This window comes from Lepidochelys kempii, chromosome 15 (genome assembly GCF_965140285.1).
Source record: "Lepidochelys kempii isolate rLepKem1 chromosome 15, rLepKem1.hap1, whole genome shotgun sequence".
Lineage (NCBI taxonomy): Eukaryota > Metazoa > Chordata > Testudines > Cheloniidae > Lepidochelys > Lepidochelys kempii.
Genome location: NC_136394.1, coordinates 924,790 through 995,575, shown reverse-complemented (window position 1 = coordinate 995,575; position 70,786 = coordinate 924,790). Strand labels below are relative to the sequence as shown.

Below are 70,786 nucleotides of genomic sequence, written 5' to 3'. Positions count from 1 at the left end.
CCAAAGCATGGGGGAAGGGGACACTCAGAGTGCGGGGTTTACTGTCATCACAGCTTCACCTGTGGTTTTGTTACTGCAGTAACTGCAAAGCTCAGAGGTTACAATGGCCTGTTAGTATTGGTGTGACCAGCCTCTCAGCCCCAGAGACCAAGCTAAATTCAACAGGGAGCTCCAAGGGAGGGCGCTAACAAGGCACAAATGGGGAGGTGCACGGCAGTCAGTAGTGAGCACACACGTTTCCTTGGTTACTGGACACATGGTGCCTCTCACTTGCTCTTGAGTCTTGCTTCCAGGAGGGTGCGCCGGGGATGCTGATCCCAGCTTTGCAGACCTGGGCTGAATTCCCTTCCCTGCTGGCTGCGTGCCCTTGGGCAAGTCACTTAGGCCCAGATTGTTCAAGGTATTTGGGTGGGGCTGCACCCAGCAGTGTAACGCCTCACTCATCTATGTGCTTAAATCCAATGAACTCTCCATGGGAGTTTGGCTCTCAGTGCCTCAGTCAGTGAGGTGTTGCACGGCTGAGCTCAGCAACCCCTAAACATCTTGAAAACTCTGGGTCTTAGTCTCTCTGTGCTTCAGTGCCCATCTGTACAGGGGCTAAAGGCCCTGCCCTCCCCGCAGGGGGCCTGGAGGAGAGCACAGTTAAAGACTGAGAGGGGCTCAGATGTGGCTGGGGAGGGGGTGTTCGCTGTGACACTGCACCCATATTCTTCATAGAGATATGATGATGATTATGGCATAATTCTGATGTATTTTATGCATGATGGGTCACATGAGGGGTCATTGGAAAGGTTATGATTTACTGAATATGATTATCCTATTCATATGCGGGTATCATTTTTGTATCTGAAGTTAGGAATACTGACTGTGTATCTGTATTACAAATGTTTTTACATTTGGGGAATGCCCACTAGGCAAAAGGCTCTCAGTCCAGATGGCTGGCTGGGAAGGGCCTATTCAGGTTAATGAGCCATTAGGGGAGAATAGGCCTTAGCAGAAGCTTATCTCCCACCTGGGGGCCTTCCTGAGGACGCTGCAGACACTCATGGCTGTTGTGACACTACAGGGACATGTGACCAGGTCACCTGGTGCTGGACTCCATCTTGGAATATCAGTGTTTTTACATTGACTGGCGTGGGAACCAAGCTGTGAAACAAAGGGTTACAGCAATATGCAAAGGCTATTTAAGGCAGGGTAGTGACATCATTGTGGTTCACTGACTCCCCACCCAAAGAGACTCCTGGAAACACGCTAAGGAACAAAGACTGAACTGGGGGAAGTGCTGGACCATGGCTAAACGGACTTTTAGCCTGTGAATGAACACCTGGGGATTCCAAGCTGTAAGCAAGTGCAGTTTACCCCTTAAGAACATGCAGCTTGCCTGTATCATCACTTAGGGTGAGGATTTGCTATTCCGATCTGATCTATGAAGCATATTAAGATCAGTTTGTGTGTTTTGTTCATATGCCAGGTAATCTGCTTTGATCTGTTTGCTAGCCCTTATAATCACTTAAAATCTATCTTTTGTAGTTAATAAATTTGTTTTTGCTTTGTCTAAAACCAGTGTGTGGGAGTCATAACTCGGGGCAGAAAGCTGTTGTATATTTCTCTCCCCATTGAGGGAGGGAGCGAATTTTATGAGCTTACGCTGTGTGGTTCCCTGTGCAGCACAAGACGGTATAATTTGGGGTTTACACTCCGGGGGGGGGGGGGGGCGGTGTGTGCCTGAGTAGGTGGGAAGCGCCGTAGCTGGAGCCTTCCCATGCAGCGCTGATCACAGGGTCTGCATGTAACTGGAGCTGGGTGTGTCCCTACCAGTATGTGTGCTGGTGAAAGTGCGGGCTGGTCACAGGTGTAAAGGGAGCCCAGGCTGGTGGGTCAGGGGGCTCAGTAGTACCCCAGTTCCAGGTGGCACCCCGGGGGAACCCGTCACATTCCTATCAAAGGCTCTGCGACTAGTTTCAGTTTTAACTTCATTTCAGGCTGGGCCAGCCTTGAAAGACAGCAATCAGCGTGGAAGAGGCCAGCAGAGGATGGGATACCTGCCGACTGAGCAAAAGAGAGGTTTCAGAGTAACAGCCGTGTTACTCTGAAAGTTTCCAGCATCTGGTGACAGAAACAGCAGCTCTACGAATTAGGGGACAGATTAGCTATGTCAGGTTTCAAAGTAACAGCCGTGTTACTCTGAAAGTTTCCAGCATCTGGTGACAGAAACAGCAGCTCTACGAATTAGGGGACAGATTAGCTATGTCGACAGCCATAATAAGTACACCATGCCCAAAGTCTAACTGCCCATCCAGAGCTGGCAAACCATGGGAAGTTTTCCTGCACCTCCAGCCCAGAGGGGGTGAAAATTCATAGGCAAATCGATATCATGCTGCGCTACAATGGAGATACCTTATCGTTTCCTGACAACCCATCTTCCACACTGGACAACACTAGACAGCATGCCATGAGCAGACGAAACCCAGGAAACAAAATCCACCCACCACGGCAACTGGGGCGGATAATCCAGGCAGCTCAGGCACTGCCGCAATGCCAGGCGGGCATGCCGACGAACCAAGCCCAACAGGCTGAAATACGCAAAAAGAAAAGGAGGACTTGTGGCACCTTAGAGACTCACCAATGCATCCATGCTTGCGAAGGCTAATTCCCTGCTCCCTCTTTCCCATAGGTAGTGTATATCTAGTTACACTAGTAAAATGTAATCACTGGCTGCTTGCTTAATTTTTCCCCTGTCTTGGAACCCATTTTGGATCCCACGTGGGGTGGGGATTGGGGGGAAGGGGGCAATGGTGCAGCTTCTGCCCTCAACAGAAGCAAAATTCAACCCCCTGCATGTGATTTTCTGCCTAATACCAATTGCAAGGGCACAGCCTGGAAATCCCTCCCTTTTAATGCCAAACAAGGCAGTGGTCGCACTCTCTGAGGCTCCCTGTTTCCTCTGCAGGCTACTCATTGGGGCCATCCCCAAATAGTTCCTCCAAATACAGGCCCACACTGGCCCGTCTGATCCATCCCCTTAGCCTGGGCCAGTGGGTCTGCTCCTATGACTTGGGGCCTCTCTCCAGCGGTGTCCCTGTTCCCTCTGCCTCAGTGGTTATCAGCACAGCGTCCCAGCTCAGGAGACAGGCACGCCGGATGGCATGCTCAGAGCTGGGCAGGGTTCCCCACACCCAGTCAAATTCTCCCTAGTAGGGGCAGGGAGTTCCTGGACCTCCCAGTCCCACCCTTTGCTTTGCAGGAGATGGGCTGGAGGTGCTAAAGAAGCACGGCAGCACCAGGAGCAGGGATTGGTGCTTAAGGTCCTGAGCTCCAAGCCTACAATGTCTGTATATAGGTGCCCACTGTGCATGCCCGTGAGAGACCCCGACACAGCACCTTAGCACAGGGACTGCTACACACTGCAAGACTCATCAGCATTAATGCTATTTGTGACCATATGGAGTCAGGATCCTCGCTCAGCAGGGATGGGGTGGGGAGTTCAGCCTCAGACTTTCTTTTAAACCAATTTTAGGGTTTTTTACTTAAACCCAGCCCCCACTGATTGCACTGGGCAAGATCTGGACCAGCAGCCTTCATTCACATCAGTTGTAGGAGCTACAGCCGCTTGACCCCACTCCAGCACCCATCTGCTGTATCCTACTCTAGTTTGTCCTTTTTAGGCAATGGCCGAGACGCTTGGTGGTTAAAGGGGCGGTGAGGGGGAGGGAGAGTTGGAGACTTTCTCCGGGGAGAGAATTCAGTGATACAGAGGGGTGCAGCATGGTTTTCCCCAAGGCTATTTTATTCATAATGGATTAAATCCCCCCCTGCAAGGCCAATGGGTGCTGTTGGGGGATGGCAGCAGCAAGGCCCACTCCTCGCGCTGGCTCTCTGGGTACAGGCTGAATTTCACCCGGTGCACCAATCCTCCCACTTGGAGCAGCACAGCTGAGTTTGACACAGGGGAACTGACCACAATAGCTAGGGGAGAATAAGCTATTTTGCAGCAGCTATTGTGGAGTTGCTGCCATATGGACAGAGTTCCAGAATGAACGTGATTTCATTGCAACATAATTACTCCACTTTGGAAGCCCACCAATTATTTTGGAATAAAGTGACTCTTTAAAGAGTATACAGACAGCGTAGTCTACAATTAGTAAATGTGTTTATTACAGGAGGGGCTGAGGGCCAGCCAAGATCAGGGCACCAATGTGCTAGGCCCTGCATATTTGCAGAGCAGCCTTGAAGAATGTACAAGCTAAAGAGACCAGCTAGATGCAGGGTGGGAAAAGGGTCTAACATGACGCGCTGCACAGCTGCTCTGGTCAATCTCCCTGAGCAGACACCTTTCCCCAGTCAGCCGGAAACTGCACCTTCCTCCCCCGCACCCCTCGCTCCACATCTTTCATCCTCTGGAGACTGGTTCAGTTCTCGCAGGAGCCAGGCTGTCTGGAATTCTCCTTCCTCCCCAGAGTGAATGTGCCCCCGCCTTCCCTGGGCTCTTGGGCTGGGTGGGGCTCAAGCAGGCAGCAGAAGCCAATTGCTTGTGTCAGATTGTTACCATGGTCAAAGGGCCTGCTGAGCTCCATGCGATGAGCCAGCAGATGGTGGGTAGGAAGCATGGGGGGGTTAGTCCATCATAGGCTGGGGCCAAGTCAGAGGAAGGCTAGCAGAGTAGCGGGAGCTCAGCTTGGAGGCAGCAGGGCATTGAAAGGAGGCCTGTTTAGTAGAGATTGTGGCAGCCCTGTATTTCTATGATTTAACAGAGACTTGGGTTCAAGTCCTAGCTCAGCCATAGCCTGCCTTGCACAAGTCAAGTCACTAGCCTGTGCCTCAGTTTCCCCATCTGTAAAATGAGAATAGCACTTCCCTGCCTAACAGAGGGTAGTGAGGATAAAATCCAGGAGCAGTTGTAAGGCACTCATGAACTACAGTGAGCAGGGCCCTATAAAGTAAGTGTCTAGACTGATAAAGATGGCAATTCCTCTGCTCTCCTAACCTGATCAAGGGGAAATTCTCTCCCTTGTTGTGCACAGTGCAGGTCCCAAGGACTAACAGGAGCCGAAAGGGCATAAGGGGCAGCTGCCTGCGAAGCAGGACAGGAGATTCTGAGCAGGAAAGCCCCTCGGCTGAGTAACAGGCCTCAGGGCCACGCTCTCCCAGCTTGTGGAGCGCAAAGGCTGCACCGAGCCTGCTGTTAACGTGCAGGGAGGGTGGCTCCTGGTGGAGCAACTGTAGAACAGAGGAATGGAAACTGAGGCACAGCCTTGATTTCAGTGCCCTTAGCAGCAGCAGCCCAATTAGCTCCTCTCAGGCCCCCTCACTCCTGTGACGTGCAGGGATAACGCACTCTCCCTTCAGTCATTTCCAAATCACAGAGAATCACATTAAAGAATCCAGGGTCATTCCCTCTGCCCGCCAGAGGATTCTCTGGCTCTGCGCATGTGTGGGCAGCTTCCCACGCCGCTCAGCTCAGCCTGGGCTGGGCTGCCAGGGCCTCCAGGAATTTCCCTGCAGAGCAGAGCGTGAGCACGCACTGCCAGACCCGGAGCAGGAGCAGGGGGCGGCCGGAAGAACGCAGTGCGGCGTGCTTGCTCCAGGCCCAGGAGATTCTCCCCCGGTGCTGTCACATCCTGGCCCTTTTTCATGCTCCGACTGCAGCGACCCGTTCAGATCGTCCTGGGGGGTGAGTGGAGCGTGGGCCAGGAGAGGACGTCACAGATGCAGATAACAGCGAGCTAGGCGAGGGCATGGCCTGATGAGGTACAGCCCGTGGGTGTTATTAATGAGCCCAGCAGACGCTCTGAGGGCCTTGGGAATGCACTCTCAACGAGCCCCACCCTCTCCCCTCTGTTCCCAGCCACCCTGAGGTAATGCCTCTGGATCGCCCGGGGCTCACTCGCTGCCCTGGAATGAGGAAGAGGGAGAGTTGGAGAACAAGTGGGCCATGACGCTCGGCAGGCCTATCCTGAGACCAGGCCTCTCGCTGCTCCAGGCCTGCTCCCTCACGGCGCAGGCTCCTGCTGACTCAGGGAGACGATGCTGCGGCCGGAAGGAGAGCGTGGGCCTGTGGTTGGAGCAGCAAGGGCAGACACACAGGACTGAGATTGCGCCATAGATTTGGACTAAGAGGAAGAACGTTCTTCGCAAGAGACAGGGATGGTACGGCCCAGCGAGCAGGACCACCCAGTCTCACCCCAGCTCTGCCCTAGCCTCATTGTGCAACCTTGGGCCACTCACTCCCCCCTTCTGCGCCTCAGTTTCCCTACCTCTCTAACAGCCTTCACTGCCCTTTAACAGCGGCACAAAGGGCTCAGCAGGGATAATAGGGCCCAGCCCAGTTCTTCTCCTTCAGGACCTCCTTAGTTTCCAAGCTGGCTCCACCGTGAAAGCTGCTCATCCAAGGAGAGGTTTTGAACATTCTGCCGAAGAGACGGGATGGGACGGCACCAGCGGTGACACTGAGCTCCGCAGGTGCCTGCAACAGGAGAAGGCGGAGGCCTGGTGAGGGTTTCAGATGCGGGGTTGCTCAGTTGGTTCTGGTGTGCAGGAATACGGACCCTGCCCAAGTGCTGGGCAGCGGCAGAGCCGGGCAAAGGAATGAACGGTTCAAAGGCAGGAGGTAACAAAGGCCAGTTTTTTTAATGGTTCCTTGGAACCGCGACTGACATTTGAATTTGTTTGAGGGGTTTTTAAGTTTGGGTCTTTTTTTTTTTAAGTGAAAAGTGAAGTAAAATTTGAAACAGTGTCTGACTGGTATGTCTGGAAAACGTTAACACACATTGTGCTTGGGGGGTGTGGGTCACGAAGGCAATTGGGCAAATGTGACACATCTGCACAGTTCAGTTGCCCCAAATCTGCGTTTGCTGGCAAAAAAGCTGAACATTTTTGCCCATTATTACTCTAGTCAACAGCTTCAGTTCATTAACCTGCCCCATTCCACTGGGCCATAAATAGGCCCTCCCAGCGAGGCAGATGGGGTATTATGGCCAGGAAATGGGGCAGGTGGGCGGGCTAGATAGGGAACTAGATCCACATTGAGGTGTTTTATTTTGCAAAATTCCACCTCCCTGGGAACTCTCCCATTGGGCAGGAAGCACAGCTCCGTGGCTAGGGCAGTCTCCTAGGACCTGGAAGGCCTGGGTTCAAGCCCCTGTTCTGTCATATACTTTCTTTGTGACTGTGGGCAAGTCACTTTGGCCTAGCTGCTCAGAGGTATTTAGACTCCCATTGAAATCGGTGCCTCAGTTCCCCATCTTTGCCATGAGAATAATGACACATCCCTACCTCACAATAAAGGCATTGAAGATTGTGAGGTGCTCAGACACTCTAGGAATGGGAGCCAGAAAAGGACCTCAGATTGATTTGTAATGAGCAAAAGTTTCACTTCCTTGCTGTCTTAATGAGCCTAGCACCTTTCAGATCCAGGTAACTCTAAACCTCACTCGCTTTTATACCCTCTGCTGGCATCACCTCATCGGCCTCCGTGGGTTATTGCTTGGGGGCTCAAAAAGAGAAGCCAGATCTGCATCTCTGTGGACAAGGAATCTGGGCTTACACAAGCACAAACTGTCCCCACAATAAATAGGTGTGAATAGGGAGAGCATTCTGGGTAGTATGCAAATTAGTATATCATCTGCAGCATTCCAGAGTCAGCAAAATTCTGCTCCAGATTCAAAAGCCAAGGGCAGTCACCCACACGGCTGGGCTGGGCAGCAGAGCTGCTAGGGTACAAGCCGGAGGAATGGAAGCTGAAGCAATCGTCATGGCAAGGCCCAAGGGGACAGAGCCCCTTTGCCAATGGAGTGCTTCCCCCCTGTACTCCTCACACTTCTTTGCACAGGTGGGAAGGGTCCCCATCTTACAGAGGGGAACTCACACAGACCACAGCCAAGAATGGCTACTACATCTTATGGCTGCCAGCTCTCCCCCCGCCCCGTGTTCTCAGCTTGCTGCTAGTTTGTTCAACTCATCACCTTCCCAGGAACAGGCTGCCAAGTCTGTGGTTAACAGGTCCTCCCTCTGATGCAGTGTCAGCACTTGCTGCTGTGGGGAAGGAGGGGGGAAGCAGCAGGCCGTAACTGAGGTGAGAGACACCCGACCACGGGGCTAGACAGAGCTCATGGTAAAGCATGGGGCACCTCCCATCACCACGGCTTCCCGATCTCACTCGGCTCAGCCTGGGGGACCCATCAGATCACGCCACATGCTGAGTAGTTAGGAGCTGGGGTGTGGAGTTCATTAGTACACAGGGACCTGAGCCTTCAGCTGTTGTTTATGATCATGGGAAACATTCCCAGCAAAGCAGAAAAACCTCAACAGCAAGAGGATTTTGCCTCATTGCTTCCATTCTGCAAGCTGGCTCCATTCTCCAGAACCAGCAGCAGTTGGCTTTGACCTGCTTACAGACCAGGTGACATGGGCGTAAAACATGCTTACCCCCACACACCAGGAACCAAGAGCTCTGCTTGGCAGAGTCCAACATTCCCTTTGGGCAAAGAACAATCCGGGCCTCAACACAGAAGGACTGGGTGGGGGGGAAGGGGGAGATTTCAATTTATAAAACCACAAGGATTTGTGGAGGATTGGGCCAAAAGAAATCTGATGAGGTTCAACAAGGACAAGTGCAGAGTCCTGCATTTAGGACGGAAGAATCCAATGCACCGCTACAGACTAGGGCCCGAATGGCTAGGCAGCAGTTCTGCAGAAAAGGACCTAGGGGATACAGTGGACGAGAAGCTCGATATGAGTCAACAGTGTGCCCTTGTTGCCAAGAAGGCCAATGGCATTTTGGGATGTATAAGTAGGGGCATTGCCAGCAGATCGAGGGACGTGATCGTTCCCCTCTATTCGACACTGGTGAGGCCTCATCTGGAGTACTGTGTCCAGTTTTGGGCCCCACACTATAAGAAGGATGTGGAAAAATTGGAAAGAGTCCAGCGGAGGGCAACAAAAATGATTAGGGGACTGGAACACATGACTTATGAGGAGAGGCTGAGGGAACTGGGATTCTTTAGTCTGTGGAAGAGAAGAATGAGGGGGGATTTGATAGCTGCTTTCAACTACCTGAAAGGGGGTTCCAAAGAGGATGGCTCTAGACTGTTCTCAATGGTAGCAGATGACAGAACGAGGAGTAATGGTCTCAAGTTGCAGTGGGGGAGGTTTAGGTTGGATATTAGGAAAAACTTTTTCACTAGGAGGGTGGTGAAGCACTGGAATGGGTTACCTAGGGAGGTGGTGGAATCTCCTTCCTTAGAAATTTTTAAGGTCAGGCTTGACAAAGCCCTGGCTGGGATGATTTAGTTGGGGTTGGTCCTGCTTTGAGCAGGGGGTTGGACTAGATGACCTCTTGAGGTCCCTTCCAACCCTGATATTCTATGATTCTATGAAGGGATTTCCCCTAAAGATCATGGGTTATTCATACGTGCCAGCTCCCCCAATCCCCCAGCCTCCTCTCTGCCCCCAGCCTCATAGGGAAGCCAGCAATAAAGTCCCTCCCCAAGCATCTCCACAGATCCCTGCTCTGAAACCAGCAGCTGCCCCACTCCCTGAACTACAGCTGCTGCCCATCAACCCAGTCAGCAAGGGGGGCTGGGGGTGGGACACGGCTGAGACAGAGGCAATAGTGCGGGATGGAGGGGGGACAGATGCTTCCAGGTGGAAGTTGGCGAGAAGGCTGCGGTGAGGTAGCACTTGGTCACATCTAGCCCCTGGTACATGGAACAAGTATCTACCTTTCATCACCCTCGTCTCAACAAGGCCCACGGGGGGGGGGGGAGGGGGGGCAGCTGCTTCTCCTCCCGCCCAGGGGCTGTGCTGGGGTAGCAGGCAGGGCCGGTGCAACCACTAGGCAAACTAGGTGGTCACCTAGGGCACCAAATGGTTGGGGGCAGCAGTGGAGCGGAGGGGAGCTGGGGCGGGTGGCGGGCTGCCTGCAGCAAGTAAGGGGGGGGGTGCACAGGGGCACTGCTCCCCCCCCCAGCTCACCCCTGCTCTGCCTCCTCCCCTGAGCCCTGCCCTGCCCTGCCCTGCCTCTCTCCCTCCCAGGCTTGCCGGCAAACAGCTGATTGGCGCCACCAGCCTGGGAGGTGGAGAAGTGGCGCGTGCTCGGGGAGGAGGCGGAGCAGAGGTGAGCTGGGGCGGGGAGGTGCCCAGGCCAAGGGGCGGGGGCTTTGGGGGGGGCCTCAGGGCGGAGAGCTGCCGTGGGGGAGGGGCACGCAAGGTGGAAGTTTTGCCTAGGGCGTGAGACCTCCTTGCACCAGCCCTGGTAGCAGGAGACAAGTCCCATGGCCCCCAGCTGTCTGGCCTGCAGGCTGAGATGGCACTGTGCTGGAGAGGGCTCCAGAGGGGGCACGAGAGCCAAGGGGGCTGACGCCAGGCGAGGTGGCAGCTGTCCTGGCACTCCCGGCTTTGGGCTGGGAGTCTAGATGCCGAGCGCTCCTACACACTTTGCCACGTGACCTTCACCTCTGTGCCTCACTCGTTCCAGCACACTGGGGAAGGGGTTTCCTTGCCTAATTCACACATTGGTCAGCCACCAAAACCCAGAGTGGGGCAGCTAGCAGCAGCGTTCATTGTTAGGACTGTCACAAGGCCTCGGCTATTGGCACAAGCCTCCAACAGCCCCTGGGAACCCCACTGAAGGCCGTAGGGTGTTCGTGCCTGCAGCCCCCCAGGCAAGATCCAGGCCTGCAGGTAACTGGCACTTCAGTTTGTAAGTAAGCTGGGTTCCTTGCTCGGAGATGGGGTCAGTGCACCAGGTCCAGCTGAACTGCATTGCCCAGCAGTCTGTGGCTCCTCTACTGCTCGACAGAACAGGGGGGCTGCCTGCTATATAAACTCCACTGGCCCAGGCTTCAGTGGGCCCTCCAGACCTTGGACACCATGGGCTTGTCTACACAGCACTCCGTATGAATCCACCGTGCACCAGCTTGGTGTGCAACAACACCCCCTCTGGATGCTGTTAAGCAAGAGTGTGGCTTGGCTTATCGCCCTCTGAATCAGTACGTCAAACCACCTGCTGGGACTTTCCCTGTACTGTAGCACCGTCCACACAGGAGGGCACTGTGCGCTGTCGGTTCGCACCCTAGCTTGCCACGGAGGAAGCCCTAGGAGACATCTGATCCTTGCTCCCATCCCACAAGCAGAGTGCTAGAGGCAAGGCTGGATTAAGGCAGGGGCTTTAGGGGCTGCAGCCCAGGGTCCCAGCTCAAGGGGATATCCACAAAAATAAATCACAGGCAGCGATCTCCAACTCCAGGCCACTAAGAGTCTCGCAGCACAGCACTCAAGCAGGCTGCCTGAATGCCGTGGCCCCACGCTGTTCCCGGAAGCGGCCAGCTGCTAGCACAGTGTACAGAGACACGCTATTCCCCTCCCCACAGGGGCCATAGAGACATGCCAGCAGCCAGCTGCTTCCACGAGTGGCGTAGGGCCACGGCATGCAGGCAGCCTGCCTAAGCCCTGCTGCACCATCACCTGGGAGGCGCCTGTGGTGAACACCTCCTGTCCAGAGCCTACTCCTCACACTCCCTCCTCCATCCCAACACCCAGGCCCCTCCCAGAGCCTGCACCCCACCCCACCAGCCCTGAGCCCCCTCCCACACCCAAACTCCCTCCCAAACCCTGCACCCCTCCTGGACCTCAACCCCTTGCCCTAGATCAGAATCCCCCTCCTGCACTCAAACTCCTTCCCAGACCCTGCACCTCATTCTGCACCCTAATCCCCTACCCCTGCCCCAGCCCCCTCCTGCACCAAACTGCCTCCCAGGAAAAAGACTCTTATACAGGGGCCCCACAAAATCTAATAGCCCTGGGCCCACAGGAGAGTTAATCTGGCCCTGGCTAGGGGAAAGTGCTCTAGGTCAGTCAGTGCCATGGGCTGCAAAAGTAGCAGGGCTCTTTATAAGGATGGGGACTAGCTCCCCATGCTGGTTTGCAGGAAGACTTCATGGAACTCTACTTGACCTACCCTCCGAATTCATCGCTTGTGGTACTGATCATTCAGATATCTGCCAACAGCTCCACATGGCAGGATCAGGGCACCTCATCTGTCCTCCCCAGCATCTTCCTCTTGCTAGGTCTCCCCTGCAAGCTGAGGGTGCGCCATCATCTATCCTGATCCCAAGCCCAGAGCCACTGAGCTCTGAGAGCTTTCCCCTGTTCCCCCAAAGTCAGCCCTACGGCTATAGGTGGCTTCGCACCTGGTCATGGTCTGTCAGCGCCACTACACCAAATGCATCCAGCAGAGCTGGTGGGAGACGCTTCGGCTGAGCCTTTGTCTATCAGAATAGGCAGTTCAGGCACAAGGCAAAATGGAGCATGAAATCAAGTCAGTTTTGCCAAAATTTCACTTAAGAAAACCAAAAAGTCCCAAGGGGACACCTTTCAGGGCAAAGACACTTCCATGTTGAAGTTCAGTTAAAAACAAAATTTTTTTTTTAAACAAAGTTTGTCATGGTGTAAACACAATCAGGAGTCAAAATTGAAAGAAAATGGTACAATTGACCCAAAATGATTTTTAAATTTTCCTTTGGAGAATTAAGATTTTCAGGTTTGCTCCAATTTAGACACCAAGTTCCAAAATCCTTTGCAGAATGGAACTGCTGTTCTCTGCCTGAAGACTGTTCAAAAATAATCCTCCAATTTCTTCATCCACAGCCTGATTCTTCCATTGCATCCCACCCCATAGCTTGAATGCTCACCCAGGGTCAAGGCACCTCCTTCCTGGACTGTTGCAACTTCCTCCTCCCCATGCCCCCATCCAACTCGTCAGAAATCCCCCCCACATACTACCCCTCCAGACTGCTGCAGCAAAATCAAGCTTAGTGACCCAGAGTTCAGGTTGCTAGGCCCTGTGCTTGTCACGCTCGCTACCAGAGCACTCCTCCATTCCAGGGACCCACAGCTATCACATTCCTTTGGGGCTGCAGTGGCCTCTGCTCCACTGTGAATTCCTGGCAGGACCCAGCAGCTATTTTTGAGTTAAAAGGAAAAGTGACTTCCCCTCCTGGTAAAGACACCAGATACAGTATGTCCTGGTTCTGTTTTAGCGTCCTACTGCTTATTCTGTACCACGCGCACCACGAGCTGCGTTGCCCAGACACTGCCGTCTGTTAGTGCTGGGGCTTTTCCAATTTCCCAGCTATCTGGGCCACCGTAACACAAGGGCTTTTGCATTAGCCTGGCCCTAGACTGCAGCACCCAGTAGCACTTTAGGAGCGACTTAGGGCAGCTGTAGTAGAAGTGAAACCTGTTAACAAGGGAATTGGGTAATACGATCTTCTTAAGAACTACAGGCCTCTAGTTTGTTGCTTGCTGTAGCAGATTTTCTGAGAGACAGCTGCTCTTCTCCATTCCTAGCAAAGGAAGAGCTGGCTTAACAGTATTTGGCTCCCACCCCCAACCGCTTGTCTAGTTCCTGAGCAACCTTTGCTGCAGTATGCCTCTCCCCCAAGGCCAGCTTGTCTCCTTGATGTGTTGAGAATCCATAAAGGTGCTGGCCCAAAAACCATTTCCCTAAACTCTCGCTACCCACCTTCCCACTCCAGTACAGCTGGAAACACAACACAGCTAGGTCCCATTCTCTTTGGCAATGGAGTGGAGGGATTAGAACTGGTCTAGAGACAGATTCTTGGTTTGTGTAGTGGAGACCAGTGAAGTGCCCTTCCATCCTTGTTCAGTGCCTCACTCCTCAGGGAAGCTCGTGTCCCCTGACGCTTATGGTCTGGCACTGCAAAGCTAGACGCTCTGAGCATGAGAGGGGCCGTTCCCCTCCAACACCGGGCATATACACAGCAGCAACCACATGTTCTTCAAAACGGGAGATTTATTGATATTAAAAACCCTATGCAAAACTAGAAGATTAAGGAAATCTGGTTTTGCTGCACAAACTAGTGGGCGCCTTGCTGCATTGGCAAGAAACTCAACAGGGATAAAGTCACCTGAGGATGAACTGGTCAGCCACTGGGCTAGCAGCCAGAGGCCTTTCCTATGCACACTAAACGGATGAAGAAGAGTCGTCAGTGGAGGACAGCTGCCCTTTCCCAGAAGATGACCCTGCTGTTCTGAGAACCTGCACGTGGCCTCCCTGAACACACCTAGTTCAGCCCTGAACTCTTCATTGTGGCACACAGGCTGCCCTGACTAGTGAGTGCTTCCAGCAGCCCAGGCCGAGCCTGGGATGGGGCAGTGGACCATAGAAGTTTCTCACGGGTTTTCCTATGCTAAGGCGTGGTGGGAGTGTTCAGCCTGGTGAGACATAGTACTGCTGCCAACCCAGCTTGCTCCGTCCAGAACAGAAAAGGGAGTTGAGGGGTAGGTTGAAATCCAAGAACAGGCTCTGGGAGAATCTTTCAGTCACTGCTGGCAGCTGTTCCCTCATGCAAGAGGCAGAGCTGTGCTTCAAAAGGGGAATGAGTTTTGAGAGGAAGAGTGCCCTTGCGATGGCCTGGAGATTAAGAGCCATTCCCTTGCAGAAACAAGAAAGATCTCTATATGGTAACAAGCTACGCATTCACCTAGAGGCAGCTTTCCTGGCCACACAGGAAGGACCGCCTCACCACTTCGGGAGGACCATCCCCCTCTCTGGGAAGCAGCAGGCCGTGGCAGAGGCTTGTGGGGGGTCCCTTGAAAGCCACTGCCATGACAATGCCCCAGAAAACAGGGGTGCAGGAGACACAGAGGGAATTCCACCTCCATGGATACCAATGGCTACAAGAGGAAATATTGTGGCTTTCCTACTCCAGTCTGAGAGGAATGTGAAAAAACACACCAGGCTCCTGGCTCTCTCAGTGTCCATCACAAAGGTACCGCCAGCTAACCCAATGCACACTTCAGCTGCAGTGGGGCACTTCAACCACCCAGCTCAGACACGCTTTTCTTCCACAACTGTCTTGCTCCAATCCAGGGAAATTCTCAGCTTCACAACCATAAGATTTGTATATTTCCACCATCCTCCCTTCCCTGCCTGGAGTTGCATATATCCCAGAAATCCTACAAGAACTCAACTGTCTAGCGCACCCCATCCTGGCACAGACGCCATCCCGCCCATCAGATGGGATTCTGAGCCAATCAATCCCTGCTCGCCTGCCCTAAGGAGAGGGGGCTTATAAAAGCAATAAAAATATCGTATCCAAGTACAGCTAGGCAGCCACAGAGGGGTTCGGATCACATGATATTTCCCAGCACGTATGGAAAGGACAGTCTACTCTAGAAAGCTCTCTGCCCCTCCTTCCTTGGGCGGGCCATGCTATAAATAGGGGCCATTCTTACGTGCTTTAGGTTACCTGCAATTCTTAATACTGTACTAAGCCAGGACTGTCCAAGAGGCCGAGCGCCTGTCCTGAGCACCCGGCAGAGGTGTTAACACTGGTACAAGACCACACAAAGCAAGAAAGTAATTTCTCCCACATCTTTGACCATGTGGCAGGAATGATTGTATCATAGGAACCCTCTTCCTTGGCAACTCAGGAGCTGCTAGACAACCCAATGCCCAGCACCTCTTCTCATGCCGCCAGCCACTGCCCCCCCGACACGTGAAGGGAAGAAACTCCCTACCCCCTACCCCATACACAGAGATGCCCCCTAGCCACGTTTTAGGGAGAGAGCCCCACTGCTGCCTAAGCCTGGCATTGCGAACGAAACACTAAGTACTGGAGGCTCTACGCAACTAGGCAATTGGCTACAAAAATAGTCAAAGGAAAAAACAACGTGACAGGCTTGACTCCAAGCCGGAAGAGTTACAATCCGGGGATGGGCAAAGTCTGCCCAACACCACCTCACGGTCCATGACAGACTCTGCTCCCTGAGGGGCGGGTCTGGGGATACAAGGAGCCTTAGGGCAGGTAACACAAACTGCTGCAGGAAACTCAGGTTCCCAGTGGGACGCCCTGGGAGCCCGTCAGAGCCCACGCTCCTGCGGAGAATGCAAGGACTCTCCTGCTGGAGCCCAGGGCTAGCTCTCCACAGCTAGAGCAGTGCCCCACACCGCAGGCAAGCCACACCCCGGAAACCTGAAGACAAACAAGAGGCCCCTGCTGATGTGGAGCCAGCCATCAGAAACAGGAGACTGGAGTGTTCTCTGCCCTGCTCCCCGTGTTGAGCTCCCCCTCGCCTTTCCGGACAGGTATCAGAGCGCACGGGAGCTGCCATGCCAGCTATCTGCTGCTCTCCTGGCGCTTCCGGAGCAGCTCGATGATGCTGTCAATGCCTTCCTCTGGGACCTAGCAGCAGAGAGAGGAAGTCAGGGCTATGTTACCAGAGACAAAGCTTCAGTCACTCCTTTGCCAACTGTACTTGGAAGGGGGGTGCTGGAGGGAGGACTGGAGTCTGTTCCCATGCAGCTCCACAGGGATCACTAACTTCCACTGCAAGGTGGGATCAGATCCAACTCCCCAGCTCTATTCATCCCCCCTCGGCAAGGAAAGCAAGATTTGGACCAAGCTAGTTATCGCTCACCTTCTCCACTCAACATGGAGATGGTGCTTCATAGCCTCAGGGCAAGGTGGCAGCTAGGCAGGGCTCCCACAATCCCCTCAGCACCCCTTTCCCCCGCCTTTGTGGGGCTGGCACTGACAGCCAACAGGTCAGCAACAGACCTCCTCCTGGACCCACCTGGGGCCCCTCCTACTGCCCCACACATTCCTGGTACCAGCATTTCTCACGCCGCAGCCCTGGCTTGGCAGTAATGCCAGTGAGCGGGAGCCAGTGAGGTTCATTCTTCGGAGGAGACGCATTCCTGTGCCACCCACCCCGGGTGGGCCCCACACAATGGTGCATTGAACCTTGCACTGGTGTCAGAGCAGCCAGGCTGAAATGCCCCCTTCCAGGGAGCCACGCAGGGCTAGGAGACTGATGAGCAAGGCTGGCATGGAGCCAGGGACAATGGGGAGAGGCCCATTCAGAGAGCAAGGCAGTCAGGTGGCCTCACCCCCTCGGAATGTCTGTCCCCAGCAGTGGCCTCTGCTCCCCCCCGGGCTGGGAGAGAACTCCTCAGTTAAGGGGCTGGGAAGTTGGTCAATTAGCAGCATCTGTTTGCCTGGTTCATTTCCAGCATGCTGGGATCTGGGCAGGGGAGTCTACTTACCAGGGCATGGTCGAAGTTAAAGGTGCTGATGTAATATGCCGATATGTCTGCATCGGCCAGAGGCTCGGCGATCTGAGCCACTATCCCACACTCATCTGAGGAAGGGGAACAGAGGAGTCAGCGTGGGTACCAGCCCAGTGCCTCTGGGGGGCATCCTCCTCCTCCTATCACCCATGTGCCCCTGCCCCCTAGGCAAGGAGCTCTCTCGTCATTGGCTAAGACTGGCAGACCCATTGGCAGACCCATGCCTGAAAAGGGCTTTGAGCAGGGGGTTGGTCTAGATGACCTCCTGAGGTCTCTTCCAACCCTAATCTTCTACAAACTCAGATAGGACACCATGAAATGAGTGCCTCTTGGCTCCCTGCCATTGAGTGGCCACAGGGTCTGTGCAATGGGGCAGGGGCCTCATGGCCAGGCACTGGTGTTCAGTACCAGCATGATTTGTTGCTCTCTGGGGCCTGATAGCGATGGGATAGCGAGATCCTGGTTACAGTGCTGGCCTGGAACAGGGGAGTCCTGGCTTCAAGTCTACTTTGCCACTGGCTTCTGTGACTTTGGGCAGGTCACTCTGCAGCGCCCCTGTCTCATGGGAACAGCAGCCCGCTCTGCCCCCTGGAGTGCATTGAACATCTCAGCTGGGGAGGGCTCAATGCTGCACTGAAGACAGCTGATCCACTGTGCAGGAGAGCTTACGCCCGATTCCACTTACCGAAGCCCAGCGGCTGCCCACCAATTCTCACCATCCGCCAGAGCTCCCCAGAGGAGCTGGTCAGCAGCAGGTCACTGGGGAACCTAGAAGCATTTAATGGAGTACGTCACTCCTACCCTAAGACCGTTCCTCATTCCCCCGCTAGCTGGCATGAGCCAGGGCACAGACTCCCATGAAGCTGCTCCCAGAACCCTGGGTCCACCCTGATTCCAGCAGTGGTTCCCCAGCCCTTGAAGCCCTACCCCTCTGCACAGCCCACCTGCTGACTTGGGACTAGGAGGAGAAACACCCACGAGTCCCCAAAACATCACAATGGGGGGAGAAAATAGGAGCAGGCAGGAGCCAAAGGGAACGCGTGACCTCCAGAATACCAGCCTCCCAATCCCAAGGTCAAATCTTCAGAGCATGTGGGCAGCTTTAGGTGGGGTGAAGGATGGATCTGGTGGATGGAGAATACCTACTTCTTCTGGGTCTCTGCATCCATGACGATGGAGATGTAGCCCTCGATCAATGAGAAGGCGAAGAACCTGCTGGAGTCGATATCCTGACTGCCTGAGGCAGCTTCCTTTGGAGGGCTGCAAACACACAGGGGACCAAGGGGTCAGCCCCCGAGGCAGGCTGAGCCCTAGAAGTGCATAGCAGAACATAGCAGCCATTCCATGGCTGGCTCCTGGAGCGTTACAGGGGTGCAGCCACCCAAGAGGTGCCCTCCCCAGGAATCAGTGAAGCTCCCTGTTGGCATCTCTAATACCAGCTGGCTAGTGACGCCATGTCTAGCCCAGTGCTGGGAGTAACAGATCTTCTGGGCCAGCCCCTGAAACAAGCCAGGTCAGACCCAGATGCTCTATTTCCCCTCACCTTGAGCACCTGTTGTCTGATCCACCTCCCGCTGGTCAGGAAGGTCCCCCCCTTTCCCTCCCCCACCAACAGCCCAGCTGAGCTAAGGCTAAACTCCAGCCCATTCTCTGCTGGGGGATGCGGTCCTGTGGGAAGAGCCTTACCCCATCTCTGCCTTTGACAAGGTTCTTTAAACACTGGTGCTGCACGCAGTGTCCCAAGTGCCATCCAAGCCAGGTGCTGGAAGGCTTGACATCACCACTGGAGCCCCTAATGCCCCCATAGGGCACTGTGGGCACCCGCAGGTGGGCTGCAAAGGCCTTGGTCGCCCGCCCGTCAGAGCCCTTGGGTGCCTGAAGAATTTATGAACCACTAAAGAACCTTCAGCGATCTGGAAGTTTTTGGCTGCACTCCAGCCCTCCACCCTTCTCTTCAGGGCCTGTGCTGAGGCGAGAGGCCAGTGCCTCCCTGCCCCCTTCTAGCTGCACTCACCCCTGAGTACTGAGAATGCCTGTGCTAAGGGGTGGGGCGAGCACAGTCCCCTCTCGCTGCCCGTGCGGCTGCCTACCTGTGCGAATAGAACAGGACGTCGAGGAGCATGGTCGCAATGGCCGGCAGGGTGTCAGGAGCCACGGTCAGGATGCAGAACCGGTTCTGGGGACTCTGCACAGGGTGCACAGTAGGGCTGACGGCTGGGAGGAGAGACAATCACTCGTACAGCCCGGACCGCCAGAGCGCGCGGCCCCTTCCTCCTGCCTGGCGGCCATAGCCAGGCCATGCCGCTGACGGCGCAGCAGCACGGCGGGAGTCTGGGCCGGCAGCGCGAAGCTGCTCTCACGAACTCAAACCAGCCGTGGGACGAGCACGTCAGCCTCCAGCAGGGCGGCACTGTGTGGCCAGTACCCGGCCTGGCAGACCAGCTTCCCCCGGGGAGACGGGACACCACAGGCGTGAGCAACGGCAGCGCCCCTCGAGGCGGCACTGCACAGAGACCGACAGCCGGGTGTGGGCGAGGAGAAACATTCCTTCCAGGGCCCAGTTCCCACAGCTGCACTGATAGGGAGCAAGTGGAGACACGTCAGCAGAGCAGCCTGTGCCGTGGAGGGGGCAGGGGCCTGGGCCGGGCCAGGGACGCTCAGGCCACCTGCGCAGACAGCCGCTTCTGGGCGCGGAGCAGGTGCTCGATGGAGGAACTCAAAGTTGAGGTACTGGTGCCCTCCAGAGGCAGAGCCATGCTACTGCTCCTCTGAGCCATCCACAAAAACCCACCTTTGGTCACCTGGCCCATTAACGCTCCACTTATAGGCGGATTAGAACATGGGTTAACAGATCAGATGCTACAGATAACAGTACTGTGTGCTATACACTGTTACGGGCAAACCAGCAGAAGGCATGACAGACTGGACTGATCACCATTTATTAAAAACATCATGTATTCTCTATAAACCATTTATAAATGGAACCTTAATACATGAGCACGCACATTTTGGATTGTCCCCTAGCCGGGCTCCAGTCTCTCCCTGGATCCCCAAGCATTTCCGGTGTCTACCAGAGTGGCACCCACAGCCATATGCATGTCATGCCTGCTGCATACCACTGGCAGAAGCAGGACTGCTTAAGGGGGCTGGGGAGGAGGAGGAAGGCAGGCAGCTTGTGCGAGGCCCTCTGTTTGAGAGGACCCCATGGCAAGTGGCATGGTGACCTGGCACACTGGGTCACAATGCCACTCACTGAGTTTTGGCCTGTCCATCACAACAGAGGGGCTGGGCCACTGAACCAAAGCTGAGGGGTGCCAGTTAAGTTCAAGTGCGAGTGGTTCATGCCACAGGAGGTACATCTGGGGACCCCTCTGGTTTCCCGCTGTCTGGCCTGTTCAGTAACTCCTCTGAGCTGGCGTGGCCGGAGCACAGAGCTGTTCACGCTGGTGGGGTCAGCGCACAATAGGCAGTTTCTGTTGCAGGGGACAGCGGAGTTCTTCGTTCAAACCCTCCTCCACTCTGAAGAGGGCAGACAGGGTGAGAGCCCGGAAGCTGGGTCCTGGACTCACCATGCTTGGGTTTCAGGAAGCCGTTGCTCGCATCATCACAGTTAACAGGGATGGATTCTCCATTCACCTCCTTGTAGATATCAAACTCGCCAGCCAGCGTGTGGATCACCACAGGCAGGTCCTTCTCTCGCACCTGGGGAGGGCAACAGGCCTCAAACCTCACCTTTCAGCTCCCCATGAAAGCCTGCCGTCGCCTTGTCATTCTTCTCTACCCCGCAAGGAAGGAAGAGCTGAGCTTCGAAACCCATATCTCACCTATTCAACTGAACAGCATGCAGGGAAAATCTCAGGCACCACCCTTCCCAGGTGTATCCTATTGCTATGACGAGGACAGCCTGACCCCTGCTGTCCTCCGAATGGCACCCAGTACCCTCTGAATGGCACATCCCAGTATTGAAGAGATGGATACATTCATCTGACTGTTGCCGTAGGAGAGCCTGCACCATTCACCTAATGAGGGTTACTGTGTCACACTCCCTACGTAGTTGCTCCCCTGCTTCTCCCCTTAGGGCCAATTAAGAGTCCTCCACCCACACTCCTGCCCGAAGGGCCTGCTACAGGGGATGGCCATGAGGAGAAAGTGGGGGGCTCACCAGGATGAAGTCCGTTTGGTAGGTAGACAGCATCAGCACCGAGACGTTGTGCTCGGCCAGTGGCGCGATGACCGACTTGGCAATCTTCGTCACTCCTATGGCCTGGGAGCTGGTGGAGGACCTGCCGTTGGACAAGACGTTGAGCACCAGCCAGGTGGAATCCACCACCTGCATGAACTCTGACGGGGGCAACTCTGAAATGCCAAGAGGCTGAGGTGAGACTCCAAGCAGGCATTCAGATGCAGCATTAGAAACGGACATGTCAGACCACCTAATGACTAGGTCACCTAGCACCTATCCCTTCCCAGCCACAGCTCAGAGTGCTTTACCAGGAAGTTAGAGGTTATCAGCCAGTATTCAAATTGGGAAACTGAGACACAAGCTCTCACTGAGCTGCTCAACATCACGCAGCCAGAGGGAAATAAGCCAGTTGCATAGAACTGTTTCAGCACATTCAGTGCATTCCCATTAGCCACGCTGACCATTTAAGAAACTGTATTAATTATTTGTGTTGCAATAGCACATAGGAGCCTAGTCACGAACCAGGACCCCGTCGTGCGAGGCGCTTACAGAGAGGACAGAAAGAGCTTGCACTTTGACTCCACACCCACTAAGTCAGTGGCTCTCAACCTTCCCAAACGACTGTACTTCTTTTAGGAGTCTGATTCGTCTTGCCTACCCCCAAGTTCTACCTGACTTAAAAACGACTCGCTTACAAAGTCAGATCTAAAAATATTTAAAAAAAAAAAAAAAAGTGTCACAACACACTATTATTGAAAATTTGCTTCCTTTCTCATTTTTACCATTTATAAAATAAATCAAATGGAATATAAATATTGTAGAATCATAGAATCTCAAGGGACCTCAGGAGGTCATCTAGTCCAACCCCCTGCTCAAAGCAGGACCAATCCCCATTGTACTTGCATTTCAGTGTATATTAGATAGAGCAGTATGAACAAGCCTTGTAGGAAATGTAATTTGTAGGGACTTCGCTAGTGCTTTTTACGTAGCCTGTTGAGTTGACATACCCCCTGGAAGACCTCTGCATAGCCCACGGGGTACGTGTATCCCTAGTTGAGAACCACTGGACTACGTGTCCTACACCATTCCAGTTACAGTGCTCTCTGGCTAACCATCCCACAGCGCTCCCAGAAGTGGTGGTTCTGGAAGGTTTTGAAAGGCCACCTGGGACCCAGTGAACTATTGCAGCTTCCTAGACCACAGGGCCGGAAGAGAGCATTGCGATCCAGTCGGACGGCCTTTCTGACAGGCCAGAGACCTTTCCCTGAACTTGTTCCTGTTTGAACCACAACATCTCTCAAAACATCCAACTGAAAAAACGGCTAGTGCTAAAAATCCACCACAACCCTTGGGAAGTTGTGCCACTGGTTAATTGCCCTCAAAAATTTGCACCTTATGTCTAGCCAACATATCCAGCTTCAGTCTGCAGCCATGACTCATTATACCTTTGTTAGGCTGACGAGACCTCTGTTGTCAAGTGTTCCCCATATAGGTACTTAGACTGATCAACTTACCTCTTAATGGTCTTTGTTAAAACAGATTGAGCTCCTTGAGTCTATCACTATAAGGACAGGTTTCAGAGGAGCAGCCACGTTAGTCTGTATTCGCAAAAAGAAAAGGAGGACTTGTGGCACCTTAGAGACTAACCAATTTATTTGAGCATAAACTTTCGTGAGCTACAGCTCACTTCATCGGATGCATCGAAAGCTTATGCTCAAATAAACTGGTTAGTCTCTAAGGTACCACAAGTCCTCCTTTTCTTATCACTATAAGGCATGTTTTCCAATTCTTTAATCATTCTCCTGGCTCATCTCTTAACCCCCTGCAATTTATCACTATTAGTCTTGAACTGCGGACACTGGAATCCTCGGCAGCAATTGTATTTGTGCTAAATACAGAAGTAAAATAACCACCCTGCTCGTACTCTCTGTTCCTTGTTTATGCATCCAAGGATTGTATTAGCCCTTTTTGCCATAGCAGGACACAGGGAGCTCACGTTCAGCTGACTGGCCCCCATGACTCCCAAGTCTTTCAGAGTCACTGCTTCTCAGGATAGAGTCCCCCCCATCCTGTAAGTATGGCCTGCATTCTTTGATCCTAAGTGCATGACTTTACACTTGGTTGTATTTAAACACTGCTTGTGCCCAGCTTCTTGAGTGATCCCACTCTGTATCAGTGACCTGTCCTCTTCATTATTTACCACTCCCTAGCCTTTGGGTCACCAGCACACTTTCAGCAGTGATTGTTTTCTACCATGTCAAAAAGTGTTAAATACCCTAGAGCCAAGAACTGATTCCTGTGTCCCCTCCCCACTGGAAACACACTGTTATGGTGGATCATATTAAAGAAGTTCTGTATTAAAATCACAAATGAGTTTAATACCCTGGAATTTAAACTATGGGGAATTACTAATTAAGAGGTCTCTTGGTTTTTGGTCTCTCATTTTTACTGTTTCTCTCCCTCTGTGTGAAACTTGCAAGCTGCTAATTGTGTTAGTACATCTTAAGACAGAGTCTGTTCTCAAAGCAATACTTTGAAACAACAACAACGGCTCACACAGAGAGAGACTCAAAGCAATACTTTGTAACAGAAACAGCACACAGACTCCCCGCCCTTTAGTTGTATTTATCTTGCTTTGTTAACAATTGCGATTAAAATAGAGATAAAGGATGTATGCGGATGGATGCTTGGCGTGGATAATAAATTATCAGGAAGGTGCCAGGCTAAGAATCCAGCGTCCATCGGCCAAAGAAGGCGTCAAGTGGAAACACCCAGAGGACCCCGGAGGGCAGACTGGAATCCACCCAACAGCCTCAAGGGTGGGAGAACCGAAGAAGAGAACATCTGGCAGCACGGAGCCGTCAGGAATGTGCCATCTGCCGATTGATTCAGCAACAGCATGGTGAAGCAATTCCCGTAGACTGGCATAGGAATAAATTCCTATAAAAACGGACTCTAGAAACAGAACTTTGGGTCTGATTCTGCAAACCAACTTCCAAGAGCATCTGACAAGGCCCTGCTCCCTCCTTGTGTCCAGGCCACCTGGCCTGTGGCTTGGCATGAGCAACTCTAAGGCTGATAATTATGATAACAACCTTGCAGAACCTGTGTGTGTTTGAATGAATGTGTGAATAAATATGAAATTGAATGGAATGTTATAGCTATAACTAACTGCTTACGAGGATTCTTTCTGTACCCACAATAAATGTCGCATTTTGCCTTATTCCCTTTAAGAAGCTCCCACTGGTTTTTATTTCATTGGTATAACACCCACCTGAAGAAAATTCCACATTTAACCTATCAGCTAGTTTTTAATCCATTCAGCGTGGGCCATGTTAATTCTGTACTGTTCTAATTTTGTAATCAAAAAGCTTGTCTGCATCCACACTGGCACTAGAGGGATGCAGGCTGAAGACACCACAGAATGAACTAGTTCTTAGCATGCACGTCCTCCAGTTGGAGCACACGGTCCCTTACAAGCATGCTAAGGAGACAACAGTTCCTACAGCATTAGATTTCTCTAGTAAAGAGAAGGCCAATGTGTCAGCAGCAGAGTTGGGAAGAGCTATCTAATCTTTCAACTCCAAGACCTGCGCCTTAGGCCAACGGGCTGATCTGCCCACGCCACCACCTAACCCCAGCCTGTGCAGAACTGCACAGCCTGGTTTATCCAGCCTAGATCTAAGGGAATTCAAGCCAGGCCAAGACTGGCTCAACATGCAGTCCTGGGGAAGAAGGAGAGCTCTGCTCATAGCCAAGAGGCTCAGTCACTGGTTCATCATCGCTCCCATAACCGCATTGGTCGTTGGGGCATCATCATTGATGAGCAATCAATCGTCTCCACCCGATGATTGTGTGGCAGTGAGTCTCCGCGAAGTCCATTCCTGTCCACTCTTACGTTGTCAATTCATCTCTTCTTCTGTCTACCTCTTCTTCTCTTCCCTTGCATTTCCCTTGGATGATGATCTTGGATAGCCCAGATCTTGTTACATGGCCGCACCACTTCAGCTTGTGCTTCTTGACAGTCGTCAGGAGGTCTTCGTATGACCCAGCGCATTGGGCGATGATGTAGTGGACCTCTTCATTAGTGACATGGTCGAAGTAGGAGATGCCCAGGATTTTAAGGAAATCTCTCATCTCTACTATCTCTATTTTCCATTGAAGTTCTGCCATAAGGGTCCGTGTCTCGCACGCAAACAGAAAAATGGAAATGACCTGCAGTTTCAGTTTGGATTCCAGGGAGATGTTCTTATTCCTCCAAATTGGCTTTAGGGGTGTGGGGGGAGGGGGTGCAGGGGTCAGGGCAGAGGGCTGGGGTTGTGGGGGTGCTCCCAGCCCCCATGCCCTGAGCGGCTCACGGCGGGGGCTGGAGGGGATATGCCCTAATTCCACCCCCTTCCCCAAGGTCCCAGGAGCAGAGAGCGCGCTGCAGCTCCGCTTTTACCTCTCCCGCTGGTAGCGAAGCTGATCGGCCACAGGGAGGGGGAGAAGGAGGGGCAGGAACCCAGCACGCTGGGGGAAGAGGCGGGGGGAGGGGGAAGCTTGCCTGCCCTGCAAGGAGAGAGGGGTGGGCAGAAAAGAGTGGGCCGGGCAGGATTTTTAGTGGCACGCTGCTGTCTGCCCGGGTCCAGCAGACAGCAGCGTGCCATTAAAAATTGGCTCGCGTGCCGTAGGTTGCCGACCCCTGGCTTAGAGGGAATTTAGCAGGCAGGAGGTGAGTTCAGGGAGTCTTCAATGAAGCAGAGAGACGACAGATTTAGGGGTAATACCTTCTTCCTTGTACTAACCGTTCTATCTGAAAGTAAATGGTGGTGGTTCTGTACCTTTGATGCCAGACAGGCTGCATAAAATAAATGAACAAGGTGCAGTTTGAAGCTGTATCCATGGAGTCTCTCATTTGGTTTAATCATAGACTCCTAAAAGATTAGGGTTGGAAGGGACCTCAGGAGGTCATCTAGTCCAACCCCTGCTCAAAGCAGGACCAATCCCCAACTAAATCCTCCCAGCCAGAGTTTTGTCAAGCCTGATCTTAAAAACCTCTAAGGAAGGAGATTCCACCACCTCCCTAGGTAACACATTCACCACCCTCCTAGTGGAAAAAAGTTTTTCCTAATATCCAACCTAAACCCCCCCACTGCAACTAGAGACCATTACTCCTTGTTCTGTCATCAGCTACCACTGAGGACAGTCTAGATCCACCCTCTTTGGAACCCCCTTTCAGGTAGTTGAAAGCAGCTATCAAATCCCCCCTCATTCTTCTCTTTCGCAGACTAAAGAATCCCAATTCCCTCAGCCTCTCCTCATAAGTCATGTGTTCCAGTCCCCTAATCATTTTTGTTGCCCTCCGCTGGACGTTTTCCAATTTTTCCACATCCTTTTTGTAGTGTGGGGCCCAAAACTGGACACAGCACTCCAGATGAGGCCTCACCAATGTCCAATAGAGGGAAACGAATTTAAAATTAAAATGCAGGTCTTATCAGTTTAGCGTTATCCTTGCCCTTGCTTTTCCTTGCCGAGTTTTCCAATGTCTGGCACGTATTTGGATACTTTAAGCTGCACACAGGCTTTTGAGTAATCAGCTGTTAACTGGCTCCGAGAGGGACAGAGGACAGATTTCATGTGTGAAAATACCTGTTCACACAGGTATGTGGATCCAAATGCTGAAAGCATTGCAAACGCAATTTTCTTCAAACAGTTAAATTTCACTGGCAGGGACGTCCAGCAGGTCAGAATAGAGGCCCCATGATCTCTCTCAGTCGCTTCAAGTTCACACCACAGATCTTCAAATTTTGATGCCCAAAACTCTGAGCTTTTTAACTGAACGAGCTGCATTTCGAAATCTTCAACACCCACCCACTGAAACACAGACAAATCCAAATTGCTTTCGTTGAACTTTTTAGGTTTAATTAGAAAAGAAAGCATTGGGCCAAATCGCTGGAAATCTTGAAACCTGTCAGAAAATTCTGATTCCAGTTCTTGCATGTACATTCCAATCTCATCAGCACTGACCGTGCAACATGTCGATGGCTCTTCTATGTGGTGGAAGTAGCGGAAAGTCGAAGTTCGACTACCCCAAGAAAAAACTAGTTTTACAACAAATGCCTTCCAGGCTTCATAAAGATCCAGAACCATTTGCCCTGCACCCTGGAGACAGAGGTTGAGTTTAGGTGAGCAGTGATGTCCGTTAGAAACATGAGCTTACACAGCCATTTGTCATCATCCAGTTTGGGGTAGTTTTGTGCTTTTTCAGAAAAAAGGCCTTGATTGCATCAAAACAGTTTACAAAGCATACCAAAACCTGGCCACGACTCAGTCACCGAATGTTGCTGTGAAGTGGAATGGCGTTATAAGCACTAAAGAAAAGGAGGACTTGTGGCACCTTAGAGACTAACCAATTTATTTGAGCATGAGCTTTCGTGAGCTACAGCTCACTTCATCGGATGCATACCGTGGAAACTGCAGCAGACTTTATATACACACAGAGAATATGCTATCACCAGCAGGAGAGTGAATTTGTGTGGGGGGCGGAGGGTGAGAAAACCTGGATTTGTGCTGGAAATGGCCCAACTTGATGATCACTTTAGATAAGCTATTACCAGCAGGACAGTGGGGTGGGAGGGGGTATTGTTTCATGGTCTCTGTGTATATATAAAGTCTGCTGCAGTTTCCACGGTATGCATCCGATGAAGTGAGCTGTAGCTCACGAAAGCTCATGCTCAAATAAATTGGTTAGTCTCTAAGGTGCCACAAGTACTCCTTTTCTTTTTGCGAATACAGACTAACACAGCTGCTCCTCTGAAACCTGTTATAAGCACTGTCCATCTCGTCTAGCAGTGCTTGAAACTGTCTGGGTCAAAGCAGTCAAAGCAGGTTGAGCAATAAGGACATTCACAATTCGTGCCACTGTATTTATCACATTATTAAGCTCGAAATTAGAAATTTTAGTATACAGGTTTTCTTGATGGAGGATACAGTGAAATTTGACTGTCGGGCAGCCAATTTGATCAAGTAACTTTACAAATCCCTTCTGTTTTCCAACCATGGCAGGAGCACCATCTGTTGACATCAGAAAAATATTGTGTGAAAACTCCTCATTCTTCAACATGGTTTACAAAACTTTCCACTGAATCTTCCCCCTTGGTTGTGCCATGCAGGGGTTTTAGGAAACAAAGTTCCTCTTGGATTTCATCGGAAGCACAATATCATGCAACAACTGCCAAAATGTGGAACATCGTTTATATCCACGCTCTCATCAACTGCAACACTAAACACTGCTGTCTCTTTTAATGCAGTCGTCTGCTTTTCGTTAATGTATCTCTCAACTGTTCTGGCAGAGACAGGCAGTTCTTTTATTCTAGATACAATCACATCTTTATTTGGCAAATCATGGAACAAAACCTCTGAACTGCTGAGAAAAACTTCTTATATATTCCTCATCTGTAAACGGCTTTCCGTTTTTTACAGTGCACTGTGCAATCTTGTAACTTCCTTCTGTAGCTTAATTTTTACTTACACTTAAGCGTTTAAAAACACTGCTTTGCTTCTCATATCCTGCTACTGCCTTTTGGATCGATTCAGTCTTGTCTGCTTCGTCAGAAAAGGTTTTCTCTTGCTTCGTTTCAAAATGTCATCGAACACTTGATGTGCGACAAACAACACTTTCACAACAGAAAGCACAAACAGCACGTTCCTTCTTTTGAATAAATCCAAATGTGTCTGTCCAAGAAGGCTAAAATGAATGGACATCTGACTTTGCTTTCTTAGGAGCTGACATTTTGTCAAATGTACTCCTCAACTCAAAGCAGGGGAAAAAGAAAAAATCGCGACAGACGGCACGCACAATGTCAAACGCAGTGCGCTGTTCCACATGATGTGGTATAAGCAGCAAATCAGGACTTAAAAATATCCCAGTGGTGCTGGAACAAAACCCCCCCTGCCCCTGTCTGCACCCCTCACTGCCCCAGGCTGGGGCCAGTGGGCCACAGCTGGGGGCGGCTGCAGCACGCCAGGCCGAGGCAGGAGCAGAGCCCTGGGCCGGTGGCCGGGACCCAAGGCCAGCAGCGGGCTGAGCGGGGCCTGGACGGAACCCCAGCTGGCAGGGGGCCAGCGGCCGGTACGCCAAGCGGGCAGCAGAGTGCCGCTGAAAATCAGCTCGTGTGCCGCCTTCGACAAACGCCATAGGCTGCGGACGCCTGCTCTAGAGACACCTCCCCCTCAGCCGCTCCAGCAGGAGGGACCCTGCCACCGGAGAGCCAGCATTAGCACTAGGTGCCAAGACTGCTCCCCACACCCTGCAACCTTTCCTGCCTCAGGATGCTCTGTGGGGCTGGCGTCCCTGCCAGTGCGCTTCCTGCCTAGCCACAGCATTTCCACCAGGAAGCCAGGCCCTACAGTCTGGCAGGGCAGAGCCTGGGTCCAAGGTGGCTCAGCTGAAGTGGGGAAGATGAAAGCAAGACAGCCTAGGAGCCAGTCAAGAGTAGGGGGCATGGCAGAAGCCATGAGGCTACTGCAACAAGTACAGAGACCCAGCTGCTCCTGCTGCCTGAGCAACGCACGACCCTTCCCCACGGCAGCCAGTAACATCCCATTTGCGCAGCCATTCGTTGTGCCAAGCCTCGCCAGCTGCAAGAGCTGTGCAAGCAGGCCAGGACACCACTCAAGGAATGAATGGGGGCAACAGCTCCCTTGGATGGGGACTTACTGTTCCCATGCTGCAGTGAGACACACGCTGACTGGCAACAGCTTGCTAGTTCCAGAACAGGGCTCTGTCCCTTTGCTCGTGCATGCCTCTCCCTACCCAGGAGAGGTAACGCAGGAACAGTCTCCATGGAGCCAAAAGAATTTCCTGCTTAGCTTGGAATCAGTGCTGTATGTTTATGCAGTATCTGAAGAGCGAGTGCCATACAGGCAGGCAGGCAGGCAAGCTTACACTCAAATAAATTGGTTAGTCTCTAAGGTGCCACAAGTCCTCCTTTTCTTTTTGCGAATAAAGACTAACACGGCTGCTACTCTGAAACCTGTATATGCATAGTGAGGCGGTGCGGTTCCCCGCTGCTCGCTCGGAGAGAGACAGGTCCTCCGGACATCAGAGTGGGTGGAGCCAGGGAGATCTGAGCCCGCCCCCAGAGGGTCAGGTGTGGCAATGGAAGTATAAAGGCCGGACCCCAGAGCTCATTGAGAGAGCAGCCGCCGGGGAGGCCAGACGCCTCCGGCCTAGCTCGCGATTGGGAAACCCCAAGGACTGGCCCGACCTGCCCCGCGCCAGCTACCCAGAGAAGTTGCCGAGTCTGCCCTGTGCCAGCTATCCTGAGGAACCCATGAAAATGCTGGACCCCGCTGAGGACACCACCCTGACCCAGGTACCTCAAGAGGGGGAGTCTGGAAGTAGCCCGGGGGCAGCTGACCCGAGTCTGGCTGCAGCACTGCCAGATCCCACATCAGTGTTGCGGCCAGGATCCCCATGGACGCGGGTCTTCTGCCGCTGCTAGGGCCCCGGGCTGGGACACAGTGGAGCAGGAGGGCCTGCGTCCCCCCTGCCACCCAACTCACGGGTGGCCGTCTCCCCCTCTCCCAGGCCCTTTGGGGCCTAGGGCCTGGGCTTGCTAGTATATACGGTTACTGCTCAGCCCCTGCCTGAGCGCCTGACTCACTACTGCCCCGCCCCGCCCCAGGGCCTGGGATTACGGTGTTTAGCTCTACCTTCATAAAGGCCGCAGAGGAAGACTCCCGCAGCCGGACTAATTCCCCGCAAGACCTATTGCCAAATTTAGTGAGGCGGTGTGGTTCCCCACCACCCCAGAGAGAGGCGAGCCCCGGCTAACCTCTCTACAATATGCAATAGCTATTAAGGCACCAAAGCACCAATTACCACCCCACACTCACACTATGCGACATTTAAAGTACTGGACTCCTAAAAGAGGTACAAATTACACCTAAAGCAACTATGGGAAACAAGTGATTTTTAAGTGGTTCAACTACCTGAGAAAAGACACTCCAGGAGTTGATAAAATACTGGGAGTTTCCTAGTAGGCAAAGGCCTGCTGCTCCAGCTAGCAGGAGTCTTGCTTTGTCTGGCATTGAGCCCTTCAGCTCTCTGTATCTAGAACAAACAAACTTTTGACATGGCTGTGTCTCCACGCTAGGCTTTATGCCAAAGATTTCTCACCGGTTGAGTCCCAGCAGTAACAGAAGTAGGTCTAACACTTGAGCCATCTACATCTGCTCACCACACAAAGTCCTGATGCCACCAATCCAAATCAGCACTCCCACTGGTGAGATCTTCGTGAGACTGGAATGGCGGTAGCAACAGTGGGAATTTCAAATTAAAGAGACTAGTGCAACAAACCAAAGAATCTCAAGGCATCTTCAGAGCATCAGAGAGTTTACCACTGGTTTTGTCAACAGTGAAAGCTCTCATTAAGGTTGGTCTTAAGCAGCATTCTCAGAAACAACCATGAAACAGGACACACAGGGAGTTAAGATTCCAACAATAGCCTAAACTCTGCTAGGCTACATAGAGGGCTTTGCTTCACAGCTATATCAGAGTTAAGAAAAAACAGGAACAGCAGTACCCAGTTTTTAGGAGGTGCTAAGCATCCTCTGCTCCCATTAGATGGCCTTAGGCAAGTAGCTTCCTCTGTGCCTCAGTTTCCCCTAACAGTAAAATTGGGTCCATAATGGTACTGACTGCTTGTAAAGTGCTTTGCAGTTTACAGGTGAAAAACATCAGGTCATGTATGTGCAACTCAACTGAGATAATACTGAACGAAGCTTAGCAAGGAATTAGAGAGGAGATGACACTCGGTTGTCCCTTCAGACTGAGTTACTCTTTGGTTTGCCCTTCCCCTTACTCGTGGACCCACTTCAGAATGGCAGGGCCAGCTCAAGCAGGTGGAAGGCTCTCCACAAAGAGCATCCGAATACCTCTCCTGCCTTTCCTTCCCCCTGCCCGCCTGCCTTAAGAGCCCAGATTTAAGCTGATCCCTTTCCCCACACCTGTGCCAAACTGCTCTGCCATGCTCACTGCATCAGTCCCACAGGGTGGTAGGGAAACCAGAAGGAGGGTAGTTAGAATAGTAGAAGGAGGTTTCCTACTGAACAGGAAGAGGGGTAACCTGCCATATACTCCTGAAGTGGGAATGGGGTCAAGTGAGCACCAGCGCTTAGTCCCCAGGTCACACCACTCCACACTATGCAGCATGAGCACAAATGACAACAGCAGAGCAGCCTCTGTGGGCTTGTTCCCCTTCCTTCCACTCCCATGACACAGCCCTTAAAACCACAGTTGAAGCGGCTCTGGGACTTGGACATGGGGGGAGGATGGGCCTAGGGAACATGGAGAGGAGTCCAGCCACCCCAAGGGACTGCAGCTTTGCAGCCTCTTGGAAGGTGCTTATTTGCTTTCAAGCTATAGAGCAAATCACATTGGGGTGGGACAGCTGAGCCAAATGAAGAGGTTGATGAGAACCCAGGCCCTTGACATGCATTTAACACTTGCCCTCCCACCCAAAATACCAGGCTCAACAGGAGGGCAACAATCCAGAATTGGCTGACCAGCACTCAATAGATAACAGTAATGTATCAAGTGGGTTCTAGCCCATGAAAGCTTATGCCCAGATAAATTTGTTAGTCTCTAAGCTGCCACAAGGACTCCTCGTTTTTCAGCAATGTATCACTCTTTAGATCCTTCTGCATATCCTTTTAGCCAGTTGAAAGGCACCCTTTCTCTGAATGCAGACTAGAGCTGCATGCCCTTGCTAGTCAATACCCTCCCCTTTCTGTTGATCTCTCCTCTCCATTACAGATTTGCTTCCATCACTTCTCCTTGCCCTTCCTTGTCTTTCTCCAGATTCCCTAGCCACTCCTGCGCTGCTCAGCTGGAACAGCTCATTATGCACACCATCAGTAAGATTGCCCCTTGCAGAAGTGGCAACAGAACTGGGCTCAGCCTCTTAGGGTATGTCTACACTACGGAATAAGGTCGAATTTATAGAAGTCGTTTTTTTAGAAATCGGTTTTATATATTCGAGTGTGTGTGTCCCCACAGAAAATGCTCTAAGTGCATTAACTCGGCGGAGCGCTTCCACAGTACCGAGGCTAGAGTCGACTTCCGGAGCGTTGCACTGTGGGTAGCTATCCCACAGTTCCCGCAGTCTCCGCTGCCCATTGGAATTCTGGGTTGAGATCCCAATGCCTGATGGGGTTAAAACATTGTTGTGGGTGGTTCTGGGTACATATCGTCAGGCCCCCGTTCCCTCCCTCCCTCCGTGAAAGCAAGGGCAGACAATCGTTTCGCTCCTTTTTTCCTGAGTTACCTGTGCAGACGCCATACCACGGCAAGCATGGAGCCCGCTCAGGTAACCGTCACCCTATGTCTCCTGGGTGCTGGCAGACGCGGTACGGCATTGCTCCACAGTAGCAGCAACCCCTTGCCTTGTGGCAGCAGACGGTACAGTACGACTGGTAGCCGTCATCGTCATGTCCGAGGTGCTCCTGGCCACGTCGGCTGGGAGCGCCTGGGCAGACATGGGCGCACGGACTAAATTTGGAGTGACTTGACCAGGTCATTCTCTTTAGTCCTGCAGTCAGTCCTATTGAACCGTCTTATGGTGAGCGGGCAGGCGATACGGACTGCTAGCAGTCGTACTGTACCATCTTCTGCCGAGCAGCCATGAGATGTGGATGGCATGCAGTCCTTCTGCACCGTCTGCTGCCAGCCAAAGATGTAAAAGATAGATGGAGTGGATCAAAACAAGAAATAGACCAGATTTGTTTTGTACTCATTTGCTTCCCCCCCTCCCCTGTCTAGGGGACTCATTCTTCTAGGTCACACTGCAGTCACTCACAGAGAAGGTGCAGCGAGGTAAATCTAGCCATGTATCAATCAGAGGCCAGGCTAACCTCCTTGTTCCAATAAGAACGATAACTTAGGTGCACCATTTCTTATTGGAACCCTCCGTGAAGTCCTGCCTGAAATACTCCTTGATGTAAAGACACCCCCTTTGTTGATTTTAGCTCCCTGAAGCCAACCCTGTAATCCGTGTCGTCAGTCGCCCCTCCCTCCGTCAGAGCAACGGCAGACAATCGTTCCGCGCCTTTTTTCTGTGCGGACGCCATACCAAGGCAAGCATGGAGGCCGCTCAGCTCACTTTGGCAATTAGGAGCACATTAAACACCACACGCATTATCCAGCAGTATATGCAGCACCAGAACCTGGCAAAGCGATACCGGGCGAGGAGGCGACGTCAGCGCGGTCACGTGAGTCATCAGGATATGGACACAGATTTCTCTGAAAGCATGGGCCCTGCCAATGCATGCATCATGGTGCTAATGGGGCAGGTTCATGCTGTGGAACGCCGATTCTGGGCTCGGGAAACAAGCACAGACTGGTGGGACCGCATAGTGTTGCAGGTCTGGGACGATTCCCAGTGGCTGTGAAACTTTCGCATGCGTAAGGGCACTTTCATGGAACTTTGTGACTTGCTTTCCCCTGCCCTGAGGCGCATGAATACCAAGATGAGAGCAGCCCTCACAGTTGAGAAGCGAGTGGCGATAGCCCTGTGGAAGCTTGCAACGCCAGACAGCTACCGGTCAGTTGGGAATCAATTTGGAGTGGGCAAATCTACTGTGGGGGCTGCTGTGATGCAAGTAGCTCACGCAATCAAAGATCTGCTGATATCAAGGGTAGTGACCCTGGGAAATGTGCAGGTCATAGTGGATGGCTTTGCTGCGATGGGATTCCCTAACTGTGGTGGGGCTATAGACGGAACCCATATCCCTATCTTGGCACCAGAGCACCAAGCCGGCGAGTACATAAACCGCAAGGGGTACTTTTCGATAGTGCTGCAAGCTCTGGTGGATCACAAGGGACGTTTCACCAACATCAACGTGGGATGGCCGGGAAAGGTACATGACGCTCGCATCTTCAGGAACTCTGGTCTGTTTCAAAAGCTGCAGGAAGGGACTTTCTTCCCAGACCAGAAAATAACTGTTGGGGATGTTGAAATGCCTATATGTATCCTTGGGGACCCAGCCTACCCCTTAATGCCATGGCTCATGAAGCCGTACACAGGCAGCCTGGACAGTAGTCAGGAGCTGCTCAACTACAGGCTGAGCAAGTGCAGAATGGTGGTAGAATGTGCATTTGGACGTTTAAAGGCGCGCTGACGCAGTTTACTGACTCGCTTAGACCTCAGCGAAACCAATATTCCCACTGTTATTACTGCTTGCTGTGTGCTCCACAATATCTGTGAGAGTAAGGGGGAGACGTTTATGGCGGGGTGGGAGGTTGAGGCAAATCGCCTGGCTGCTGGTTACGCGCAGCCAGACACCAGGGCGGTTAGAAGAGCACAGGAGGGCGCGGTACGCATCAGAGAAGCTTTGAAAACCAGTTTCATGACTGGCCAGGCTACGGTGTGAAAGTTCTGTTTGTTTCTCCTTGATGAAACCCCCCGCCCCTTGGTTCACTCTACTTCCCTGTAAGCTAACCACCCGCCCTTCCTCCCTTCAATCACCGCTTGCAGAGGCAATAAAGTCATTGTTGCTTCACATTCATGCATTCTTTATTCATTCATCACACAAATAGGGGGATGACTACCAAGGTAGCCCGGAGGGGTGGTGGAGGAGGGAAGGAAAATGCCACACAGCACTTTAAGCACAGCACTTTAAAAGTTTACAACTTTAAAATTTATTGAATGACAGCCTTCTTTTTGGGGGGCAATCCTCTGTGGTGGAGTGGCTGGTTGGCCGGAGGCCCCCCCACCGCGTTCTTGGGCGTCTGGGTGTGGAGGCTATGGAACTTGGGGAGGAGGGCGGTTGGTTACAGAGGGGCAGCAGTGGCAGTCTGTGCTCCAGCTGCCTTTGCTGCAGCTCAACCATACACTGGAGCATACTGGTTTGGTCCTGCAGCAGCCTCAGCATTGAATCCTGCCTCCTCTCATCACGCTGCCGCCACATTTGAGCTTCAGCCCTGTCTTCAGCCCACCACTTACTCTCTTCAGCCCGCCACCTCTCCTCCCGGTCATTTTGTGCTTTCCTGCACTCTGACATTATTTGCCTCCACGCATTCGTCTGTGCTCTGTCAGTGTGGGAGGACAGCATGAGCTCGGAGAACATTTCATCGTGAGTGTGGTTTTTTTTTTCTTTCTAAGCTTCACTAGCCTCTGGGAAGGAGAAGATCCTGTGATCATTGAAACACATGCAGCTGGTGGAGAAAAAAAAAGGGACAGCGGTATTTAAAAAGACACATTTTATAAAACAGTGGCTACACTCTTTCAGGGTAAACCTTGCTGTTAACATTACATACATAGCACATGTGCTTTCGTTACAAGGTCGCATTTTGCCTCCTCCCACCACGTGACTACCCCCTCAACCTTCCCCCCTCCCTGTGGCTAACAGCGGGGAACATTTCTGTTTAGCCACAGGCAAACAGCCCAGCAGGAATGGGCTCCTCTGAGTGTCCCCTGAAGAAAAGCACTCTATTTCAACCAGGTGACCATGAATGATATCTCACTCTCCTGAGGATAACACAGAGAGATAAAGAACGGATGTTGTTTGAATGCCAGCAAACATACACTGCAGTGCTTTGTTCTACAATGATTCCTGAGTACGTGTTACTGGCCTGGAGTGGTAAAGTGTCCTACCATGAAGGACGCAATAAGGCTGCCCTCCCCAGAAACCTTTTGCAAAGGCTTTAGGACTACATCTAGGAGAACCTCAAATGCCAGGGCAAAGTAATCCTTTCACATGCTTGCTTTTAAACCATGTATAGTATTTTAAAAGGTACACTCACCAGAGGTCCCTTCTCCGCCTGCTGGGTCCAGGAGGCAGCCTTGGGTGGGTTCGGGGGGGTACTGGCTCCAGGTCTAGGGTGAGAAACAGTTCCTGGCTGTCGGGAAAACCGGTTTCTCCGCTTGCTTGCTGTGAGCTATCATCTTCTTCATCCCCAAAACCTGCTTCCGTATTGCCTCCATCTCCATTGAAGGAGTCAAACAACACGGCTGGGGTAGTGGTGGCTGAACCCCCTAAAATGGCATGCAGCTCATCATAGAAGCGGCATGTTTGGGGCTCTGACCCAGAGCGGCTGTTCGCCTCTCTGGTTTTCTGGTAGGCTTGCCTCAGCTCCTTCAGTTTCACGTGGCACTGCTTCGGGTCCCTGTTATGGCCTCTGTCCTTCACGCCCTGGGAGATTTTCACAAAGGTTTTGGCATTTCGAAAACTGGAATGGAGTTCTGATAGCACGGATTCCTCTCCCCAAACAGCGATCAGATCCCATACCTCCCGTTCGGTCCATGCTGGAGCTCTTTTGCGATTCTGGGACTCCATCATGGTCACCTGTGCTGATGAGCTCTGCATGGTCACCTGCAGCTTGCCACGCTGGCCAAACAGGAAATGAGATTCAAAAGTTCGCGGTTCTTTTCCTGTCTACCTGGCCAGTGCATCTGAGTTGAGAGTGCTGTCCAGAGCGGTCATAATGGAGCACTCTGGGATAGCTCCCGGAGGCCAATACCATCGAATTGTGTCCACAGTACCCCAAATTCGAGCCGGCAACGTCGATTTAAGCGCTAATCCACTTGTCAGGGGTGGAGTAAGGAAATCGATTTTAAGAGCCCTTTAAGTCGAAATAAAGGGCTTCATTGTGTGGACGGGTGCAGGTTTACATCGATTTAACGCTGCTAAATTCGACCTAAAGTCCTAGTGTAGACCAGGGCTTGGAGGGGAAAGCAAGAGAGTCTCATTGTAGCATTGCAAGCTGAACTAGGTCTGGTCCCATCCCACCCCCCCCAAAGACCCCATCAAAAGCCTGGTCCTAGACAGGTCTTTGTTGCACCAACTCCAGCCACCCTGGTGCACCTTGTCCCACCAATAAAACCCTTGAAATTGTGCAGTCCCGTGGCACAGGCAGAATCTGAAGTGCAGTGGCCACGCGCTCAGCGGCCCTGGCTCCACTCTCTCAGGTGTGCATGGCAGACATCCCCCTGGCAGTCACCAGCATGAGACACTGGCAAGCACAAGAGAGGACTCAGGACTGGGTTAGAGCAGCAAGGGTGCAACTGCCCCCATCGTAACCTCAGGCACATCTCAGAGAGAGGGACCGCTCCCATGTTTAGTGCCCCTCCTCCTTCCCTGCTCCCAAATGATCAGGAACATCCATAGCCACCGCCCCCCCCCACCCACCCACACACACTAGTGGTGCACAGCAGGTAGCCCTCCCCCTCAGGAAGAGGGGAATGTAATGAATGGTCGGTTCCTCCAATCAGCCCTGAGTGTTCAGCCAAGCCCAACCTGGCTGGGATCCAGGAACTAATTACACAAAAGCTGCCTTTGCAGGCATCAGCCAGGCATCCTTGTTGCTTCCTTCCTGCCCCCACTGCGCTGAACCTCCTGCCCCTTCCCAAGGCAGGAAAGAGAGATCCTGGTTGTGATTCTCTCCCAGCTGGGTTTGGGGATATCTGTTGTGCATTTGGGGCCTCAGCTTCTTCAATGCACTGGGGACCCAGCTAACTAGTCTCTGCATCATTTGACATGAGGAAAAGCCACTTAATTGCAAAATCTGCTTCCCTTGAGAGGCTGAGGACTGCCAAAGCCAAGTAGTTGCAAATTACTTTTGTTTAATTGCCTGGTGACATTCCCCCCTGCATCCAAAGCAGCATTCCAGATGCAGGCACCACATTACAAAACACTCTGCTCCCTGACATCCAGAAGCTTGAGTGACAACAGGATTCCCTGTAAAGACTGAAAATGCAGCTCCCACGTAGATGGGAACCTGCCCAAGAAAGTTATTCTGCTACAGCCCGGATCTCACCTGCCCAAGGTTAACAGCGCTCCTCCGTTAGAGCGAAAGGCCAACTACAAACCTTCACTGGGGAGAACAGAACTGCTGAGCAATGCCATCTGGGACAGCAGTGACTGGCAGAGTCAGCCAGGGGCTGGGACAGCCAAGGTCAGCAATGGATGCCGGCTTTGCAAGGGTGAGAATTTCTCCAACTTGACCAAGTGAGCTGGTCTGGCCAAACCATGCAGAAGGAGTGTGGGACAAAGACATTCAGTGACAGATGGGTCAAGCTGTCACTTTGCATCAAGAGCAGCATCAGGGTTAGCAGTGAAGCTCTAATTGTAACTGAGCTGAGAACAGAAACATCACGCCTAAGAACTCGAGATATTGCATCAGATCAGGGGAAGAAAGGAAGCAGTGTGTTGGATCTCAGCAATACAGTTAGACTGTGAATAGACGTGGCAACTCAAGTGGTGATTGGAAGAGAGAGAAGAATTTAGTTACCTGTTGATGCAGGGCTCCTTAAGCAGCAAAAGAAACATCAAAGCTGAGCTCTCCAGACTGATCAGAGATTGCTTGTCTGACGACAGCTGACCAAAAGGAATACAGTATAAAAGCTTTGGTGGATCAGATTCAGTCCAGACCTTCAGAGGGTTTCTCCAAGCCATAGCGGTTAATGATGGACCAGAGATTCTCAAACTATGGTCCGCGGATAGTTCCCTCCAAGGTGCGCATCTGGGCGGCTGCACACCAGAGAATGAAGGGCCACCCCCCTAATTAGTGGAGCCGTGCAGGCCTCCAGATTAGGCCTCACCAATGCCGAACAGAGGGGAACGATCATGTCCCTTGATCTGCTGGCAATGCTCCTACGTATACAGCCCAAAATGCTGTTAGCCTTCTTGGCAACAAGGGCACACTGCTGACTCATATCCAGCTTCTCGTCCACTGTAACCCCTTGGTCCTTTTCTGCAGAACTGCTGCCGAGCCATTCGGTCCCTAGTCTGTAGCGGTGCATGGGATTCTTCTTTCCTAAGTGAAGGACTCTGCACTTGTCCTTGTTGAAGCTCGTCTGATTTCTTTTGGCCCAATCCTCCGATTTGTCTAGGTCCCTCTGTATCCTATCCCTACCCTCCAGCGTATCTACCTCTCCTCCCAGTTTAGTGTCATCTGCAAACTTGCAGAGAGTGCAATCCACACCATCCTCCAGATCATTAATGAAGATATTGAACAAAACCGGCCCCAGGACTGACCCTTGGGGCACTCTGCTTGATACCGGCTGCCAACTACGCATGGAGCCATTGATCACTACCCGTTCAGCCCGACAATCTAGCCAGCTTTCTATCCACCTTATAGTCCATTCATCCAGATCATACCTCTTTAACTTGCTGACAAGAATACCGTGGGAGAACATGTCAAAAGCTTTGCTAAAGTCAAGGAATAACATGTTCACTGCTTTCCCCGCATCCACAGAGCCAGTTGTCTCATCATAGAAGGCAATTAGATTAGTCAGGCATGACTTGCCCTTGATGAATCCATGCTGACTGTTCCTGATCACTTTCCTCTCATGCAAGTGCTTCAGAATTGATTCCTTGAGGACCTGCTCCATGATTTTTCCAGGGACTGAGGTGAGGCTGACTGGCCTGTAGTTCCCAGGATCCTCCTCGTCCCCTTTTTTAAAGATGGGCACTACATTAGCCTTTTTCCAGTTATCCAGGACCTCCCCCGATCGCCGTGAGTTTTCAAAGATAATGTCCAATGGCTCTGCAATCACATCTGCCAACTCCTTTAGTACCCTCGGATGCAGCGCTTCCAGCTCCATGGACTTGTGCTTGTCCAGCTTTTTAAAATAGTCCTGAACCACCACTTTCTTCACAGAGGGCTGGTCACCTCCTCCCCATGCTGTGCTGCCCAGTGCAGTAGTCTGGGAGCTGACCTTGTTCGTGAAGATAGAGGCAAAAAAAGCATTGAGTACATTAGCTTTTTCCACATCCTCTGTCACTACGTTGCCTCCCCCATTCAGTAAGGCACCCACACTTTGCTGACCTCCTTCTTGTTGCTAACATACCTGTAGAAACCCTTCTTGTTACTCTTAACATCTCTTGCTAGCTGCAACTCCAGGTGTGATTTGGCCTTCCTGATTTCACTCCTGCATGCCTGAGCAATATTTTTATACTCCTCCCTGGTCGTTTGTCCAATCTTCCACTTCTTAAACACATAAAAGAAGCTTACAAGATCAGCAAGGATTTCACTGTTAAGCCAAGCTGGTCGCCTGCCATATTTACTATTCTTTCTACACATCAGGATGGTTTGTTCCTATAACCTCAATAAGGATTCTTTAAAATACAGCCAGCTCTCCTGGACTCCTTTCCCCCTCATGTTATTCTCCCGGGGATCCTGCCCATCAGCTCCCTGAGGGAGTCAAAGTCTGCTTTTCTGAAGTCCAGGGTCCGTATTCTGCTGCTCTCCTTTCTTCCTTGTGTCAGGATCCTGAACTCGACCATCTCATAGTCACTGCCTCCCAGGTTCCATCCACTTTTGCTTCCCCTACCAATTCTTCCCGGTTTGTGAGCAGCAGGTCAAGAAGAGCTCTGCCCCTCGTTGGTTCCTCCAGCACTTGCACCAGGAAATTGTCCCTACACTTTCCAAAAACTTCCTGGATTGTCTGTGCACCGCTGTATTGCTCTCCCAGCAGATATCAGGATGATTGAAGTCGCCCATGAGAACCAGAGCATGCGATCTAGTAGCTTCTACTACTTGCCGGAAGAAAGCCTCGTCCATCTCACCCCCCTGGTCCGGTGGTCTATAGCAGACTCCCACCACGACACCACCCTTGTTGCTCACACTTCTAAACTTAATCCAGAGACTCTCAGGTTTTTCTGCAGTTTCATACCAGAGCTCTGAGCAGTCATACTGCTCCCTTACATACAGTGCAACTCCCCCACCTTTTCTGCCCTGCCTGTCCTTCCTGAACAGTTTATAACCATCCATGACAGTACTCCAGTCATGTGAGTTATCCCACCAAGTCTCTGTTATTCCAATCACATTATAATTCCTTGACTTTGCCAGGATTTCCAGTTCTCCCTGCTTGTTTCCCAGGCTTCTCGCATTTGTGTATAGGCATTAAGATCATAGAATCATAGAATATCAGGGTTGGAAGGGACCTCAGGAGGTCATCTAGTCCAACCCCCTGCTCAAAGCAGGGCCAATCCCCAATTAAATCATCCCAGCCAGGCTTTGTCAAGCCTGACCTTAAAAACTTCTAAGGAAGGAGATTCTACCACCTCCCTAGGTAACGCATTCCAGTGCTTCACCACCCTCCTAGTGAAAAAGTTTTTCCTAATATCCAACCTAAACCTCCCCCACTGCAACTTGAGACCATTACTCCTTGTCCTGTCCTCTTCTACCACTGAGAATAGTCTAGAACCATCCTCTCTGGAACCACCTCTCAGGTAGTTGAAAGCAGCTATCAAATCCTCCCTCATTCTTCTCTTCTGCAGACTAAACAATCCCAGTTCCCTCAGCCTCTCCTCATAAGTCATGTGTTCCAGACCCCTAATCATTTTTGTTGCCCTTCGCTGGACTCTCTCCAATTTATCCACACCCTTCTTGTAGTGTGGGGCCCTAAACTGGACACAGTACTCCCAGATGAGGCCTCACCAATGTCGAATAGAGGGGGATGATCACATCCCTCGATCTGCTCACTATGCCCCTACTTATACATCCCAAAATGCCATTGGCCTTCTTGGCAACAAGGGCACACTGCTGACTCATATCCAGCTTCTCGTCTACTGTCACCCCTAGGTCCTTTTCCGCAGAATTGCTGCCTAGCCATTCAGTCCCTAGTCTGTGCATTGGATTCTTCCGTCCTAAGTGCAGGACCCTGCACTTATCCTTATTGAACTTCATCAGATTTCTTTTGGCCCAATCCTCCAATTTGTCTAGGTCCCTCTGTATCCTATCCCTGCCCTTCAGCGTATCTACCACTCCTCCCAGTTTAGTATCATCCGCAAATTTGCTGCGAGTGCAATCCACACCATCCTCCAGATCATTTATGAAGATATTGAACAAAACCAGCCCCAGGACCGACCCCTGGGACACTCCACTTGACACCGGCTGCCAACTAGACATGGAGCCATTGATCACTATCCGTTGAGCCCGACAATCTAGCCAACTTTCTACTCACCTTATAGTGCCCAGCCCATACTTCTTTAACTTGCTGACAAGAATACTGTGGGAGACCGTGTCAAAAGCTTTGCTAAAGTCAAGATACAATACATCCACTGCTTTCCCTTTATCCACAGAACCAGTAATCTCATCATAGAAGGCGATTAGATTAGTCAGGCATGACTTTCCCTTGGTGAATCCATGCTGACTGTTCCTGATCACTTTCCTCTCATGTAAGTGCTTCAGGATTGATTCTTTGAGGACCTGCTCCATGATTTTTCCAGGGACTGAAGTGAGGCTCACTGGCCTGTAGTTCCCAGGATCCTCCTTCTTCCCTTTTTTAAAGATTGGCACTACATTAGCCTTTTTCCAGTCATCTGGGACTTCCCCCGTTCTCCACGAGTTTTCAAAGATAATGGCCAATGGCTCTGCAATCACAGCCGCCAATTCCTTTTAGCACTCTCGGATGCAACTCGTCCGGCCCCATGCACTTGTGCACGTCCAGCTTTTCTAAATAGTCCCTAACCACCTCTTTCTCCATAGAGGGCTGGCCATCTATTCCCCATGTTGTGATGCCCAGCGCAGCAGTCTGGGAGCTGACCTTGTTAGTGAAGACAGAGGCAAAAAAAGCATTGAGTACATTAGCTTTTTCCACATCCTCTGTCACTAGGTTGCCTCCTTCATTCATTAAGGGGCCCACACTTTCCTTGGCTTTCTTCTTGTTGCCAGCAAGATAACTTGCTGTTTGTCCTGCTTTCTTCATATGAGGCACGAGCCCTCCCTTCTTGCGCTCTCCTGCTCGTGCTTCCTCCTGGTATCCCACTTACCTCAGGGCTTTGGTCTCTTTCCCCCGGTGAACCTAGTTTAAAGCCCTCCTCACCAGGTTAGCCAGCCTGCTTCCAAAGATGCTCTTCCCTCTCTTCATTAGGTGGAGCCCATCTCTGCCTAGCACTCCTCCTTCTTGGAACACCATCCCCTGGTCAAAGAACCCAAAGCCTTCTCTCCGACACCACCTGCGTAGCCATTCGTTGACTTCCACGATTCGACGGTCTCTACCCTGGTCTTTTCCTTCCACGGGGAGGATGGACGAGAACACCACTTGCGCCTCAAACTCCTTTATCCTTCTTCCCAGAGCCATGTAGTCTGCAGTGATCCGCTCAAGGTCATCTTGGCAGTATCATTGGTGCCCACGTGGAGAAGCAGGAAGGGGCAGCGATCTGAGGACTTTAAGAGTCTCGGCAGGCTCTCAGTCGCATTGTGAATCCTACTTCCTGGAAAGCAGCAGACTTCTCGGTTTTCCCGGTTGGGACGGCAGATAGATGACTCAGTCCCCCTGAGGAGAGATTCCCCGACCACCACCACCCGCCTCCTTCTTTTGGGAGTGGTGGTCATGGAACCCCCATCCCTAGGACAGGGCATCTCATGCCTTCTAATCGGTGAAGTCTCCTTCTGCTCCCTTCCCACAAATGTATCATCTAGTCCACTCTCCGCATTAGTACCTGTGGCGAGAACATGAAAACGGTTTCTCACCTGTATCTGCATTGCTGATACATGGATCCTCCCCTTTCTTCTTCTGGAAGTCACATGCTGCCAAATTTCTTCACCATTCTTCGGTCCCCAATGCACAGCCTGCTCTGATTTAACAACTGTTAAAGTGAAACTTAGCACCGAGACCTGCCTTACCTCAGGTGAGCACAGACCTCCATTAAGCCAGTCCTACATTCATCATTTGGACCAGTGCAGGCTTAGGGTGGCCACTCTCACCTTTCTGGAACACCAGACATTTTTGCAAAGCATGACGCCACACATACTGCATGCAAGATCACACCACCCAGAGGTGCCAATTGGAGGAGCACACCACTTCACTCCCGCCAGCACGACCTTGTATGCAAGGTCACACTGGTGGGGGCAGAGCACACATTCACTAGGGTGTCCCTGGTTCGATTTGGTCTCAGCATCGGATAGGGGACAAGCCCCACAGAAGAACACCGTTCAGCTGATAACCAGATGAATGGCCTCTCCACGCAGACATGAGGATTTACAAAGACAAAGGAACCCTAAAATGTTTCTGACTATGGACCCCCTGGGGTAAGACAACAGTGCGTAACTGTGCAAGAGAAGAGAGCACAAGATTTTATCCATTACGAAGGAGATTCTGCCAGCCGGGGTGTCTCATGAAAGGTAGATCCCAGCTTTCTGGACTGGGCAAGCACTGTCAGAACCAAGCCTTGGGTGACAGATACCTTAGGCCGGAAAATAACTTGATAAGTATAGGTGCTTTATGGTTTTCCTTTACCTGTAACCTTGTTTCCAAACTCTTATATCTGAATCAGTTAAATAAACTTCACTTTGGTTTTACTATAGACCTGTATGAGTGCCTATATGCTAAGGAGAGCGTGGAATGGAGGTGAAATCAGTGAACTGGCGTGCCTCCACGAAGACAGCCGATCAGCGTACATTGCAGGCATCCAGAAGGGACTAGGCACTTGAGTAACAAGGTACACTATGCTAACTGCTAGCCCGCAGAGGGAAAAGGTGGGGCTCACAGAGCCCAGAGCAGAGAGCCCTGTGTTGCAAGCAGCTAATGGCTGGGGAGAGTTCCTCTCATGGGCACAGACAGGGCTCCCTCCTGCTGTAGTAGGGATTTACCCCAGACACCCCAGGTAATCCTGAAAGGTGCCAGAGAGAAAGAAAGCAGGTGAATGCATCGTGATACATGGCATGAGAGAAGCTAAAAAACAGCTGTGTTCCCCAGGCAAAGCAGACAGTCGGTTCTTCAGTTATGATTTCCTCGTTAGCCTCTTTCATCACATACAGGAATTACTGGCATTTGTTTTGTAATAACATCTGGCATTGAAAAGCTCACCACAGTTTCTCTGCTATAATGTTACCTTGTATTTAAGGCTAGCTGTGTAGGAGGGTGTGAATGCAGAGTGATCTTTCCTGAGCCAGGTAACAAGCAAGGTAACTGACATCCTGGTTACTGATCCTGGGTAAGGAGCGGGGCTTGGGTGCTGATTAACTCTTTGGACAGGTCTTCACATACAGTGCTGTGTCCTGTCCGCGTAGTTAATACGCCTCCCCGAGACAGCTCGAGTGACAGAACTCTCCTGTCAACATAGTGCTCTCTCCACGGGGGGTTATGCCTTCTCTAGAACCATGTTGCTCAGGGTGTGGATTTTTCACACCCTGAGCAATGCAGTTATACTGATATAGGTCTGTAGGGCTACTAGCGAAGGCCAAGTCTACAACACTGGGCTCTAGTGACACTTCCCTCCTGCGGGTTACATAACCCACCCCAGCAGAGCGTGGGCATCCACTTCTAGCGGCTTTATCTCAAGCGCCAGAGGTGTATGTTTTGGTATTGAAGGTCCCAGGGTCAAACCCTGACAACCGAAACAAAAGGGTTGTTACAGCAACTTGGCCACACTGCACCTATGTGGCATTTGCCATTCCAGCTCCTTTTAAAGACCTAGCTCAGTGATACTGGGCAGGCTTTATCTACACTGAGACAATCCCCACTAGTAGAATTACTATGTAGCGATGTAGTTATGCCAGTCCTGTGACAGGTATGTGTCATACAGTCACTTCAGTACTTCACACCAGCAGGTCACCTGTGTAAACTGCAAGACATGAGCTCCCCTGATCCATAAACCTGGAAATCCTGGGCGCCCCATCATCTCAGGCATTGGCACCCTGACAGCAGGATTGTCTGGCTATGTAGACTCCCTCCTCAGGCCCTGCGCTACCTGCACTCCCAGCTACCTTCGAGACACCACTGACTTCCTGAGGAAACTTCAATCCATCGGTGATCTTCCTGATAACACCATCCTGGCCACTATGGATGTAGAAGCCCTCTACACCAACATTCCACACAAAGATGGACTACAAGCCGTCAGGAACACTATCCCCGATAATGTCATGGCTAACCTGGTGGCTGAACTTTGTGACTTTGTCCTCACTCACAACTATTTCACACTTGGGGACAATGTATACTGCTGTGGGTACCCGCATGGCGCCACAGTATGCCAACATTTTTATGGCTGACTTAGAACAACGCTTCCTCAGCTCTCGTCCCCTAATGCCCCTACTCTACTTGCGCTATATTGATGACATCATCATCTGGACCCATGGAAAAGAAGCCCTTGAGGAATTCCACCATGATTTCAACAATTTCCTTCCCACCATCAACCTCAGCCTGGTCCAGTCCACACAAGAGATCCACTTCCTGGAAACTACAGTGCTAATAAACAATGGTCACATAAACACCACCCTATACCGGAAACCTACTGACCGCTATTCCTACCTACATGCCTCCAGCTTTCACCCTGACCACGCCACACGATCCACTGTCTACAGCCAAGCTCTTCGATACAACCGCATTTGCTCCAACCCCTCAGACAGAGGCAAACACCTACAAGATCTCTATCAAGCATTCTTACAATTACAATACCCACCTGCAGAAGTGAAGAAACAGATTGATAGAGCCAGAAGAGTTCCCAGAAGTCACCTACTACAGGACAGGCCTAACAAAGAAAATAACAGAACACCACTAGCCGTCACCTTCAGCCCCCAACTAAAACCCCTCCAATGCATTATTAAGGATCTACAACCTATCCTGAAGGATGACCTAACACTCTCACAAATCTTGGGAGACAGGCCAGTCCTTGCCTACAGACAGCCCCGCAACCTGAAGCAAATACTCACCAGCAACCACATACCACACAACAGAACCACTAACCCAGGAACCTATCCTTGCAACGAAGCCCGTTGCCAACTGTGCCCACATATCTATTCAGGGGACACCATCATAGGGCCTAATCACATCAGCCACGCTATCAGAGGCTCGTTCACCTGCACATCCACCAATGTGATATGCCATCATGTGCCAGCAATGCCCCTCTGCCATGTACATTGGTCAAACTGGACAGTCTCTACATAAAAGAATCAATGGACACAAATCAGATGTCAAGAATTATAACATTCATAAACCAGTCGGAGAACACTTCAATCTCTCTGGTCAGGCGATTACAGACATGAAAGTTGCGATATTACAACCGAAAAACTTCAAAACCAGACTCCAGCGAGAGACTGTTGAATTGGAATTAATTTGCAAATTGGATACAATTAACTTAGGTTACCTTGCATAATGACTTAGCCACTCCCAGTCTCTATTCAAGCCTATTTCCCCTTGTTTTTTCCTCCCCTCCTCCCCCCCCCCCCCCCCCGACGTTCTTGTTAAACCCTGGATTTGTGCTGGAAATGGCCCACCTTGATTATCATACACATTTGTAAGGGGAGTGATCACTTTAGATAAGCTATTACCAGCAGGAGAGTAGGGTGTGGGGGGAAAGAAAACCTTTTGTAGTGGTAAACACCCATTTTTTCCATGGTTTGTGTGTATATAAAGATCTTATGTACTTTCCACAGTATGCATCCGATGAAGTGAGCTGTAGCATCCGATGAAGTGAGCTGTAGCTCACGAAAGCTTATGCTCTAATTTTTGTCTCTAAGGTGCCACAAGTCCTCCTTTTCTCTTTGCGAATACAGACTAACACGGCTGCTACTCTGAAACCTGACCCCTGAGGGCTGCCACTGCTGTGATGACATCAGCATAGTTCTCCAATGGTGTGAATGTCTTTGCTGTAGACAGGGCCTAGGTTAAATAGATCACAAAATTCACAGAATCGTCAACAGGGCCAAGTGCTGTGGGAGCTTTAACTGAACATTTCTTGGCTGATTTTAAGCTTTGCAGCCTCCACACTACTAGTGCAGCGTTTGACCTTTACCAGGCATTCTGCTTCTTGCCAACTCTCTTCACCGTGTCCGCATGTGCTGGCTTTACATCACCTCACCAAGGCGCTTTGCTCTGTTGAAGTTACAGCTCAGGAGGAAGAGGGAGCAATTCAGCAGGGTCCAGCATGCTGCTCTCAGATCTATTGTTCTACGTTTCCTGCCCTCCCCAGGGTTATTGTGTCCTATGTATAAACATGTATCAATGAACAATGCATTAAAACCAGCTTTTAACTTCTAACTGGTTGTTACAGTACAACTCACAATAGAGATCTGGCTGTGAAGCTCTTTGTGTTCACAGCCCAAAATGATTTCACTGAATTACTTCCCACCCCCTGCCCTGAAGGGACAGATTCCAAATTGGCCTGAGCGACACAGGGCAGCTCTAAGGTGCCACAAGTCCTCCTTTTCTTTTTGCGAATACAGACTAACACGGCTGCTACTCTGAAACAGGGCAGCTTGTAATGGATTAGAAGCTAAGTGACCACCCGACCCTCAGCTACTATAGAAGGACCAGTGCCACTGATAGATCCACCAGACCCAATCTAGTGCCATGCTGCAGCTGAAAGAAGCAGGGAACTTGAGTTCAGCTTCCAGGCCAGTGACCCTCCTGGGCCAGATCCAACAAGGTAAGACATTCATTTTAGTCTCTGCCAGCCTGTGCTGTCCTGCAACAGGAAGATGCAGGAGTAGGAAGTCAGAAACAGACCCAGATTGGGAAGCACAAATCAGAGGCCTCGTTCTCCAAGCATACATGCACACCAGGTGCAGGAAAGGGCTAGGTTAGCTTTAGGCTGCATCATGCATGTACCTGGCAAGAGTTGTGCAGATATATAGCACACACAATTCCAGTAATACGGTCCCTTCCCAACTCCTCTGACAAGCACTGAGTGAGAGGTAGAAATCCATATATAGGAATGAATTCCCTTCTGCCGCCACCATTTTTTGGAGTGGGAGACAAGGGAACCCTACAAAAGTACACGAAAGGGATTTGGATTTGTGCTTGCTCGTATAATATGCTAACCGAGAAGGAACGGAAGCTTCTCTTTCTGGAGCTAGTTTCACCAGCACAGAACCCATGTGTCGCAGACAGAGGGCCAGTGAAGGGCTCGGCACTGCAGAACAACCCCATCAGGTCAGAGCAGTGGTTTTTAAACTTTTTTTTTGGCGACCCAGCTGAAGAAAATTGTTGATGCCTACTACCCAACAGAGCTGGAGAGGAGGGGTTTGGGGTGTGGGAGGGGCTCAGAGCTGGGGCAGAGGGTTGTGGTGCAGGGGGTCATAGGCGCTGACTCTGTGGGTGCTCTGGGGCTGGAGCACCCATGGGGAAAAATTAGTGTGTGCTCTGCACCCACCGGCAGCCAAGCTTCCCTCACCCCCTGCCCCACCTCCTCCTCCCACTCCCCTGAGTGTGCTGCGTCCCTGCTCCTCCACCCACCTCCCAGTGCCTCCAGCCCCGTGGCCACCAAACAGCTGTTTGGTAGCACGCTCCAGGAGGGAGGGGGAGGAGGCAGGGAAGAGGTGGGGCCGGGGCAGGGATTTGGGGAAGGAGTTAGAATAGGGGCAGGGACGGGGCGGAGTTGGGGTGGGGACTTTGGGGAAGGGGTGGGAAGAGGCAGGGCAGGGGCGGGGCTGCATGGAAGGGGTGGAGTGGGGGCCAAGCACCCATGGAAAGGAGGGGAAGTCGGTGCCTATGGCAGGGGTGAGGGCTGCAGGGTGAGGCCAGGGATGAGGGACTTGGGGTGCAGGAGGGGGCTCCAGGTTTGAGGAGGCTCAGGGCTGGGACAGGGGCTTGGGGTGCGGGAGGGGGTCAGGGCAGGGGGTGCAGGCTCTGGGGTGGGGCAAGGATGAGGGGTTGGGGTGCGGGAGGGGGTCAGGGCAGGGGGTGCAGGCTCTGGGGTGGGGCAAGGATGAGGGGTTTGGGGTGCAGGTGGGGCTCCAGGTTTGGGGGGGGCTCAGGGCTGGGGCAGAGGATTGGGGCATGGGGTTACCTCAGGTGGCTCCAGGTCATCAGGGGTGCTAAGTCAGGCTTTCTGCCTGTCCTGCCACAACAGACCACGCTACGCCCCGGAAGTGGCCAGCAGCAGGTCCGGTTCCCAGGGGCTCTTGCCCGCAGGCACCACCCCCCGAGCTCCCAATGGCCAGGAACTGGCCAATGGGAGTGCAGAGCCGGTGCTTGAGGCGGGGTAGCGTGCAGAGCTGGACCTGTTGCTGGCTGCTCCGCCCCGGCCTAGGAGCTGGACCTGTTGCTGGCTGCTTCCAGGGTGCAGCGCGGTGTTAGAACAGGGAAGGACTAGCCTGCCTTAGCTGGGCAGAACCGCTGACAGGACTCTTAACAGCCCTGTTGGTTGCGCTGACCAGAGGCGCCATGACCCAGTGCCTTACGTGCTGTGACCCAGTACTGGATCGCGACCTGCAGTTTGAAAACTACTGGGTTAGAGTAGGGACAGCCCTGTACTGAATGGCGAATTGATTGCAGTGCGGGAGGTCTAGGCTGGATATTAGGAAAAACTATTTCCCTAGGACGGTGGTGAAGCACTGGGATGGGTTACTTAGGGAAGTGGTGGAATCTCCATCCTTAGAGGTTTTTAAGGTCAGGCTTGACAAAGCCCTGGCTGGGAGGATTTAATTCAAGGTTATCTCAAGTGCTTATATACGAATGCACAAAGCCTTGGAAACAAGCAGGGAGAACTGGAGGTCCTGGTGACGTCAAGGAATTATGACGTGATTGGAATAACAGAGACTTGGTGGGATAACTCACATGACTGGAGTACTGTCATGGATAGTTATAAACTGTTCAGGAAGGACAGGCAGGGCAGAAAAGGTGGGGGAGTAGCACTGCATGTAAGGGAGCAGTATGACTGCTCAGAGCTCTGGTACGAAACTGTAGAAAAACCTGAGTGTCTCTGGATTAAGTTTAGAAGTGTGAGCAACAGGAGTGATGTAGTGGTGGGAGTCTGCTATAGACCACCAGACCAGGGGGATGAGGTAGATGAGGCTTTCTTCCGGCAGCTCACGGAAGCTACTAGATCGCATGCCCCGATTGTCATGGGTGACTTTAATTTTCCTGATATCTGCTGGGAGAGCAATACAGCGGTGCATAGACAATCCAAGAAGTTTTTGGAAAGCGTAGGGAACAATTTCCTGGCGCAAGTGCTAGAGGAGCCAACTGGGGGGGAGCTTTTCTTGACCTGCTGCTCACAAACTGGGTAGAATTAGTGGGGGAAGCAAAAGTGGATGGGAATCTGGGAGGCAGTGACCATGAGTTGGTTGAGTTCAGGATCCTGACGCAGGGAAGAAAGGTAAGCAGCAGGATACGGACCCTGGACTTCAGGAAAGCAGACTTCGACTCCCTCAGGGAACGGATGGCCAGGATCCCCTGGGGGACTAACATGAAGGGGAAAGGAGTCCAGGAGAGCTGGCTGTATTTCAAGGAATCCCTGTTGAGGTTACAGGGACAAACCATCCAGATGAGTCAAAAGAATAGTAAATATGGCAGGCGACCAGCTTGGCTTAATGGTGAAATCCTAGCGGATCTTAAACATAAAGAAGCTTACAAGAAGTGGAAGGTTGGACATATGACCAGGGAAGAGTATAAAAATATTGCTCGGGCATGTAGGAATGAAATCAGGAGGGCCAAATCGCTCCTGGAGCTGCAGCTAGCGAGAGATGTTAAGAGTAACAAGAAGGGTTTCTTCAGGTATGTTGGCAACAAGAAGAAAGCCAAGGAAAGCGTGGGCCCCTTACTGAATGAGGGAGGCAACCTAGTGACAGAGGATGTGGAAAAAGCTAATGTACTCAATGCTTTTTTTGCCTCTGTTTTCACTAACAAGGTCAGCTCCCAGACTGCTGCGCTGGGCATCACAAAATGCGGAAGAGATGGCCAGCCCTCTGTGGAGAAAGAGGTGGTTAGGGACTATTTAGAAAAGCTGGACGTGCACAAGTCCATGGGGCCGGACGAGTTGCATCCGAGAGTGCTGAAGGAATTGGCGGCTGTGATTGCAGAGCCATTGGCCATTATCTTTGAAAACTCATGGCGAACGGGGGAAGTCCCGGATGACTGGAAAAAGGCTAATGTAGTGCCAATCTTTAAAAAAGGGAAGAAGGAGGATCCTGGGAACTGCCTCACCTCAGTCCCTGGAAAAATCATGGAGCAGGTCCTCAAAGAATCAATCCTGAAGCACTTGCATGAGAAGAAGGTGATCAGGAACAGCCAGCATGGATTCACCAAGGGAAGGTCATGCCTGACTAATCTAATCGCCTTTTATGATGAGATTACTGGTTCTGTGGATGAAGGGAAAGCAGTGGATGTATTGTTTCTTGACTTTAGCAAAGCTTTTGACACGGTCTCCCACAGTATTCTTGTCAGCAAGTTAAGGAAGTATGGGCTGGATGAATGCACTATAAGGTGGGTAGAAAGCTGGCTAGATTGTCAGGCTCAACGGGTAGTAATCAATGGCTCCATGTCTAGTTGGCAGCCGGTGTCAAGTGGAGTGCCCCAGGGGTCGGTCCTGGGGCCGGTTTTGTTCAACATCTTCATAAATGATCTGGAGGATGGTGTGGATTGCACTCGCAGCAAATTTGCAGATGATACTAAACTGGGAGGAGTGGTAGATACGCTGGAGGGGAGGGATAGGATACAGAGGGACCTAGACAAATTGGAGGATTGGGCCAAAAGAAATCTGATGAGGTTCAATAAGGATAAGTGCAGGGTCCTGCACTTAGGACGGAAGAATCCAATGCACCGCTACAGACTAGGGGCCGAATGGCTAGGCAGCAGTTCTGCGGAAAAGGACCTAGGGGTGACAGTGGATGAGAAGCTGGATATGAGTCAGCATTGTGCCCTTGTTGCCAAGAAGGCCAATGGCATTTTGGGATGTATAAGTAGGGGCATAGCGAGCAGATCGAGGGACGTGATCGTTCCCCTCTGTTCGACATTGGTGAGGCCTCATCTGGAGTACTGTGTCCAGTTTTAGGCCCCACACTACAAGAAGGATGTGGATAAATTGGAGAGAGTCCAGCGAAGGGCAACAAAAATGATTAGGGGTCTAGAACACATGACTTATTTGGAGAGGCTGAGGGAGCTGGGATTGTTTAGTCTGCAGAAGAAAAGAATGAGGGGGGATTTGATAGCTGCTTTCAACTACCTGAAAGGGGGTTCCAAAGAGGATGGTTCTAGACTATTCTCAATGGTAGCAGATGACAGAACGAGGAGTAATGGTCTCAAGTTGCCGGGGGGGGGGGGGGGGGAGGTTTAGATTGTATCTTAGGAAAAACTTTTTCACTATGAGGGTGGTGAAACACTGGAATGCGTTACCTAGGGAGGTGGTAGAATCTCCTTCCTTAGAGGTTTTTAAGGTCAGGCTTGACAAAGCCCTGGCTGGGATGATTTAACTGGGAATTGGTCCTGCTTCGAGCAGGGGGTTGGACTAGATGACCTCCTGAGGTCTCTTCCAACCCTGATCTTCTAGGAGTCTATGATTAAACCAAATGAGAGACTCCATGGATACAGCTTCAAACTGCACCTTGTTCATTTATTTTATGCAGCCTGTCTGGCATCAAAGGTACAGAACCACCACCATTTACTTTCAGATAGAACGGTTAGTACAAGGAAGAAGGTATTACCCCTAAATCTGTCGTCTCTCTGCTTCATTGAAGACTCCCTGAACTCACCTCCTGCCTGCTAAATTCCCTCTAAGCCAGGGGTCGGCGACCTACGGCACGCGAGCCAATTTTTAATGGCACGCTACTGTCTGTTGGACCCGGGCAGACAGCAGCGTGCCACTAAAAATCCTGCCCGGCCCACTCTTTTCCACCCACCCACTCTCCTTGCAGGGCAGGCAAGCTTCCCCCTCCCCCCGCCTCTTCCCCCAGCGTGCTGGGTTCCTGCCCCTCCTTCTCCCCCTCCCTGTGGCCGATCAGCTTCGCTACCAGCGGGAGAGGTAAAAGCGGAGCTGCAGCGCGCTCTCTGCTCCTGGGACCTTGGGGAAGGGGGTGGAATCAGGGCATATCCCCTCCAGCCCCCGCCATGAGCCACTCAGGGCATGGGGGCTGGGAGCACCCCCACAACCCCAGCCCACACCCCCAGCCCTCTGCCCTGATCCCTGAACCCCCCAGCCCTCACCCCTGCACCCTCCTCACACATACCCAGCCCCCCCACACCCCATGCCCTGACTCTAGCACCCCCCACAGTCTCACCCCCACTGTGAGCACCAAATGGGAGCTCCTGCACCCCCCCCCATTCCTACCTGCACCCCTCGCACCAAATGGGAGCTGCCCAGGTAAGTGCTCCACACCCAAACCTCCTGCCCCAACCCTGACCCCCTCCCTCATTCTAGCTCCTGGCCAGACCCTGCACCCCAACCTGCTCCTTCACCCCCAGCCCTGTGCACTCCCACCCCCATCTCAGTGCAGAGAGAGGAAGAGAACGGGCTAGAACCAGGGAGAAGGTAGGTACACACTCTGTGTGGACAGGGCCAGGACTCCAGACCGTCAGTGGGCTGAGTGGCTCGTCCCGGCCGCCGGCCCCGCTGAGCCCCACCCCAGAGCCCGCACCCCCAACCAGAGCCCTCACCCCCCCACACCCCAATCTTCTGCCCCAGCCGAGCCCCCGTCCCACGCTCCGATCCCCTTGGCCCCACTCCCACCACATGAAATTTTGTTATGTGCACCAATATAGAGGTGATGTGTCACACGACACCTCCATATTGGTGCACATAACAAAATTCATTCTGCACATGGGCAGGAAAAATTAGAGGGAACACTGCTTCCCTGGCTTAATGCTACAGTTTTAAAGAAACAATACATACTCTTCCAGCCTTATCTATATTGTTTCATTATGCTGTAGGAATTTGGAATAGTAAGTAAGTCTTAGCAAAAGTCTACAAGCAGCAACAACTCAAGCAACCAGAGATTATTTTCACTCGAGTTCTGCTGTATGCCAGGGTGATGGATTCTTCCTAAAAGTGGAGGAGCAATGAAGCCCTCCCCACCCCCGTGAGGCCCTGCCCCCCCAGCCAAGCGGAAGCTGGAGCTGGGCCAGGAAGGACAGGCCCCTCCACCTGCCTGGGGTGGGAGGGTCTGGGAGCAGACCCTGGCAGTGTCCCTGTCCCCAGGGGTCCCCCGCCCAGGGCAGGGGGAGGTTCTGTGTCTCCCCACAGCTGCCTACATGGCTCTTACCCCAACCCGGCTCCAACTTCCGGTGTGGGCAGGGCCTCAGGGGCCAAAACACCACAGGCAGGCCATGGTAAGAGCCACCAGGGAGCCATGAACCCTCTACCTGCCCTGCGTGGGGGGACCTAGGGAGCAGGGACATGAGCCAAGGGCTGCTCTCATGACCCCCACCGCAGGCAGGTGGAGGGTCCATGGCTCCCCACAGCTGCCTGGGCTGCTCTTACGCAGGCCAGGCACCAACTTCCAGCCTGGCTCTGGGGCAGGGCCTCGGGGGGAAGAGGAGGGGCAGGAGGCTGGGCCCATGACAAAAAGTGGACAGGCCAGGCCTATCCCCCCCCACCCCCGTTCCGGCATCCCTGCTGTACACTGCACCCTCTGTAAAGCATTAAGTTGCTGCACCTTCTTGTCTACAGAAGTACGCTCGGCACGACCACCTCATAGCACGTCCCCGGCCCCTCTAGGCCAGCGGGCAAGGTCCCATGGTGAACGTGACATCAGCAGCACCCCGCAGGCTGGGAAGGTGCTGAGCAGGAGCCACATCTCCAGAAGTAGAACCCCACCCGATGTGGAAAAGCCCCACCCTCACATACCCAGGTGATGAGGGGCATTCACGCTCACTACACTAAAGCTGATTGATATTTGCATTTCCTCTTTAAATAGCAAAGCGCACCTAGCACGCAAAACGCTAACAAGCCGTCATCCAGTATTAACACGTACAGACAGCTACCGGGCCCCCAATGCACATCGACATGAGCATTCGTAACATGGACCGAGGCAAACACATTATACTGACAGACCCGTACACTAAGCCCACAGCCAGCGACAGAAATGGGGCTCTACAGAAAAATCTGCCCCGCGTCCTGCAGTTGCCCTCTTATGTAGGGTTTTCAAAGCAGCAAAGAGAAACAATGGGCCTGAACATCATTTGAATGGCAATGAAACAGGAAGCATGCGAATGCCAGAGCTGGGGGAAAGCATTGTGTCTCCATGAATTACAGCCTTAGCATGAGAGAGTGATTACACCATACCTTTAAAGCCTTCTTCATCCAGCATAAGGGTGTAGTCCTCGGGAGTCTCCGTCAAGCTGAAGAATTTGCACCTACCAACACATAATTGCATGTAATGCGCACACTGAAAGATTCTGCAGTCCTGGTTCACTTGCCACAGGCCAAGCAATTCCTCTCAGGTGAGGATAATTAAGGTACTTTTCCATGGACCTGTATGCCTTGCCCACCATTTCCCTGCTGCAAACTGGAAGGAACCGTCTATACTACACAGCAGTAGCCCAACAGGATTAGAAACATCGTGTTTCACAACAGCGCTTAGACAGGATCTCAGTTTCCTTCCATCCCATCAGGTTTAGTACTGCAAGATTACTGGCTTTGATAAAGATGCATCCAGTCTTTGAGGAGGGAGATCCAGGCTATAGCATGTCTTTATAAACCCCTCCTCATTATTATCTACAGCAGGACTTGGAAGCATTAGCACTGTTCTAGCAAGAATCAGGGTCAAACATGGCTGTAACTAACGTGACTTGACTGATCTCTGGCAAACAGCAATGCCCACAGAGAGCACCACATCCAGGGGCAGCTGGGATGCTTCGGTGGACTTGGGGTGAGAGGGAATGGTTTTAAAGAGCACACCTGAATTCAGAAGCATACTTCTCAGTGAAGAGAAGACAAGCAGCAGCAGAGTTAAGTGTTCTCATGAAGGGAGCCAGGGCTCTCTGAGCCTGGGGCAATTTCATTCACAGATACGCAAAAGATGGACCTGGGTTTTGTAGGCATATTAGGACAGGGAAATTTCCCCAGCTGCTGAATCACAAGGAAGTTTGATGCAAGCCAGAGAAGCAACAAGCGTGGCAGCAAACAGCTGCCCACTGCCAACATTCACTTGTGTTAGGAGTGAGCAATAGACCCAACTTGGAGTGAGCACAAAGCGGACTTATCCATGATTGTGTGTGAAAGTCTCAGGTAAGTGTGTCTGGCACGCACAGCCTACCAGCTTCCAAAGAGGCTATGCATTTTTGCACAGGTTAAAGTTCTATTTACATCAGTACTCATTACGCGAAGTTCCAGAGCACCAGCCTGTGAACAAGAACGTGCAAAGAGCGATCGAGCACAAGAGTGTGCATAGTTGTAAAAGCACCTTGTATTAGGAGACCAAAAAAAGCTTCTCATACTCACACTTCTAACATGTGTGCCTACCCTGGGAATGTGGGAGAAAGAAAATGTCTGAAATTTCATAGTCTCCATCTTAAAGGAAGCCAGGACTCCCTTCACCCTGGCCCAGTTTCAGCTTATCATAGAAGCAGCCTACCAAAGCAAGGAACTCCGCACATCCAGGCTGCTGGGCACTGCATCCCACCTCACCCTGCAAGCAAGGCAGCCATCCTCCTGTAAACTGCCCCAACCCGACCCACTATCGATGCCTGCCCACCTCAATCCTGGCCCCCATCTAGCTAACGCTCATCCACCCGGGATCCCGCAATTAGCTCGCTCCCACCACAATCAGAAAGAGGGCACGGGGCACCCAGAGGGAGGATTGAGGGTCTCCATCTCGCCCCATGTCCTGACTCACTGGGGGCGCCCTGCTTGCCACCCCAAATTAACCAACCCCCCGACCCCTCTCCACGCCAGCATCTCCCCCAACAGCATCTCCCCCTGAGCCCACCACGTGCCGCAGACCAAGGGCTCTCACAGCCCCGCCGCCCAGAGGCCTCTGCCCACGCCCAGGGACGCTGCCGCTTGGGAAGGGAGCGAGAGCCGAGCCCGGGGCACGGGCTCTCCATCAGCCGCCCCAGCCCGGCCGCCCCTCCGACCCCCGCGCGGGGCAGCGCAGCGCAGCCCCCGGCCCGGTACCTGCTGCGGCGGGGCAGCAGTAGCAGCTTGAGGAGCGGGTGGGTGTAGAGCCAGAGGCCGCGGCGGGCGAGGCTCAGCACCCGCACGCGGTGCTCCAGGATCTGCAGGTCCATGGCGGAGCCGCTCCGGAGCGGGCGCGGGCGAGGCCGCCTCTCCGCGCGGCTATAAACGGGCCGCCCCGCCGGGAGGAGCCCGGGGCCCGGATCCTCCCCCGACCCGGGGCCGCGCCCAGCTGCGAGCCGCGCCGCGCCGCGCCGCGCCGCCCGCGGGACCGGCCCGGCTCCGGCCCAGGGGGTCTGGGGCTGAGCCCGGGCGCTGGAAACTGGCGCCCAGCGCCGTAGCCAGCAGCCACTCCCAAACGAGCGCCACGCCTGTTCCCAGCCCGGACCCGGACTCGGGGAGCCCGGAACCCGCCGCTTCCTAATGCCCGCCCGACGCAGACCCGACCCGCAGGCTCCCAGAGCCACTGCCCCGAGCCCCGCGCTCCTTCCTCTCCTGCTCCCTGCAGCCCGGCCGCCTGAGCCGCCAGACAGGCGCAATAAAGTGTACTTTCAGCTTGCAGTTCCAACATGCCGGCTGCCGCAGTGGCTGAAGCTCAGCCATGGGGCTCTGGGGGACTGGAGAGCAGCCTCCTTTTCCCCTTTAAATGTGCAGTATTATGCCTGCACCCTGGGCCGACTCCTGCTCTAATGGGCTCCACACACATGACCAGATTTCAGAGTAGCAGCCCTGTTAGTCTGTATTCGCAAAAAGAAAAGGAGGACGTGGGGCACCTTAGAGACTAACCAATGTATTTCAGCATGAGCTTTCCTGAGGTGAAGTGAGCTGTAGCTCACCGAAGCTTATACTCAAATAAATTGGCTAGTCTCTAAGGTGCCACAAGTCCTCCTTTTCTTCTCACTTAAAAACTACTTGCTTACAAAATCAGAGATAAAATACAGACGTGTCACAGCCACACTATTACTGAAAAATTGCTTGCTTTCTCATTTAACCATATCATTATAAAATAAATCAATGGGAATATAAATACTCTACTTACATTCCAGTGTACAGTCTATAGAGCAGTATAAACAAGTCGTTGTATGAAATTTTAGTTTGTACTGACTTCGCTAATGCTTTTTATGTAGCCTGTTGTAAAACTAGGCAAATATCTAGATCACAGAAACATAGACTCTCAGGGTTGGAAGGGACCTCAGGAGGTCATCTAGTCCAACCCCCTGCTCAAAGCAGGACCAACACCCACTAAATCATCCCAGCCAGGGCTTTGTCAAGTTGGGCCTTAAAAACCTCCAAGGATGGAGATTCCACCACATCCCTAGGTAACCCATTCCAGTTCTTCACCACCATCCTAGTGAAAAATTTTTTCCTAATATCCAACCTAAACTTCCCCCACTGCAACTTGAGACCATTAGTCCTTGTTCTGTCATCTGCTACCACTGAGAACAGTCTAGATCCATCCTCTTTGGAACCCCCTTTCAGGGAGCTGAAAGCAGCTATCAAATCCCCCGTCATTCTTTTCTTCCGCAGACTAAACAATCCCAGTTCCCTCAACCTCTCCTCATAAGTCATGAGCTCCAGCCCCCTAATCATTTTTGTTGCCCTCCACTGGACATTTTCCAGTTTTTCCACATCCTTCTTGTGGTGTGGGGCCCAAAGCTGAACACAGTACTGCAGATGAGGCCTCACCAGTGCCAAATAGAGGGGAATGATCACATCCCTCGATCTGCTGGCAAGGGTCCTACTTATACAGGCCAAAATGCCATTAGCCTTCTTGGCAACAAGGGCACGCTGTTGACTCATATCCAGCTTCTCGTCCACTGTCACCCCTAGGTCCTTTTCTGCAGAACTGCTGCCGAGCCATTCAGTCCCTAGTCTGTAGTAGTGAATGGGATTCTTCCATCCTAAGTGCAGGACTCTGCACTTGTCCTTGTTGAACCTCATCAGATTTCTTTTGGCCCAATCCTCCAATTTGTCTAGGTCCCTCTGTATCCTATCCCTCCCCTCCAGCGTATCTACCACTCCTCCCAGTTTAGTGTCATCTGCAAACTTGCTGAGGGTGCAATCCACACCATCCTCCAGATCATTAATGAAGATACTGAACAAAACTGGCCCCAGGACTGACCCTTGGGGCACTCTGCTTCACACTGGCTGCCAACTAGGCATGGAGCCATTGATTGCTAGCCATTGAACCTGACGATCTAGACAGCTTTCTATCCACCTTAGTGTCCATTCATCCAGCCCATACTTCTTTAACTTAGTGGTAAGAATACTGTGGGAGACCGTATCAAAAGCTTTGCTAAAGTCAAGGAACAACACGTCCACTGCTTTCCCTTCATCCACAGAGCCAGTTATCTCATCATAGAAGGCAATTAGATTAGTCAGGCATGACTTGTGCTTGGTAAATCCATGCTGACTGTTCCTGATTACTTTCCTCTCCTCGAAGTGCTTCAAAATTGATTGCTTGAGGACCTGCTTCATGATTTTTCCAAAGACTGAGGTGAGGCTGACTGGCCTGTAGTTCCCAGGATCCTCCTTCCCTTTTTGAAAGATGGACACTATATTAGCCTTTTTCCAGTCATCCAGGACCTCCCCTGATCGCCATGAGTTTTCAAAGATGAATTGATGAGTTGATGTACCCTCTGGAAGAAATCTGTGTACCCCCAGGGGTTCACATACCCCTGGTTGAGAACCACTGTAAGTGTAGCCCACCCACGCAGTGCTCATTGTAGAATTGGGGCCTTGTCCTATATTGTGGCCTTCAGTGTATCTCATTTGCAGGACATGCAACACAACTAATAGGTTTCCCAAGTTGTCAACTGTCCTGGGAAACTGGCCAGGATACCAAGGCACTGAGATTGGCCCAGTCAAACTAGTACTGTTGGCCAGTACGTGGAGCCCAGACCTGTTTCTGAAATGTGCAGGAATCCTCTGGTCTCTTGACATTGCTGCAGGAATCTGATCTCTTTATATTTCAACTGTGCGGCCTGAACATTGAACGAATGAATGTTTTATTTGTATTTAATTTCTTAGGTATTTTGGTGGAGAGGGAATGGGGTTTGAAGGAAAACCAAGAAAAAAATCTCCATATCAATTCCAACAGGCCTCAACTGGACTTACTGCTCAGTGGCAGCTTGTCTTGCTCAGAAACCACTCAATGCAACTGGCTCAAAATTATATATATATAAAAAAACCCAACTAAAAAAACCCCACCCAATCATCACATTAGTGTGGAGCCCAAGCATGGAAAATTTCAACCCCCCAAAAAATTGTGTTGATACCAGTCAGCTCTGTGTTCTTGAGGAAGGAGGGTGCAGAATGCAGCCTGTCTGACTCATGAAAGACACCCTGCTCCCCCAGCCTCTGTTTAAACCAAAACCCATCAGAGAAAAAAACTTGCAGAGAGCAGTGAAGGGTGTTGGGAGACACACCCTAGACCCCTCCTGACAGGGGTGACAAGTTTAAGACATTTCCATTAGCAAACAGAATGAAGAATAGAGACAACTCCCCTAGCCTCATCTGCATGAAAGATGGGACAGGGAGACATCTCACTTTGCATACAGAATGGAGAAGGGAGAACTGCACTGAACTCTGGGACCAGAAAAGCAGGGAAGCACAGCAAGATGGGGGACCTCTGCTCCAGATGTTAATGAACCCATGCCTGCACACACCCAACTCAGCAATTATCAGACCAATTTTAGTAATAAATCCTTGATTGATATCCAAAATACTGAAGCAGCCTAGTTGCATTGTGAGCTCCCTGGAAGAAAACCATAGCCAAGAGTGATCAACTCCTATTGTCTAGCCTAAAAAAAACCCTTGAGTAATCAGTTTACCTATAAACAAATCTAGTGTTCTCCCTTGAACTGTTGTATTTTCTCTACAAAAATCCCTACTCACCCTCCAGTCAGTGTTCTGATGCTTAGATCCAAACTCTGCATCAGTTCCACTGGGACTCCATCTTCTCCTGACTGATCAGGCTGGGGGCTCTGCCTGTCTCCTGCCCTCAGGACCCTGAGCAACCACCGTCACCTGGGAACCCTGACCAGTTCAAGCCTCCTGGAGTGCATGAGATCCCCCTCTTTGTCTCTCTGTTTTCCTTTCCACCTCAGGTATTAACCTTTAATATTGTAACTGTTATGTTGGGTTAGCCCTCCTCGGGTAGTTATCACTATTATTCAATACATAACTTTTATGGTTAAGCTGGTTGCCTCTCTCTCTCTCTCTGAACTCTATTCTTTTGTGTTTTTAGCTTCCCCCATTTACTCTGCAGCAACGTTTCTTTTACCTAAGCTAAAGGTCCCTGTAGTGCCCAAAAATCCTGTGGGGTTTGCTCATCAAGTGGGTTACTGCCAGTACAATTGTAACGTGAAAGTGGGAGAGGGACGTGTTAAACCTGTGGCACGTGGGTGGGGCGGGCAGCTGAAAGTGCTGCTCGACCCAGCCGATTGACTACAGGGACAGATAAGGGGGTCAGATGGAGAGAGCTGATAGACCCGGTCCGCTCAGACTTGCTCTGTTCGTGTGGGTGTGTACGTTCATCTGGTTCTAGGGCTGGAGGAACCCAGCCCTGGGGAACCGAGGTCCTGCTGGACAGCCCCATTGGCAGGGGACTTGCAGAAGGAAGGAGTAGAGCTCCATAGGAACACACAAGTGACATAAGCAGAACGTTAATAGAATTACTGAATCTCCCCCCCCCCGCCCCCGAAGAAGGGTAACCCGAATAAATGAGCATACCCCAAAGTAATGGGCACATCTGGTAACAGTGTGGAAAGCTACAAGCAGCTATTGGCAGGAAGTCATAGCAAAAACCATTGTGCACCTTATCTTAGATGATTGTTACCCACCAAAGTTATAATTCCAGTTAATCCAGGTTTTAGTTAATCATTGACAGAAATACAAGTTAATTAACAAATGATAAACAGAAGCAGCTGGGCAATAATGGGGCTGACCCCATGGAGCTCCTTACAAGATAGAACTGGTGGGAAATTTTTCAATCAGATTTTGTTGGAAAATACACTTTTGTCAAAAATGATTTGTGTGTGTTGAAACGTATCAGGGTAGAGAGCTTCCCTGTGCTAGAATAGTGACTAGCCAGGTGGTTAGGCCACTTACCTGCAATGTGGGAAAACCCAAGTTCCAGACCTTGCTCCCACTCAGGCAGAATAGGCACTAGAATCTGGGTGTCCTACATGCCAGGTGAGTGTCCTAACCACTATGAGTAGAGTCAAACTCTCCTGTTGGAACTGTTTCCCTGAATAACTCAATACTCACTCATGGGGTTGGTTGGTTGTTGTATGGGAATGTTGTGAAGGATAAAAGTATAACTGGGGTCACAAAAGAATTTGATGTGTTCATGGAGGCTATGTCCATCAATGGCTATTATCCAAGATGGTCAGGGCCACCATCCTATGCTCTAGGTGTCCCTAAACCTCTGACTACCAGAAGCTAGGATTGGACGATGGGATGGATCACTCGATAACTGCCTTTTTCTGTTCATTCCCTCTAAAGCAGCTGGCCATTGTCGGAAGACAGGATACTGGGCTAGATGACCATTGGTCTGACCCAGTGTGGCCATTCCTATGTTGAAAGGTTGCATTCTGATGGGGTATTAAAACAAATTCCAAAACCTCAGTTTTTTTTTCACAAAGCCAATGGGTTTGCCCTTGGTTTCAAAGAGAGCAGTCCAGATCCTTGTTATACAGCTAAAAACCACTCATCATTCTAAGCTCCCTCATGGGCACGTGTCCCTCCTTTTGTGATGTGGCCTGGCGGTTAAGGCACACCTGGCCAGTGGCTCAGATATGGGCTCAGTTCTTGCTGCTGCCCTAGACTTCCTTTATGATTCTAGGAAGACTCTATGTACTCCATCTGTAAAATAGGGAGCATCACACTCCCTTCTCCCATTTTTTATTTGTCTTATCTCGTTAGATTGTAAGCTTTTCATGGCAGAGACTGCCTCTCCCCATATGTATGTAAAAGGCCTAGGACAACTGACCTCACCTGGAATTTCTGGCTGCTACTGGCATACACATACCTCATTAAAATGAGTCTCTGTTCCTGTGACTGGGCAGTCTTCTCCACACTTTGGACCACCTCAAACATCCTGAACATCTACACATTTGCAAGTAGCACCATGGTATTTATTGAGTCCCTTCCACCAGTTCAGTCTTGTGCAGCGCACTCTCCAGGGAGGGGGAGGAAAAGATCTCCTCATCCTGAAATCCTTTTTCATCTGCCAGCCTTTCCCTTGCACTTCCATTCTGTCCTTTAACTGTTCCCAGCTGATGGGTTGATTGCTCATCAACCCCACACCTAATAGGCCACTGAGAACCCATCTCCCAAATAAGTCCACTCCAGGGCAGGGGATAGCTGGGTCAGCACTAAGCTCCTAGTACTCTGTCATGTTCCAGTCTTCAAACCCCCAAATCTCTAAAAGCATGCCCATACTGCTGCCAATGAAATAAACGGAGCTTAAAGATGACAACAGATATATCATATTACAGCCGCCCTGACATAAAACTGTTGCTTAACTCTAAAAAAGTATCAAATATTTTACAAACTGTTGAAAGCAATGGAGAAAAAATTCAGACATACAAAACACTGTGTTGAAGTATGTATGTCTGAATTTTCAAACTTCTACAGTAAACCACTCTTTGGCTACCAGGGGCCAAAAAAATCACGAGGATCTGTTTTTTTCCACTGTGAGTGGAAAATTTGAGTACTTGCCACATAAACCCGTGTGATCCTACATTTTATAATACGCACTCACATCAATCAGAAACACATTCGAACCAATAGCTTCTTCAATTAAAAGATGGGGGCTGTCAGAATAGGGTTTATAATGGAACATTAGTCACAATCTCAGCTTGGTGTTATGACTTCCCTTTGTATGGGATGTGGTTAGCTAGTGGCTGTTGCAGAGCTGGCCAAGTGGCTGAGCTGTCCTTTAACTCAAGTGGCAGAGGTCTACATTTTTGCAGCTGTGCCCTGTAATTCTGTTCCCAGCTCTCTTTGTGCGTGTGATTTATTACCCAGTAAATGTGCGCTTGCTCTGCAGATGTGAGTTCTGCTGGGCTTTAATAAGCATTGCTTCCATGCTGGTTGTGCAACATCCTTGCAGAACCTCTCTATTCATGATTTTATCTTCCCACTTCATATGCCTGCTAAATGCCTTGAAGGTTGCTATTGATGGAATGCTTCCAGTTCAGTGACAGGCCAGTGAAAATTTCTCTGTGTTTCATAGCTCGAGTTCACTGGACAGTGACAGTCCAATGGAGTTTGGCCTTTTTGGTGAGTCTGTGCTGATTCCCGAACCAGTATTATAAGTTGTTGTATGTAGAACATGCCTGACAAGTCAGCTAGAAATTAGACTCAATTCACTGCCTGGCCTAGGGAAGGGTAAAGCCCCTCACCAGTCACAGTTGAATTTGGGGGTCTGTAAGTAATCAGAGCCTCAGAATATGTGGATTGAGGTATGAAAAATGTATCATGGAAATAATAGGGATTATTATTATTTTATACCATCCACACATATACTAGGGCTCTGATCCAGCAAAGCACATAGGCATATGCTTCTACTTTAGTCTCAGTGAATTTCAATGGGACTATTTACATACTTCAGGTGTTTAATTTCTTTGCTGAATTGTGGCTTAGGTGCTTTATAGACTCCACGGAGGAGGTAGGTTCTGGCTTCAAAGAATTTACAATCCAAATAATAGAGAGACAAGGTGGGGGAGGTAATATCTTTTATTGGACCAACTTCTGTTGGTGAGAGAAACAAGCGTCCACCTTCCACACAGCTCTTCTTCAGGCCTGAGCCTGGGAAAGGTACTCAGGAAACCTACATAGCTAAATACAAGGTGGAACCGATTGTTTAGCATAAGTAGTTTACACGTATTTCAAGGGACCATTCAAGTGAACGGTTTCAGTGTTAGTCTGTATCCTCAAAAAGAAAAGGAGGACGTGTGGCACCTTAGAGACTAACAAATTTATTTGAGCATAAGCTTTTGTGAGCAACAGCTCACTTCATCAGATGCATAGAATGGAACATATAGTAAAAAGAGATATATACAAGTGAAGTAGCCTGTTAATACCCCTCCAGTCATGGAGGGGGAGGTAGCTGCAGGGGTTGTTAGTAGTGGGTTACAGGTTGTTGTAATAAGCCATAAATCCAGTGTGTCTACTTAGTCCCTGATTTTTAGTGTCTAGCAAAGTTATGAATTTAAGCGCCCAGGCTTGTCTTTTGAAAGTACTGTGCAGATTTTCTTTGAGCACGAGGACTGATAGGTCAGCTATAGAATGATCGCTTTGTGGAAAGTGTTCACCCATAGGTGATACAGTGGTTTTGTCTTTTATCATTTTTCTGTGTGAGTTCATTCAAGAGTTTAGTGATTGTCTGGTTTAGTGCACTGGATGAGGTTAGGGTTAAATCCACCACACTGGATTTATAGTTTATTAATCTATAATCCCCCAGCAAGCACCCCCAAGTAGCTTCCCCCCTTACCATTGGAGAGGTGTTAACCTGGAATGGTCCCATGAAACATGTGTTAGCTACTTATGCTAATCAATCTGTTCCACCAGCTATGACACTCTCCTTTCCCAGACCTGACCCGGAAGAAGAGCTCTGTGTAAACTCAAAAGCTCGTCTCTCTCACCAACAGAAATTGGTCCAATAAAAGATATTACCTCCCCTTCCCCTCTTGTCTCTCTAATTTCCTGGGACCATCATGGCTACCACAAAATTGAATCCAAATAACAGAGACCCTGGTATATAAACTCCCCGAGAGAGGGCCTGGGCCGAGGGAGGGCACCCGTTACAGGAAGGAGACAGTGAGCTCATTCAGTTTTGGCTACACATTTTAAATGTGTCTCGGTGGTTCAGCTTGTGGGGACTGACTTACTAAAAGTGCAGACACACTCATTCTTTGTAGGTACTTCTGCACATGACACCAAATATAAACAGCATCCAAAGAATGGGCAGAGAAGAGTGGAGATCTGCCCAGACTTGTTCATTCAGAGATGGGTCCAAAGCAAAACCATGCCTGGTTCCCCCTGGCTTTTATTAATGTGGGTGCACCTGTCTCCCACCTACATCCACAAACCAGTCACAGATGCTTCACTGACCACCAGCCAGCTCGCTGAGGGCTGTGCTCAGAGGCCACCTTCTGCACTGGGTCCCATTCAAAACCCAGCCAGATGAAGAGGCGCTCACTCACCTTCTAGCCAAGTGGTTAGCCCACTTACCGGGGATGGGGGACGGCCAGGTTCAATTCCCCACTTTGATAAGGGAGCTCTGTAGCAGAATATCCCACAGCAGTGGTTAGCCCACTCTCTGGAGAGGTGGGAGACCCCTGGTCAAATCCTTTCTCCCCCTGTGGCATAGCAGGGGGAATTGAACCCGGCTCTCCCACATCCCAGTCAAGTGCTAAACACCAGGCTCAAAGTTAGAAGGTCACAGCTGGCTTGTGCTCCAATGGCATAAGGTGCCTAATCCTAAAGAGGGTTCCCACCTTCAGAATCGCAGGCTGCCCAGCTCCATGAGAGGGGTGGGGCTTTGCACACACCTCTCTGGTTGGCATCTCCTACTGGCTAGCTTAGGCAGCTCCCCGCCTAGGGTGCAGGGGTTTGTGAATTGCAGTTCCAGGTGCCTTGCTCACCCCATTCATTGTGTAGGGACTCAGGGACCTGACTCAGGCTTTGAGAATCGCAGTGAGTTTTCCAGGTGCCTAACCCCTTTTGAGCATTCAGCCCTAAATCCCCCCAGGCTTTACTTTATGGCCCATTCCTAGCCAATCATTAACTACCCATTACAGGATCACACCGAGGTAGGTTACTAGTGGGTTATTCATGTTCCTAGTGGCTCAGTCTCACAGCAGGCCAGAAACCTGGATCCACTCCCCATCCTGAGCCCTCCCATTCCCGCAGAGCAATGGGTACATCATACTTTCCAGTGGTGTCTGGGCAGCGTTCAGAATCAGGTGCCTCTTGAGTCCCAATAATAATGACCCATGGCCTCGGACACAGACTCTTGTCAACTCATTAATTCCCTTCAGGCTTTGCCTCATGCCCTTTTCCTAGCCAATCATTAACTACCCAGTAAAGGATCACACCAGGGTACATTACTAGTGGGTTACTCATTAGGTCTACAGTATTTATCCAGGTGGACTTATGCCTTCCTATTAACTTCTCGCTTTCTGGCTACTGCCATGACAGCACATTCCTTTAGCACGGAGATCCAGTCAGGAAGGAGGGGTTACTGAGTTAGGAGTCTTGTGGAACAAAAAGGGGAATCAGGCCTGGGGATCTGGGAGTAGAGGGGCTGCTGAATAATTGGGGCTCAGCGTGGGGGCCTGTTCAGAGTGAGCCTAAAGTAGTATAAGTGACTTACCATCAATCAAACATAGTCCCCACCCCCTGACTCCTCAGGCTCTGCCCACCTGTCACCCTAAGGCCCACTGGGTGTATTACTTCTGGGGTCAAGACGGACACATGACCAGAAACAAAGGGTGTTATGTGACCCCTTTAAGAACTCCACCCACCGCCCTCTATCAGTCAGGATAGGTTTTGTCCCCCGGTAGGACCACCCCAAGAGGAGGAGATTTGACCATACAGGGGGTGTTCCAGGGTGGGGTGAGCTGTCTGGAAGTGGGACATGTGACCCCTCTAAGAACTCCTCCCACCACCCTCGACCAATCAGGATGGGTTTCAGCCGCAGAGGACCTCCCCGAGAGCAGATTTGACCAATCAGGGAGTTCTGGTGACCTGCCCAGAAGAGGGTTGTGTGACCCCTCTAAGAGCTCTCCCTACCACCCTCTACCAATCAGAGCTCAGCACCACCCCCAAAAGTCCCAGCGCCACGCGGAAGAGGCCGTTTTGTTCCAAGAACACATGTTTTAGAAATCATGGTGAGAGGAAACATGGACTCCTTCACCATCCCCGTGAGAGCTTTGGACTTTGTTTTAGCTCCGAGGGCCTTCGACCGCCCCGGAGAAAGCTCTACATCTGTGACAGTTCCGAGGAGGAGGAGGGAGTGGCCAAGGGGAGCCCTTTGGCCCAGCCATTGATGGGTATGCCAGAACCTGACCCCGCAACCCAACCGCTCGTGAGGAAGACCGACAAGCATGATGGCCTCTCGTTTTCCACCCCATGGAGGAAGGCGACCACAGCTCCTGGGAGTCACCAGTGGACAAGGTGAACGGAAAAGATATCACTCAGGTAAATTAATGATTAAGAAGTGATGGTCGAGAATGGGGTGTAATGGGGTTAGGAAACAACCCAGGGCTGCGTAAATCTAAAAACAAGCAGTGGGAGCTTACAGTTGTTTCTTTTCTGAAAATCTCTCGACAGCTCAACGATGCCTTTGTAGAGGACCCGGAGGCCCTGGACAGCATTGCATCAGACAACGAAGATGAACCGGGCCCGTCCTGTTTTTGCTCAACGCCAGTACAAATCACTGATGAGGACGCCGAGGATGACAGCTACGCAGATTTAAGGAGGAGGCTTGGCATAGAACTGATTGAGCCAGTGCCACGTCGTGAGCATAAGAAAGTCATGCGGTCTATTGTACGTGTTGCTGTTTATGCTGTCCTTAATCACTGCCTTAGGGAAAAGCTTTTTGAAGATTGTGAGGGCTGATATAAACGGAGGATATAAACTGCAAGCTCTGGGAACTGTGCGCTGACCTGTGTTTGGAAAGCTTATTAAACACTGTTATTGCCATAGGTTATGCTTTGCAATGTCTGTGG

At 51.4% G+C, this 70,786-nt stretch overlaps 1 protein-coding gene and 1 long non-coding RNA gene across 4 annotated transcripts; one reads left to right on the top strand and one right to left on the bottom strand.

Moving 5' to 3' along the window:
* Positions 1 to 13,795: 13,795 nt before the first annotated feature.
* Positions 13,796 to 59,270, bottom strand: CASTOR1 (cytosolic arginine sensor for mTORC1 subunit 1). 3 transcript variants are annotated; one of them, XM_073313608.1, is made up of 10 exons: positions 57,210 to 57,280; positions 49,005 to 49,193; positions 48,637 to 48,871; positions 21,258 to 21,451; positions 20,665 to 20,797; positions 19,186 to 19,309; positions 18,242 to 18,355; positions 17,781 to 17,863; positions 17,072 to 17,166; positions 13,796 to 16,208 (listed from the first exon to the last, which is right to left on the bottom strand). In XM_073313608.1, the coding sequence occupies exons 3-10, from the start codon at positions 48,650 to 48,652 to the stop codon at positions 16,143 to 16,145; spliced, it is 825 nt and encodes a 274-aa protein (XP_073169709.1). In that variant the 5' UTR covers positions 48,653 to 48,871; positions 49,005 to 49,193; positions 57,210 to 57,280; the 3' UTR covers positions 13,796 to 16,142. The 3 variants fall into 3 exon arrangements, with proteins under 3 accessions (XP_073169709.1, XP_073169708.1, XP_073169711.1); XM_073313607.2 differs by lacking the exons at positions 48,637 to 48,871; positions 49,005 to 49,193 and adding an exon at positions 59,043 to 59,270; XM_073313610.1 differs by lacking the exon at positions 48,637 to 48,871.
* On the top strand, positions 30,473 to 35,884 carry LOC140898965 (uncharacterized). Its single transcript, XR_012155169.1, has 4 exons — positions 30,473 to 30,637; positions 31,421 to 31,699; positions 33,127 to 33,234; positions 34,293 to 35,884. It is a non-coding gene; the product is annotated as an uncharacterized LOC140898965 (long non-coding RNA).
* Positions 59,271 to 70,786: the final 11,516 nt, after the last annotated feature.

Bases quoted from the DNA above. Each gene is read 5' to 3' on its own strand.
- CASTOR1 (XM_073313607.2), bottom strand. From the start codon at position 59,155: ATGGACCTGCAGATCCTGGAGCACCGCGTGCGGGTGCTGAGCCTCGCC. The intron at 21,452-57,209 runs GTATGGTGTAAT...TTGGCATTTCAG, and splicing joins GGATGAAGAAGGCTTTAAAG to AGTTGCCCCCGTCAGAGTTC. The intron at 16,209-17,071 runs GTAAGTAGACTC...CTCTGCTGCTAG, and splicing joins TTAACTTCGACCATGCCCTG to GTCCCAGAGGAAGGCATTGA.